General features: G+C 41.4%; 3 protein-coding genes and 1 non-coding gene across 4 annotated transcripts; all 4 read right to left on the bottom strand.

Annotated features, from left to right (window-relative positions):
• Window positions 1–8,433: 8,433 nt before the first annotated feature.
• On the bottom strand, window positions 8,434–9,736 carry LOC127763586 (protein indeterminate-domain 16-like). Its single transcript, XM_052288336.1, has one exon. The coding sequence runs from the start codon at window positions 9,670–9,672 to the stop codon at window positions 9,076–9,078; it is 597 nt and encodes a 198-aa protein (XP_052144296.1). The 5' UTR covers window positions 9,673–9,736; the 3' UTR covers window positions 8,434–9,075.
• A 15,552-nt stretch (window positions 9,737–25,288) lies between these two features.
• LOC127764836 (small nucleolar RNA Z247) lies at window positions 25,289–25,427 on the bottom strand. Its single transcript, XR_008015979.1, has one exon. It is a non-coding gene; the product is annotated as a small nucleolar RNA Z247 (small nucleolar RNA).
• A 16,396-nt stretch (window positions 25,428–41,823) lies between these two features.
• LOC127761647 (uncharacterized) lies at window positions 41,824–43,000 on the bottom strand. The gene has a single exon (XM_052285973.1). It carries the CDS (start codon window positions 42,605–42,607, stop codon window positions 42,245–42,247), a length of 363 nt encoding a protein of 120 aa, XP_052141933.1. The 5' UTR covers window positions 42,608–43,000; the 3' UTR covers window positions 41,824–42,244.
• A 13,193-nt stretch (window positions 43,001–56,193) lies between these two features.
• LOC127762312 (ubiquitin-like modifier-activating enzyme 5) lies at window positions 56,194–66,938 on the bottom strand. The gene is made up of 14 exons (XM_052286785.1): window positions 66,717–66,938; window positions 66,558–66,617; window positions 66,320–66,433; window positions 60,342–60,470; window positions 60,179–60,247; window positions 59,676–59,822; window positions 59,479–59,515; window positions 58,781–58,863; window positions 58,476–58,550; window positions 57,913–57,987; window positions 57,533–57,619; window positions 57,326–57,441; window positions 56,824–56,876; window positions 56,194–56,723 (listed from the first exon to the last, which is right to left on the bottom strand). Exons 1-14 carry the CDS (start codon window positions 66,795–66,797, stop codon window positions 56,584–56,586), a joined length of 1,266 nt encoding a protein of 421 aa, XP_052142745.1. The 5' UTR covers window positions 66,798–66,938; the 3' UTR covers window positions 56,194–56,583.
• Between the last annotated feature and the right edge of the window lie 2,596 nt (window positions 66,939–69,534).

The following is a 69,534-nucleotide window of genomic DNA, read 5'->3' as shown; positions in this document are numbered from 1 at the left end:
CTCCCTGGAAGAAATTCGAAGGAGCCAAAAGTATGCAGAGTTGGCCAAGAAGAACAAATTTCCTCATCGCTTAGGCTCCGCGGGATACGCACCAAAGGTGGAGCAGTGGACAAAAGAGGAGGAGGAAATGAGGAAGAAGGGGCAACTGGTACCAATGAAGGAATGGACACAAAGATCAAGGAACTGGGTAAGAGCTAGAACTCCTAAGATCACGGATGAAGGAAAAGTATCGTTTGAAGATCCGGAGCTACAGAGCGTTGCTGATAAAATAGAGAATTTATCCAGTTCACACAAGAAAGGATTTTTCAAGCCTAAGAGGGAGAAAGATGTGCTAAGTACGGCGTTGGGTACTCCTGAGCATGGGGGAAGGGTTCGAGGTGTGTCGAGCAAGATGAGTTGGAAGGAAGGGTTCAAACATGACCCCCACAAGAAGCGTGAAGCGTACAAGGATAAACTTAGAGACGAAGGGGCTGCGGAGTTTGAAAGGCAAATGATGGATTTCTGCGTCAAGCACATGATTTTGCCTCGCCCCGAAACCAAAGAACCTGAGCCAGATTACCCCTTCGATGACCTCAAGGAGAATACGCCCTGCAGATTGCACGTTCCCATTGGACGCTCCGGGAAAACTCTTGAGGCCGCTACAGCCATTGCTATCCCTGGGAGAACATACATCGAAGAGTTCATACCCGATGCGTATGCCAAGGTGCAGCCGCAAGTGGTCCACGAAGGGTTTGAGTCCTACGACATTGACTTCCCGACTGCAGATGGTGTATCCGTACTTGGGGATGCGGTCGATCTTGTAATTCTCTGGCACAAGAATGACATATCCTTTGGATTGGGCACCGACGCCACGGAAAAACCTGTGGTGCCAAAACCGGGGTTGGGAAAACCTCCGAGATCTCCTAAGAGGAAGGTGACTGATAAGGCGGAGGAACCCGAGATGCAAAAGGATAATCCAGTGCCGGAAGTGCCACCGGAGATTGCAGTGCCGGAGGCAGCCATGGAGATTCCAGTGCCGGAAGTGCCCATGGAGATTACAGTGGCAGAACCAGAGGTGCAATTTGTGGCATTAGTCGGGTCAGAAATAGAAGAAGTACCAGGATTGGAATGGGACGGTATAGAGCCAGAAATATTTGAAGATCCTTCTCCTGCGAAAGACCCCGAGGTGCAAGAGACCACGGTCCCTGAGAAGGCCACTACCAGTTCTGAGGTGCCCAGAGTGCTTAGGAGCCACGACTCCAAGTCCAAAGATGAGAACAAGGAGAAGTTCATGGTAACCGTCTTCAGAGGGGGTAAGGAACGTGCCAAGCTCAGAGATGATGACCCCCAGAAGGCCACTGAACTAGCCGGGCCAACATACTTCGCAACCGATGATTGCCCGGCTGAGTACGAACATGGGAAAGCACTCTTGCCGGAATGGGCACTGAACGAAGTACCATGGGAGATGAAAAGGTTACATACCTTCTACATGCAGGCCAGCAAGAAAGGCTTAGGCAATATAACAGCTCGATCACCGGCAGATTGTTTTGGCGAAGAAGGTTACGTATGGCTAGATTTCTCAGATCTCCACGCCATATATCGTCGGGATAAGATGGACGTCAACTACGTCGGTGTTTGGTGTATGTGAGTATGAGTTTTAATTGATTATATGAAAAATATGTACAATACAAATCCATGTGATGGTTACTAACAAACTTCTTCTGTAGGATGCAATACATGGATGCTAAGAAGACAAAAGAACCTATCGGCTTCTTGGATCCAACTCGGATCTGCCAAACACAACATACCATGAGGCTAGCACCAGGGTCAGAGCTGAAGGGCAAGACTCCAAAAGAGATAGCTGAATACAAGAAGGGCTTGCACAAGGAGAAATTGATTACTGTCGCACAGTACATTGGACGAGCCTTCTTGCACTTTCAAAATAAAAGAGTCGTCATGGCCGCTTATAATTTTAAGTAAGTCGGGTACATTTATCTTCTGCACATATGTCTTATTTTAGCTGGTACTAACTAACTAACTATACTGTTGTTAATATGTAGCGATCATTATATCTGTTTACTCATCCACCCTAAAGACGGAACCGTGGTAGTCTTGGACCCTCTCGATTACAAACACTAGTCATACAAAGAATTTCTAACAATCTTACAGTAGTAAGTGATTATGACTCTTGCATTCTTATATGAATGTATTATAAATAAATATCCTCCTTAATGTGAAACGGTACGACATCCATACAGTGCGTACTAGTACTACAAGTTCAAGGGTGGAGAATAGACCCGAACAAGGGAGAAGCTGCTAGTATGTACCTATTGGCCGGTAATACTCCACTCACTTAATGTATACCAATTGTTTCACTAATTGCAAATTTTAACTATCTTTTATGATATGTCCTGAAGTGTCACAAGCAACCGCGAGGAACGGTCCTTTGTAGGTATTACGGCGAATTCCTTAGAGTTAATGGGAGGTACAGGACTAACGCGGAGGATGTAAGTCTCTATACTATGTGCTAGACAACTTCATATATTTATGATACTAATATATTGTTTATCTTCAATGCATGCAGTTGCCAAGATTATAATATCAAACAAGCTTTGACGATACATGCATTAAAAATGTCCAGCGTGATCTGTGTCACTTCATCCACCATAAGATGTCATGTGAAAGGAGATTTCTTCGACCCAGAGGGTGCCCTAGCCACAAGTGACGAATTCAAGGATCTTCGGGAGTGGAACAGTGCTATGCCATTATGTATTAACTAGATGGCGTATTTGAAGTGACAATGTAAAAAAATATTGTAATATATATATTTTGGCAACACTTTTGAGTAATGTAATATATGTACATTTATCAGTTCCAAATGCTTGATAATCTTCCAATATATGTACATAATAATCTACCTACAAGAATTTCTATTAAATAATTTAAAAGTATTTTACGGGCAAATTATTATTAAATTTCAATATTTTCTACCTATCTTCACAGGCGGAAGTTTTTTTTTTTGCAGGCGGCCGATTCCTTTTTTCGCAGGCGGACCGGACTAGCCAACGTCCTCCTGCGAAAATTATCTTCACAGGTGGACGGCCGCCCCGCCTGCGAAGATCGGCGATCTTCACAGTCGTTGGCTTACAGGCGGACAGCCGCCTCGCCTGCGAAGACCCTTTTCGGCCGCTTGCGATAATGCTTTTCCTTGTAGTGCTATGTACTTCTGGTCTAACCGCTCACCCCATAGTGGTTAGACTGTCCTTGCCCCGACACTTTGCCAAATTCAACATCATTTCACAAATACCAACATAACAATTTATTAATTACTTTTAACAATTCACTACTATAAAAATGATTTTCGCAAATGGCTGAGCGACTCGCCTCCCCTAAGATGTCTATAAAAATCGACATTTTCCAAACGGTGACAAACCTGCGAGAAAATCATTTTTCACGGGCGGTCAGTTATGCTGCCGCCTGCGAAAAAATAACCCAACCGTAGCTCCCACCCACCACCGCCGATGCCACCGAGGCCTTGCAGCTCCCGATGTCACCGCTGGTGGCGCATCCGCCCCTCCCCGATGCCGCTAGTGGCAGATTCGCTTGTTACAGTGCCGTCCCGTCGGCTGTTCCCTTCGCAAGTGGATCTCTGGTGGAGAGAAGTAGAGGAGGGGAGAAGTAGAGGAGGCGGAGAGGGAGAAGTAGAGAAGCTAAGGGATAAGGAGAGAAAAGTAGATGAGAAGAGGGAGAGAAAGGAGTTGGGAAGAGTTAAAAGGAAAAAGAGATGGCATGTGAACAATTTTTACGTGGATCTCTTAATAAGTCCGTCTACGAAAAGAAAACTATTTGTGTGTAAAAATGTATTTTTTTTCAAGTGGTCTTAACTATGTATTAACTAGGTAGCTTCTAAATCGTTTCATATATGGAGATTTTCGCCCTCCTGTGAAAAGAAAGAAGTTGTCCGTGAAAATTGTTCTGTAGTGGTGATTGTTTATCACCTTAACTAAAATCAACACCTTGATTTCACGTACGAGGGCATGCTAGAAAGCACTACCCACATGCGCACCTCCTCCAGTCACTCATGCTAGTCCCAACTCCCAAGTGCCTTATCATCGATCAGTATCACCTTTGCAGTGTTCGCACAGATTCACTGTCCCGATCGATCCGAGGAGCCTCGGTCTCTGATTTCTTTCTAGTAGCTATCTCTTTGTCGCCACCATGCATATGCATGACAAGCTAAGTTACATGTTACCATGCATTCAGAATCGCAGATAGCTAGTCTAATTGTGCCTCTTTAGTTTCTTCAGCAAGATGGCACTGATAACTGATGAGTACGTGTGCAGCTAGCTAACTACGCGTGATCTCTTAATTTTTATTTTCTGTTTGCTCATAGGATCGGATGCTCTTCATTCTGTAGCCTTTTCATGTAGAAGGCTAAGTAGAGTGATGATTCATGCTTTAAGTTTAAGATATAGTATGTCATCAACTCGATCTTTATAAGGCCTTCTGCTTGCTTACTCTATCCAGATTTTCATATATGCATGGCATGCATGCATCGTATCTGTCCTTTTTTTTCTATCTGAACTCGGGCCATCTGCTTCTGCTTCTCCTTTGTTTCTTTCCTTGTGTCCTGTGATAAGGTGGTAGCAACCAAGCTAGTTGTTCACCTGTAAGTTTCTGTCTGTCAGGTTCCTGGTTTTTGGATCATCTATATGCATGTTATGTCGCAAGAATATGCACATTCATGTTACTGTGATCAGTGCTCCATTGATTATAATTATATATTCAGGATCTTTGCACGGCCGACAAGAAAATTTTGCTATCATCCTTGTTTTCTCATGTCAAGTTGACAGTACTCAACTTCAAGTTCATAGCAAGAAAACTTTATCTCGGTAGATCATATTATCGGCAGAAGTTGGGGGTTTGTCCCATCTTAACCTTTTTTAAGTTCTTTTCTGTTCACTTATGAACCTTTTGGCTGTATGCTTACGGACAGAGGCTGGAGATATAACCTATTTCCATTATCTAAAAAAAAAAAAGTTGACAGTACTCAAACAAAGTTCCTGTTAACAACTTCGCAGACTGTAAAGCAATTGAGGCTACCTTATGTTCTTCTGAACCGATATATTTTGCAGAAGTGAAATTTCTCCAGTTCTGCAATTTCGTTATCAGTCGACAGAGGAAAATAATTAACCCCAAAACAGTGAAACTAATTCCGTAACAATCAACAACTCCGTCATATCGGCAACCCATATGCATGCATGATTAGGCAAGGTCTGAAAGAGATGACCCTGCAGTTAACTGAAGAACAGAAACATCGTGATCCCTAGCCTCGACTAAAAATCCTAGAGACAGGTCACAAACCGAGCCCAACGTGAGAACAAGATTCCAATCGCAAAAAGGCACGAAGTTGCACATGGGCTGTGCTTTGCTGTGTTTCATGCTAGGTAGGATCAGTACATCGATCTCTTTAATTTGGTTCCGTGTCAGCATGTCAGTGAAGTACTTTTCAAGCCATTGTTCATCTCATGATCATCATCTCATCAATCGGTGATGCTTGTTTGGTCTCGATCGATCACAACATGAACATGAACACATGATGATTCCATGCGACACACACATAACGCCCCAATCATTAATTGCTGGTTCTTCCCGGTTCCTAATCATCGCGCTTTAGTACTCAAGATGCTATCAGCTTTTTGCTGATCGAATTGAACTGCAGGTCGTCTATCTCTGAACTGTAGCTAGCTCCAAGTTCTGTAAATTTTATAAGGACTTACCAGTGAATTACTTTTTGCTCGGAAAAAAAAAAGCAATGTATATACTAGTAGTGTTGCGATTGAGCAAGCTGAGAACACTCATAATGGAGTTCAATGACTAGAATGGAACAATCCAGCAAGAAAGTTCTTGGACAATTTGTGAAATCTAATCTTTTCCTAGAAGTACAATATGTTTTTTTCTAAGTTGCTATATTCCTTGAAGAAATTGTAGTACAATAACGACACTGGAGGCATTTCTGCATCTGATCTCGGACCCATGAAAATTTATCTCCTGGCTTGAACATCGAGTTTCTTCAAACGTAGTCAAAATTTGTGGAGAATTTAAATCCATTTTGTAACCCTTATTAGGAAGAGGATATTCTAACATTACTGTTCACCGTGACTCACATGTGGGCTTCAGCCACCAATTTAGTGGGAAGTTACGTCAGAGGATCTCAATCTCCTTTATTGAGATCTTGCCCGAGAAAACAAATCTCAGCGAGTTCATTATGGATTACTACCTCCGTCCCATATCCTAGCTATCTAAATCATCACCTTGCAAGCCCAATAATTCCAGAAATCTGGAACTAATTAACGAGAGGAGAAAGAGGAAGAACAATGACAAAGCTGTAGCGGCAGTACAGAAGAAATCCTTCGTGTGCCGACATCCTGGCACTGACTGAAGTGATATGTAGCATCTGCACAATTTGCGTTATGGCATCTGCATCTGCATACTCCTAGTCCTACGCAGCAAGCAGCAGCATGCCCATATTTGTAAGTATCCTTTTTCTCTTTCTTCTCCTTTGCAGGGGTCGCAAACTGTTGATCGGTAAGAGCAAACAGAGAAAAACAGAGGCTCGCGGCTTACTGTTTCTACTCCTGCATGGTCGTTTTGTCTAGCTTTTCCCTCCTGTGTTTTTCACAAGGCTGACATCGACCCACCCCTCTCAGTTCCGCTCGTCTTTCGTAAATCGAGATGAATGTTCAATTTTTTTTTCTTTAAAAAAAAGTGGAACTAGATAATCCAACACTCTCACCCACGTCGAGGATGCCCTGTTTGGTTAAGATTATTTACACAAATTATCTACTTAACTATAAAGATAAAAAAAATATTTATTAAATAAACTTAACAAATATCTTGAAACGAATAGTACAAATCATACAATAGAAAAATTTTTAGGCTGTGTTTAGTTCCACGATAAAATTAAAAGTTTGAAGAAATTGTAACGATGTGATGGAAAAGTTGGAAATTTGTGTGTAGGAAAATTCGATGTGACAGAAAAGTTAAAAGTTTGAAAAAAAAAAGTTAGAATCTAAACATAGCTTTAATAGAGAAATACTTCATCCGTCTCAAAATGTAACTACTTAGTATTACTAGGATGTGACATTAGGTAATGTCACATCCTGTACTAGGTAGTTATATTTTAGAATGGAGATAGTACATTTTTTTCGAAGTGAAATAAATAAGCCGTTTTAACAATCCGAACAGAACATGATCTAAGATGAGCCTAGCACGTGAAATCATGAATAGTAGTAAATACACGAAAAATAAGAAAACCTGCTTAACTATTACTTCCTCCATTCCCAATTGGTCATTATATAACAAGAGATCATAAAGACCAAGCAAAACCAATATCACTCATGTATATATTTACTCTGATAACAAATTCAATGTATACACAATCGTCATTATTTTCCTAGTCAATAAAAAACCAAGATATTGCAACACCAATACATAAATAAAAATTGACTTAAGGAACAAATCCTAATATGATGATCATTTAAAAATAACCTCAAAAAGTTATACGATGATCAATTGAAAATGGAGAGAATATTTTCTCTATCTCAAAATGTAGCTATTTCTAACACAATAGCTTGTCTCAAAATGAAGCTATTTTTCCACCTGCCCCTTACTCTAAACCAATTACAACCATTCTCCCTTTAATTTAATCACTTACTTCATCTTCTAAACCAAACACAATATATTTCCAATTATTTTTATCAACTTTTTTAATATCTATGCCAATCTAAAATATATATACATATGTTTTTTTAAAAAGAGGTAGTATCATACATATCTTTTAATTTTTTTCGCAACCGTATACTTATGCTCCTAAACACCTACAGGATGTTTCCTAACAAACCTCTAAATGAGATTGCAAGCCTAATCTAGCGTAGGTACTCGCTTTACCACCAAACTCACCTTCTATACCATGTGCGCGCAGATATTACCTCTTGAGATTAAGTCACACATAGCTAGTCAAATACGAGCACTTTATCAAGTCCAGCGCTTAAAGTCAGACAGCAAATATGTTCCACCATAAGAACCTAATCAACCAAGAGATACACTCATTTCACGTGTATAGATCTTTTTACCGTATAGAGACATAGGCTGTGTTCAGTTCATACTAAAATTAAAAGTTTGGTTGAAATTGAAACGATGTGACGGAAAAGTTAAAAGATTATGTGCGTAGGAAAGTTTTGATGTGATAGAAAAGTTGGAAGTTTGAAAAAAAACTTTAAAACTAAACACGGAGATAGGCAGTTCAATACACGCGTACAAACTCACCCATCAACAAATTAACATGTGTGTGTATATATATATACATATATATATATATATGTATATATATATATATATATATATATATAAATTATCACCTTCGAAATTGGACCTGCTAATGAAAGTAGCTGCTGATAACAATATTCCAGCACGCACCCGAATTGTAAAGCACCAATTAGTACGTAGTAATAAAGCAAGCTAGCTCAACTGCTGCTAGATTCCTTACCTCTTTTCGGGCTGGCCACTGTACGATGGAACCACAACATGCACGCAGCAGCAGATCAAGCAAATGGAAGGTTAAGCAACGTGCAGCATAAACTTCTGTAGCATTGTACTCCCTGAATTCTATGATATAAGAAATTTTAAAGAGATGTGATATATTCTTGTACCACAAGTCACGTCTATTTAAAATCCCTTATACTCTCTGTTTGCACAACGGATCAAGTACACACAAAGTGTAGTAGCCAAGGCTGAATTAATCAACACACGTTAATTAAACACACGAAATTTAGCTAAATTAATTAAACAAAAGGAGCAGCTAATGTAAGCTAGTGTGCAGATCGAACTAACTACGTACAGCCATATCCAGCAAACGTCGAGGCTTGGTGTACGTACGTACGTGTATACGCACACGTACATGCATAGTACCGTACGTACGTATCGCCAATATGCTACGTGGCGTGCCAGCTGGCTACGTACCAAGGAAGGAGACGATGGAGATGAACGACGGCGACGGCGACGGCGACGGCGAGGTTGATTAGTTAAAAATTAGCGCTAGGAGTGGAAGCGCTGCATGCAAGCGTGGCAGGTGATCTCGAGCGCGGCGGCGCCGATGCGGCGAGCGGCGGCGACCTCCTTCATGCGCTCCACCTTGTGCACCTCGCCGCGGGCGCGCTCCCAGATGGCGCGCGCGCGGGCGAACTCCCGCTCCGCCACCTCCAGCTCCCGCCGCGCCAGCTCCATCACGCGCTCCGCGTACGCGCGCTCCGCCGACGCCAGCCGCGCCTGCTCCGCCGCCTGCTGCTTCAGCGCCCGCACGTCGTCGCCGTCGCCGTCGTCGAAGCCCGCTGCTGCTGATGCTTTCTTCTGCTGGCCGGCCTGCGCCTGCGCCGTCGCCATCGCCGTCGCCGTGCGCGTGTGCGACGGCGGCGGCGGCGGCGGCCCGATGCGGATGGACAGGCTCAGGTCGAGCTGCGGGTGGTCGCGCGGCGGCTGCGCCGGCGGGAACAAGGTGGCGGCGGCTCCGTCGTCGTCGCGGGGCGTGGTGGGTGCCGTGGCGGGGAGGAGGAGGAGCCGGAGCTCGCCGTCCGGCCTGACATGGTGGTGGTGGTGCTCCATGGCGGAGAAGAGTGGAGGAGTGGAGGTGAGCATGAGGCGCTAATTAATTTGCTCGTGTTTTGGAGCAGGGTTATGATATGTTGATCGAGGAGATCTTTATGCCTGTGCGACGTCATATATTGAGATATGTGCGGCCGCTGAATGAATTTACCATAATGTCCTTGTGAGTGACACTCTCAATGCTCATCTCATCCCCATGGGGTGTTATCATACATGCATGCCATGGGACCACACCATCCATGCCATTTGCCATGTGGGACTTTTGAGCTACAAGGACTCGATCATCTGTAGGTAAAGTGCAAGAATCCTTAATTAAGGTGAGTCCATGTTAATCGTCTATAACTCCCCAATCATCTTCTTAATATGTCTTGTTATAATTACAACTAGCATGGTGGCCCGCGCAGATTACACGGCTAGCATCATTATATTTTCTCTCATATAATAGCATATATGTTTTCTCATTATATTATTCAAATATATTAAAATGACAATATAATTTTAAATTTTGCAATAACTTTAAAAAACTACTAATGTGTAATATTCATATTGTATTTTATATATGTGTTAGTTATTAATTATTTTTAATACCAAATTTTAGTTATTTGTAAATTATATATATTTCTATATGGACTCTAGACTTGTCTTTTAATATATTTTTTTAATTCTGAATTTTCTGTAAATTGTATTTCTATATAGACTCTATGCTCTTCTTCCAATATTATTTATTTTTATTTCAGAATTTTTATTATTTCTAATTGTATTTCTATGTGGACTCTAAACTTATCTTTCAATATTTTTTAATTTTTAAATTCGAATTTAAGTTACTTCTAAATTGTATTCCTATATTGACTTTATACTCTTCTTTCCATGTTTTTCTTAATTTTGAATTTTAGTTATTTGTAAATTGTATTTTTTATACGAACTCTAAACTCTACTTTTAATTCCATTATCTTTATTCCAAATTTTAGTTAGTTTTAAAATCCTATATGGACTCTATTCTCTACTACTAATATTCATTTTTCTTAATTCCGAATTTCTATTTTTTTTCTTAATTGTATTTCTATATGGACTCTATACTCTACTTCTAATATTTCTTATTTTTAATTCCAAATTTTTATCATTTCCTAATTGTATTTCTATATAGACTGTATACTCTACTTCTAATATTCCTTATTTTTAATTCTGAATTTCAGGGTACATGCAAAGATTATTTAATACTATACTCTACAGGAAAACATGGAGGGAGGGAGGGAGTCACATCTCACATGCAAATGATCATTTAATACCGTACCAAATATGTTGATCACCAGTGCCGAGTTGAGAATCGGCACTAATGGTTTCCACGAGCCAAATAAGTAGTGAATCAACTGATTTATTGAGCGGCCACCAGAAGTCTAGAACCCCAGATCTCCCGAGATCTTCTAAGGCTGTGTTCGTTCCAGTGACATTGGGTGAGAAAGCTCCTCGTTTTCCGCGCGCACGCTTCCCAAACTACTAAACGGTGCGTTTTTTGTAAAAAATTTCTATAGGAAAGTTGCTTTAAAAAATCATATTAATCCATTTTTGCAATTTAAAATAGTTAATACTCAATTAATCATGTGCTAATGGCCCACCTTGTTTTGCGTATCTTCCCAATCTCCCCAATCCCCTTCTCCTCAAACACACCCTAAGTCGACACAGAATAGTAGACAAATATGGCACATCCAGATCAAGATTATCATCACCAATACATCACACCACCAACTGATCATCAACATGTTCATAAAAAAAATCAAGTCGAATGAGACTAATCAACAAATATCAACATATCACATGCAAGTTCATGAAAACATATGGGAAAAAAAATTAAGAATCTACAAACGATTCCAAGAAAAAGCACAGGTTGCAACACGGATTATACTCGGAGAAGGAACCATCGGCGTGGTAGTCCCCAGGAATGGGGACAACCTCCATCCCCAATGCATGCAACGCCGCAACAGCTAGGAGGGTAGGGACGTTGAGGAGGGAGTCAACAATGGAAGGATGCAGGGTAACGAGCGAGGTCAGATCCGGCGGCCCTCGACCTACAGGCAGCCCGATCGAATGGCCCATGGTGAGAGAAAGGGCAAGGGGGAGGCAACCACAATGGGCTCCTAGGCCTCGTCACCAATGGGAGGCCCCAGTGCCTCGTGCCCACAAGCCTAGCCATTGCCGCTAGTGCCTGTGAGGTAGTCGTGGCCGTCATCGCCCGTGAGCCTAGCTGCTGGTGTCCGTGATGCTGGCGTCGATGCTTGCAAGGTTGGCCACCGCTGCCAAGATGGGGAGAGTGAGAGGTTAGGAAAAGAAAGAGAGAGTGAGGGTGAGAGAATGGGGAATAGAAGAGATGAGTGAGAATGATCAGGGATAAAATCTCAGTTGTTCTTTTTTTTTTTTTACTGAAATCACATCGGCTTGACATTTGCTCGACTCTGCTTGGATGAGTGGTGGATCATTTAATAAACCGACATTGATGTCTCACACATTAGTGCCGATTGTTTAGAAGACCTGACATTAATAACATAATTGCCAAGTCTTTTAATGAACCAATATTGATATGTATTTCATCAGTGCTGGATAGGAACCAATATTGATCGGGACTTTGGGAGCACGCGGGTCTGAGAGGACAAGAAACTTTTATCGGTACTGATAATGCGATACTTATATGTTGTTTTGTAGTAGTGTGCTTTATACTAGCCACGGGCTCGATGGCTGAAAACGAGGTTCACCACTACTGCTTAACATCCTTTACTAACCGCGACAGTACACCGATCTTAACTCTCCAAGTCTCCGTATATATATCACCACCTTAATTTCCATCTAACCCATGCCATAGGCAACCCTTCCTCATCCCCCACTATCTGCCTGCCTCCGACCGTGTTGTCCCGAGCCTAATGACCTAATCTGACTGTAAGGGAACTTGTCGATGGAGGAATATAGATTCCCTCTCATAAAATAGGGTGAAACACGTGATATCAAAAGTGTTTATTTTGACTAAACAATGTTTTTCAAATTTGTTTTTACAAGTGTACATCTGATTGTGCAAAAACAATAAGTTTGCAGCTCATATATACCATAATATAACCTCATTTGAAATGCATGATCTTCTTTCATGCTTGTTGCAAAGATCAAACTGTTTTATGTGAAATTATGAGGACTAGACCGGACCGGCAGTCTGACAAAAAAATGGAACCAAAGCCCTCAAACGGTTATGTCCAATTAAAACATTCCTAAGTAATCGAACCGGTAAAACCCGATTAAACCAGACAATTCTTTAGCCTACTAAAAACCAGCGAGTAGGTGCGCATGCACAGGTAGGAGAGCGAGGAGGAGAAAATAGAGAAAAAAAAATGCAAGCCCAAAACCAACTGAATAGCAACGACTGGTCTCAACTGAGAACCTCCGCGACTCTTTCACCGATCCAGAGTACTCCCTCCGTCCAAAAAAAAACTCAACTTCTAAAGTTTAAATTTTATTCTAAAAAAACAACTTCTACCATCCTACCTATCTTTAGCACATAAAACGAGAAGATTTATCCCTTAAATACCCTTTACCTACCTATTACAATTACTACTTTTTTCATTGATGAGGGTCATTTTAGTATTTTTACATCTCACTAAAGTTGCCTTGGGATGCTAGGAATCCTCTTTTTATGGGACAGAGGGAGTAAGTCGAATTCTAGAGGGGGGAGTTTGTCCCAGAAAAAACCGACTCTTGCGCAGAAAACCAGGAAAGTCATTCCGATGGAGGACATCCATGGGCCCACGACCTCTCTTTCCTCACGTTACCACCATCGAGCCTTATCCCTTCCCAGGCGTTTCTCTCTCTCTCTCTCTCGCGAGTTCGCACCCCAAAATCCCCAATCAAATCCTCTTCGTCGCTGGATGTGAGGCACCACCGGTCCCCCTCCCCGCTCCGTCCCTCTCTACCGCTCCTCCCTGTAGCTCCCTCCCCACTCCATGCCTCTCCCCCTCGCTCCTGCTTCTCCGCATCCACCAGGCCGTGACCACGCGGATGCGGCGGCGGAAGGGTTCGGCTCTCTAGCGGCGTTGGTGGCAGCGCGTGGAGGCGGCTTGGATGCGGCATCGGCTTTGAAGTTATGCAAGGCGGCGGATGTGATGCACAAGGCGGTGGGGGCGCCATCGAAGGTGTGCAAGACGACGGATCTGACACCGAAGGGTACGTGCGGCATGGCATCGGCGGTGCGTTGTTTGGTGGTGCGACAATGTGGGCATCAGCTGCGTGCGGCAATGATGACGTCGGTGGCGATTTGTATGTGGATGGTTGGTAGTGACGGAGGGATCGAGGGAATCTCCTTGCCTATTGTTGCTTTTTTTATTTGAAAGATGAATTGAATGTAGTACTTGTGTAGTTGTGTAAGGGTATTTTGGTCTTCAGCAGCCATCGCTAAAACTACCTCGGGCATCTAGGAATCGGTATTTTCTGGAACAGAGGGAATATGTTGTGGAGACCAATATATAATCTACAAAGACAAGTAATTCTCTGAGGATGAATTAAGGAGTAACATGTAAATGAATGAGAGAGAGACAAGAGGGGGAATAAAGGTGAGATGAAAGTGAGAAAGATCCTATTGCTGATGCTGATGGTGACCAGAGGTTTCCATCGGAGCGCTGCTGGTAAATAGTGGGAGACCATGACGCATAAATCATTGTCCCAGAAGAGCCGGTCTTTGTCTCCCAACTGGGAGAGAGAGAGAGAGAGAGAGGGGGGTGTTAGTGGAGAACACCAGTGTGCAATCTTGCTTTGCTCTGACTTAAGCTAGAGCTTACCCATACTAGCTAGGTAGAGACATGCAAGCAGGTGTATGCAAAAGCTGCAGGCGCGCGTAGGCTAAGCAGCAGCTGCATGCATCGCTCAGCGCTGCTCTGACATGCTCCATGTCTCCCCCTTGATCCCCTCTCCTTTTCTCCACGTACGTAAAGCAGCTATTTTGATATTTTGATATTTTGATATGATCTGGTTCTAGAGCATGCATCTTTCCTTAGTACTAAATAAAAAAAAAAATCTAACATGCATGCTGGACTTGGCTTAGGTGCAGTCACTATTAACTTAAGTAGCAGTACACATTGGATGCAAACTTGATGGCCCACGCAATGTACTGTTTATAGCACTGTAACAATAAATACTATAGCACGGTTCTGTTTACATGGTTACCGTAGCGTTAAATCTGAACCGTTGATCATGAAAACGGATGGTTAAAGTTATGTGCAGTTGTTAACTTGCAGTTACACTTGTAACTGCACCTGATCTGAATTCATGCATGCCAATCAAAATCTATTTCACTTTTCCTTTTTCTCTATGAGAAATTAAAGAGGATGGTAGAGCGAGTTGATAAGCATGCATGGACCATGTTTGCTTCAACTGGAAGTGGAGTCAGTTGGAGCATAATACCACTAATCCATCATGTAAAAAAAAGAGAGATAAATTAATCCTCTTCTAGGGACATAGCTAGAGCGCTACTCACTGGTGGAGAAACCATCTTTCGTCGGTCGGCCGAATTCCACAATAGTCCCGGTTGCAATAAAAACCGGGGCTAAAGATGATCTTTAGTCCCGGTTAAAAAGGGTAATGGGCATATTTGATCTTTAGTCCCGGTTGGTAACACCAACCGGAACTAAAGATATATACTTCCTTTTATCGTTGTAGAATGGAGATTCAAAGGGCCCGACGGCGGGGGGTTTTCGATATTGGATTCATCGACCCTCGGAAAGTAAACGTCGCAATGCTCGACTGGTATCCGCAAGAAACAAAGGACAATCTCGTCCATCTCCTGAAGGCGCAGCATTATAAGACGTTCATACTGTTGCCGTACAACACAGAGTTAGTTTAATTTTACTGTCTTTCTATACCAAATTTCATTCCCGTACGAACATGCTAAGTGTTTCATATATAACGCATCCCACGCACATTGCAGATTCCACTAGGTGCTTTTACTCCTCGACCTGGAGGCCTGCACTGTCAACGTATATGACTCAATGGATAAAAAAGAGTCTACGTTTGACAAGGTTTTTGAACTTATAGACAGGTACTGTCATAAGTTCCTATGTTAATTAAGAATCTTGTTATAATTAATTGCTACTATGAATCATAGCTTTAAACTCCATGTAGGGCTTGGTATCGGTTCCGTCATTTGGTCCGCGGCAAATGGAGAGAAATACTTAGGCGGAAGTTCAATTTTCCTGTGAGTACACATGCTCTACATTTATATTGAATCTCCGATTCAAATACATACAAGTGTGTATTAATTAGATCTCTCGCCGTTTGTCATTTATTTATAGTGCGCAAAGCAAAAGCAGGGAACTAACTTGTGTGGCTACTACGTGTGCGAGTATTGCCACTGCCTTGCAGACCAAATCATCACCACAAGAGAGCTCGATGTACGTACAAATAAATTTAAAATTTCATTACGTATCGATTTGCTGTTTAATTACTAATTAATTTCATACATTCATATAGTTTATTCGCATGAGGGATAACCTGATCACACACAAGGAATTTATCGCGGCGGTTCAAGAACAACTCATGGGATTCATCAACGAACAAATCCTTGATCCCAAGAGTGAATTCTACTACGACGGAAATACAATTCATAGGTCCTTAGCTTTTGAGATAGCGACTACTACTACGTCGAAATCGTAGCTAGCTAGGACATCATAATGGATTGTAATTAATACATGTCTATTTTTCTTTATGCATGTGTACACATTTTCTTTAATATAAATATATATTTTGGTCATATATATATATATGCACAAAAATGTTAAATACTTTCACATATATATATATATATATATATATATATATATGTATATATATATATATAAACCATGCAGCAACAGGGCCATGAAAAAAAAAGGTTAGCTCGATCTTTAGTCCCGGTTGGTAACACTAACCGGGACTAAAGATCGATCTTTAGTTCTGGTTATTTCACCCGGGACTAAAGATAGCGATCTTTAGTCCTGGATTGGTAGTCCCGGTTTGGAAACCGGGACTAAAGGGGGGTTACGAATCGGGACTACAAACGCTTTCTCTACCAGTGAGTGTTGAGTTATAGACAACGGTTGGAGCATAATACCACTAATCCACAACTCGATACAATCCGAAGATCAAGCTACTATACCCTGATCAAACATATAGCTAGTGCTATAAAAGGAGCAACCCTAAGGTGATGTCATCTCTAACAAAGATGCAGAGAGGCAGCAGCTTTGTCCCATGAAGATGCGATCGATGTGATTATTTCATGAATGCAGGGCGTCAGTAGTCCGTTAGTGATTGGGGTCACCTCAATCTTTTTCTTTCCACTATGGGCTGTTCTCAAGAAGATAGATAGCCAGCTAGCACGTACAGATCCCTTAACAATATAATTTCCCGCCATTGGAGTCGTAGTGGTAGACTTTTGCAACATCAATGACAGCTGATTCACGGCTCAAGCCAGCCGGTGACATACATAGCTCATGCATGCAACCAGCCAAATGCCCCTTTTTAGATCGTCAAGTGAGGAAAATTAATTAGTTATAAGTGACTGAATATATAGCATTTGACATAAAACACTAAAATATCTTAAGAACTACGGACTGTTGGATTGTTATGAGATTCGTGCAACAATAATATCCCAACCCTAATATCCCTTCCTCCGTGCAGCTGCCGATTTTTTCACGTGCACAAGCGCTCCGCCCTGTCTCATGCGTTGTCACTGCCCAACCTCAATCGTCAACAATTGCCACGAAAAAATTGCAGCATCAATGATAAAATTATGACAATATAATAGATATATATGTTATCACAATTTTAAAATCGTTGCTAGCCTTGGTAATAGGTTATTGCAACAATTTTTATTTAGTTATAATAAATTTTGATATTGCGATAAAATGAATGTGATAAAAAGTTATATATTGCAATAAATAATTATTACCACCACTCTATATGTGGTATTAGCTCTACATACCAAATTAAAAGTTTAAAATCAAAGAAGCTATAATGATATTATCCAATTAACCCTATATATAATCACCCCGGATATGACAACCCTAATCCATCTTCTCCAAAATAACTCTAGTGCATACGAATATTGTGCACATAGAGGTAGATTTTCAATAGAAAATTAGTGAGATTAAAGATGTGTTGCTGGTTTCCATATCTAACATCCCGCGTTAAGGGTGTGAGTGTGGTGGTGTAATCGTATAAATAAATAAATCTATATTATGAACTCTTGTGTGATACTCCCTATGTCCCTAATTAGAGGGCACACATCTTTTTTCACTAACTAGGTGATTCCCCATGCTTTATTTGCTGTGGGAATTACTAAGCAATTTTCAATATACTTTATTTTTTTTGACAATCGAGCTATAAATAAAAAGAAAAAAAATGAAATGTGAGGGTTTATTAATACTTATCATAAAACAAACAAATGATACTCGCGATTTAATGGGAAAAATATTGATAAGTGTATTTTAAATATTATAAAAATGATAGATAGATAGATTTGTTAAAATATTATGAACATGATGTGAGAGGTGATGATTAGATATACTTGTATGTTGATTTGTAGAATTAATAAAACATATATTATGTTTTATGCTTGCATGCATGAGGCTAAATACATAATTATTGCTAGTGAGTGATGATATTACATGGTTGCATGTTGAGTTTTAGAAGTTAGTCGGTATCAACTTTATATTAAGATACAAGGAGAGAGAGCATTAAGGGAGTTAGTTACTGTCATGCCCCTAAATAATCGCACGCATATATGCATTTAATCCAATCGCTTCGTTGAACGTGGAAGGCCTGGTTCATTTGCATGCCCGCAAGCTTTATGTGCATTTGTGGTGGCAGTTTACATGCATGCATCAGGAAAGGGTAATCTCGGGAGAAAGTGAATCAAATTGAAATTACGCCTTGTATATATACTGGGAAACCAGCCAAAAAAAAAACATCTAATTTTGACCATATCATCAACAAATAAATATAGAGATAACATGTACAATATATCACATCTATACTAATTCTAATACACTAGCCCCAATGTTTGTTTGCCCAATCACTCTTTCCCTCTCTCCTTTTGTCTTGAATTTTGTGAAGTGGTTGTCTCTTGCATGAGAGTTTGCTGCTTATCTCTCTCATCTCATCTCTTCTCCACCTCACTATTTTAACTTATGTGGCATCTAGGAGATTGTGCTTGGATGCTTATAGTACTTGTCCTTCGATCTGAGACAGAGGGAGTAGTAATTTGGAAAGAGAGAGAGTGATCGAGCATCAAGTTGTTGCACGCGTGTGGGGGGGAATCCGCGCTGGCCAAGGCGCCGTCCGTGGTGAAGACGACGGGTCGATGCTGCGCGCGTCGGATCGACCGAAAGCACGCCCGGTACGCCGGCCGGCCGGGCCAGTCGATCGGACCACGCATATATAGCTCTCGCTCGCTCGCAGTCGCGTGCAGGGCCCATCCTAGCTAGCGTCTTCCTTTGCGTCACCTACGGACCAAGAAAGCTAGCTGCTGCCTGCTGGTACACACACACCCACCCACCCACTGCATCAATATTATTCTGCATGTGTAATTTGATATGCCACTGCTGCTCTCTCGTCTATCCGACCGTCTCGCATTCATGGACCATCTGCAAAAAGCCTAAGGAGCTGGAGGCCCTCTCGATATATCGATCGATCGTCCCAGGCCGGTCCTCCCTCAGCTCCATGTGCTATCACTACCTTCGCCGCGGGCGTTTGCCACAAATTCATTCGTATATATGTAGGGTTTGTTATGTATTTCACTCTTTTAAAAACTCATTAGGCTAGGCGTGGGAGACGTTCAAATTATGAGGCCTGGACCTCAGGGTGCAAGCGAGCTGACCCATGAATCCACTTACGGGTTACTCGCTTAATTAGTTTAGTGGGTTACCCAATTATATATTTGTTTTTTAATGGTTAGGCCGTTGCCGACGTTTTATATATAAGAAGAAGATGTCCCAATTTTAGAAGAAACGAGAAACGAGACCAAGCGTTACAATGCACAATTAATTAGGAAAAACTGAGAAAAAAACCATGACTACCATAACACACCACCACCAACACCCACACCAGCCCACTAACAACTTGAAAAACAAAACGATGGAACTCAAGGTAGGGCATCATTGCCAAGCTCACTGTAGAAGCGACATGGCTACTTTGACTTAGCAACAAAGTGTCCTCATTGCCAACTTAATCGGCTAGCAACACAATAGCTTTGGCTTCACAACAGGCGCGTCATCTTTGCCAAACTCACTGCCAAAACAGACAAGCAGCTTCGACTTCCTCTATTGTACTGCCAAAGCCCCCAAAGCACCACCTACTGCACACTGCAGGCACCAACACACTTAGAAAGAGGCTGCAGGGTGTCATCGTTGCCAAGCTTCGTCACACAGCCAATGAAACAGCTTCGACTCCACCTAGCAAAGTCAAACAAAGAGCACAAAGAAGGAAGTGAAGCAAAGAAGACAAAGACCTCGTCAAGCATGCTCGGGCATAAGAGCTTCGAAACTGATGTAGCAGTCCATACCAGTGGCCACCACAAGTAAGGTTCTCCAAAGCGGTGCCCCCAAGGAGGACACGACGTGAAACACCACCACCGCTCATTCGGAACAAGGTTTTCACTTGGAGATCAATGTAGGAGGAGGAAGAACAACACCATAATAACACCTCTAAGAAGGGAAACAACGCCTAAAGATGTCATCGTCATCAAGCTAGCCAAAGGCCTAGCAAAAAGGATCACCGACAAACCACAACATCGTTCCTCCAAAGCCCAAGCCACCACCTGCCGTCTCAGGCCAAAGCTAAAAGGAAAACTACCACCTCCACCCTTCCCCTGAGCTGCCCATGACCAAATCTAGAGTAGTCTGGACATAGGAGGGGAGGAGCTCCAAGGAGAGAAGGATGCCTGCTGACAAGAAGGAGACAAGTCACTGCCGAGCAATTGCTTCCCTGCACACTGCCATTAACCAACGGCCTCTGTAACCGATGCCATCGCCACCCGGGAACAGCTGCCAGCCCCCTGGATCTAGCCAGCCCACACGCTTGTCGCACCACTCTCAAATCCGGTTTCAGCAGCTAAGCACGAGGGGAGGGAATGGGAGAGTAGGTTGTTCGACCGCCAGCTTCCGCATGACGCCGAATCTCGCCGTCGAGGCCGTCCCCGCCATCCCCCATCGCCACTACCACTGGAGTTGCCCCAGCCATAGTTGCGCCGAAGCAACCTCGTGCCCGCACAGCCTGCAGCTGGGCCGTCGGCGGGGAGAGACCACCCAATTGGCCATGGCCCCCCTGTAAATTGAGATTAACGTGGATGCCTCTCAGCACCACGGTTCTGTGTTAATATACCCGGGAACAGCCCCCAGGCGTGGCGATTACATGTGGTTGTTATAGCTTTACCAAGAAGAAATGAAACAGAAAACAAACTACAAGATTACATCTGTTATCTAATCCTATCACTAGGATCATCTCTATCTGAAACACTATCCAATCCATTCGTTTGTTTAACACCCCCCGGCAATCCCAACATAGGAACCAGGTTGAGATTGCGCTTGAACCCACCAAGTTGACGCACTGGCAGAGCCTTTGTAAATCCATCTGCTAACTGATCACTAGTACTGATGAACCGAATGTCCAACAGCTTGCATGACACCTGTTCTCGAACAAAATGAAAATTAAGTTCAATATGTTTAGTCCTTGCATGAAATATAGGATTAGCAGACAAATATTTGGCTCCAAAATTATCACACCACAAACATGCTGCCAATGGATGCTTAACTCCCAATTCATCAAGCACCTTTTGTACCCACATTATTTCTGCAGTTGCATTAGCAAGTGCTTTGTATTCGGCTTCTGTACTAGATCTAGAAACAGTGGGTTGTTTTCTAGCACTCCAGGAAATCAAATTACTTCCAAGAAACACAGCAAATCCTCCTGTAGATTTTCTGTCATCTGGGCATCCTGCCCAATCTGCATCAGAGAAAGCACTTACAAGCATAGAAGAAGCTTGATTAAATTTGAGACCAAGACTGACTGTTCCTTGGATATACCGAAGTATTCTCTTCACTGCTGCCCAATAGACTGTAGTAGGACAATGTAGAAACTAACACACCTTATTAACAGAGAAAGAAATATCTGGCCGTGTGAGAGTAAGATATTGAAGTGCACCAACAATACTTCTATACCTTGTTGAATCTTCTGGACCTAATTTTTCTCCCTCGTGTATAGACAGTTTTTCAGAGGATGACAAAGGTGTATTAACTGGTTTACTATTCTGCATTGCTACCCTTTTAAGCAAGTCCATGGCATACCTTTCTTGTCCTACTAGAAGACCGTCCTTGGTTCGTTTCACTTCCATTCCAAGGAAGTAATGTAAATCACCAAGATCCTTTAGGGCAAAGTCTGCTTCAAGACTCTTGAGAAGTCCTGTTGTGGCTGCTTGGGAGGAGCTTGCAACAATTATATTATCAACATACACCAAAACAAACATGGTATATGTCCTTGTGTTAGAATAAAACAAGGAAGTATCTGCTTTAGAGGGAACAAATCCAAGTTCTTGAAGCTTGTGACTTAACCGAGAGTACCATGCTCACGGTGCTTGTTTTAAACCATAAAGAGCTTTGTCCAACTTACATATATAATGTGGAAAAGCTTTGTTTTCATAACCTGGTGATTGCCGCATGTAGACCTCTTCCTCCAGAACTCCATGAAGGAAAGCATTCTGCACATCCAGTTGGTGTAGACTCCATCCTTTAGACACTGCAATAGATAGAACAAGACGAATGGTGGCCGCTTTGACCACCGGACTAAAGGTGTCCTCATAATCAATTCCATATCTTTGCTTAAAACCCTTTGCAACTAAGCGAGCCTTGTATCTATCTATTGAGCCATCTGCCTTTTTCTTTATCTTGTATACCCACTTACAGTCAATAATATTTTTACCACTAGTGGAGGGAGCAAGGTGCCAAGTCTTGTTCTTTTGTAAAGCATCAAATTCATTGTCCATGGCAGCTTTCCAATTCGAGTTACTCAAAGCATCATGCAGATTAGTGGGTTCAGACGTAGTGACAAGATTTAGGTACCTCACTGTACCATCAGTATAGCTCTTAGGTTTGCGTATGCCTTGCTGCAGCTGAGTCACAGGACGTTGTGGAGGAGGCGGCGACGGAATGACCGGCGCAGGAGAAGCAGTGTCGACTGAGCTCGGTGAAGATCCCACGTCCTCATGCGGCGGTGTCTCCAAAGCACCACCGTGCCCCCCTGGATTGGAGACAGAGCGCGCGGAGTGGAGGGAGGCGTCGCAGTGGCGCCAGGTGTCGACGGAGTAGTGGACGCGGAGGCGTCCTCCGCGTTAGAGGAGACAGACGCAGCCGGCGACGCAGACACAGCCGGCGATGCAGATGCGTGTGGAAAGGTCATTAGAGGCTCCTCTGGAGGCCATACAAGAAGGATCCCCTTCCACTTCTCGATCCCGGCCTGGAAAAGTGACCGACCCGAATGAAAGAAAGGGTTTATGAGCCCTAGCCCTGTAAGCCCACACCTGTGTAGAGTAGATCGTTCAACACCTCGATTAATGGAATGTGTATTCACGAGGGCTCTGCTTCGTTCTATTCCACCTCTCGGGTGTATGGATTTCCTGAAAGTTTAATTCATATATCCGAAATGGAACGGAGAGAGAACTTTCCGTTCTGGGTTAGTGACCACATAACTCCTGTACCACTCACTAGTTTACAACATTGAAATAAGCGATTCCTTTTGCAATGTGTCTCAGCGTTTTTATTTTTCTCCCGCGATCCAGAGGCACAGATGCAGGCGAATCGGTGCCGGAGAGCGCGCCTGTGCCCATGCTCCCGCCAGTAGGCAGAGCGCCCATAAAAGGACGTTCCAGTGAATAATCTTGCTGTGGATTGTCACCTGAAAAATTTGGAGAGTCTGCACACGAAACATTAGTAGCAGGTGAATCATGCACAGATTGATCAGCTAGCTGTTCCAAACAGGAGGATGGATCGATCTGGTGCAGGTTCTCAGGGAGGAGTAAAATCTCTGCCCGGAGGCGAGCGCCGGTGTTGGGATGAAGTTCTTTAAACAGAAACACAGTTTCATCAAAAGTGACGTCCCGAGAAATATAAACTCGACCTGCTGATACATCTAAACACTTAAACCCCTTGTGCATAGTGCTATACCCAAGAAAAACACACCGGGTGGATCGGAATTGAAGCTTGCGAGTATTGTAAGGACGAAGATGAGGCCAGCAGGCACAACCAAAGGTGCGTAGAGAGGAGTAATCCGAGACTTGTTGAAAGAGTTTGGTGAGAGGTGGGACTCCGTCATTGACAGGAGTACGCAAGCGATTGATGAGATAAGCGGCAGTGAGAAACGCTTCATCCCAAAACTTTAGGGGCATACCGGCGTGAGCAAGAAGGGAGAGCCCTACTTCAACAATATGTCGGTGTTTTCGTTTGGCGGCGCCGTTTTGTTGATGTGTATGGGAGCAAGAGACATAGTGAGTGATGCCAATCCGTTGAAAAAACGTGTTGAGGCGTTGATACTCGCCACCCCAATCGGTTTGAAGAGCGAGGATCTTTTTATCAAAATGACGCTCAACAAGGTTTTGAAAATCATGAAAGCATTGAAAAACTTCAGATTTACGCTTAAGAAGATAGATCCATGTAAACTTGCTAAAATCATCGACAAAGCTAACATAATAAGAACGCCTGCCAACTGAGGTTGGAGCGGGACCCCATACATCTAAAAAAATAAGCTCTAAAGGAGCTTGAGACCGACTAAAAGACTTAGGATAGAGAAGTTGATGACTCTTCCCTTGCTGACATGCATCACAAGTGATGTCTTTATTGAACTCACTAACAAAAGGCAAATCATTTTTGCTAAGAACTTGACGGACGACAGTGGATGACGGATGACCTAAGCGATCGTGCCACCGGGTCGAAGAGATCCTGTGGACACCAAAGGCACTCTTGTTGGCTGAAGAAGAGGACGGCTTCAGGGGATAGAGACGTCCTTTACATCTATCGCGATGCAGAAGCCTCCTTGTGTCCCGATCCTTAATGGAAAAATGATAGGGATGAAGTTCAACAAAGGCATCATTATCAAATGCTAATCGAGATGCAGAAACTAAATTTTTGGTGGCTTCCGGGACATAGAGAACATTTTTAAGAACAAGGTTACCACTAGGAATTGGAACAGTAGCATGAGATTTCCATACCTGCTCCGTTCACAGCGTGAACTTGTTCATTTCCGGTGTATTTGTCCCGCACCGTCAGCATGTCAAGTTCGCCGGTGACGTGGTCCGTGGCGCCGGTTTCAACATACCAATTGGTATCGATACCATACGAAGTGGTGGCAGCATTTGCAGCTTTTTCCTCCCCGGTGAAGGAGGTGTCGAAGCGTTTGAAGCACTTGATCACTGTGTGACCAAGCTTGCCACAGAGTTGGCACTTGGGTCGTTCTTGATTGCCGCCAGACCCGCCGCGACCACCTTGAGCAGGGCCGCGTCCACCGGGATTGGCGTTGCCGCGGCCGCGGCCACGTTATCCACCATTGTCGCGCCCACGCATGGCGGCGTTCGCCTGTGCCATCCCTTGACGAAGCTCCAGGTGTTGCTCGAAGCTGATCAATTGAGTGATCAACTCTGAGACAGAGATTGGTTCCACGCGGGCTGCAACCGCTGAAACCATTGGGTCGTAATCGAAGTCAAGCCCGGCGAGGATGTAGGATACTAGATCCTCATCGTCGGGCTTTTTTCCGGCGGCGGTCATCTCATCCGCTAGGCCGCACATCTTGTTGACGTAGTTGATCATAGAAAGATTGCCTTTCTGCGTTGTAGCGAGAGCCATTCTTGTGTTGATGGCCCGCGCGCTGGATTGGGACATAAACATGCCCTCAATTGCCTCCCACACGCTAGCGGCAGTGTTGACAGCTACAACCTGGGAGAGAACTTCTCGTGAGAGTGAAAGCAGAAGGTAACTTAGCACCTGTTGTTCTTGTGCAACCCATTCAGCATGGGCAGGATTGACGATGGTGACGTCCTTCTCGTCCTTCTTCACGATCATAGTCGGAGATGGCTTCTCCTTGGTTCCATCAAGGAACCCAGCCATCTGGGCTCCCCGCAGCGTCGCGAGGACTTGAGCTCGCCACAGCGAGAAGTTGCCGCGGGACAGCTTCTCTGTCACCGGCTGCGAGAACGCCAGAGCAGAGGGAACAACAGATGAGGATGACACCATGAGGAAGGAGAGGAAGATGGCTCTGATACCATGTAAATTGAGATTAATGTGGATGCCTCTCAGCACCACGGTTCCGTGTTAATATAGCCGGGAACAGACCCCAGGCGTGGCGATTACATGTGGTTGTTATAGCTTTACCAAGAAGAAAGGAAACAGAAAACAAACTACAAGATTACATCTGTTATCTAATCCTATCACTAGGATCATCTCTATCTGAAACACTATCCAATCCATTCGGTTGTTTAACACCCCCTGGATCTGGCCGACCACCGACCGCATCCTCCGTGAGTTTGTGGTGAAGCAGGCCCAGCCACTGCCGTTGTTGCAGCCGCGCGGTTTTCGGCGGCCTGCTCAGGCGATAGTGAGGGAGGGAGGGAGAGAGGGGTGGGGTGGCGGCGAGGGTGAGGGTCGTCGCCCGTGTCGCCCTCTGGGATGACCGTTATATATATTTGTGGGCAGAGGAAGTATATGAATATATACTGACAACTTGAAAGACGTACGTACCCATGCATTTATTTCCTTGTAAAAATCAACCAGCACATCACCAAGTTGATGATTCAGGGATTCGACATAGAATTTCGCCGGTGCCTCATGTCAAACAGTCAAAGTGGAGACGCATAGAAATGGTCTTTTGCCGATTGCCACAAAGACAAAAAGATGATAAGGCCGGCCGTGTGCCCACCCAACGGCTCAGCCGGCCACACTATGCACTCGCTCGGACAGTCGATCGATCAGCACAGCAAACATCACTTTCGCCTTTGCGATCTGACGGTGAGATCAGAGCGAGCGAGCTAGAGTGGATTACTGCACCTGCCGGCTGTGGCATGCAGTGCCAGTGCTATAGCTCTTCCTGCCCTCTGCCCTGACGTGTTGCAATAGATCGCCAGAGAATATTATTTTTGCCACGGACGGTACGGACAAGACAGTGAGCACTATTTTTGCTCTAGTGTCTGTCATTTGTTGGAATTGGCGATCGCTTATGGCACAGTACCGTGGACCATGCCCCCTCATTCCTGTCTGTCTATCTCGGAATTAACATCTCGTGAACTACAATACTCCTTCCATCCAAAAGAAATTATATACTCCCTCTGTTCCACAATGTAAGTCATTCTATCATTTCCTATATTTATATTGATGTTAATGAATCTAAATAGATATGTATGTGAAAAATACTAGAATGACTTACATTGTGAAACAGAGGAAGTAATTACATTAAAAAAAACTAGTATATATGAAAGGAAAATGTTATAGATAGTCATAGCTAATTAAATGATACTCCCTCCGTCCTAGAAAAAGCCAACCTAGATAAGGATGGGATCATATCCAAATTCGTTATACTATGAAGTGTCCATCCTTGCGTAGGTTGGCTTCTTTTGGGATGGAGTAGGTGGTTAAGAGTGAAAGAGAGCATAGTAAAGAAGATGGGACTGAACCGGCCGTTGGATTGGAAAAACCAAAACTAGCACCCTTGATGACTCACTTTGTTCACAAGACCAAGCCAATCGGTCTTGTGAGCTAGCTAAACTGGACGGTTTTCTTGTAAAGCCATCGAACCAGCACAGATTGAACCGATCGGCTCATTTACATAACAAATGGACTAGTGGTGGAGCCAGAAATTATTAAAGCCTAGTGCTCAAGTATAGCTCAACTAATGAGTTATTGATTTTCTCAAAAAAAAATTGCTTGTTGATTTAAGGGGATTCAAGCCCAAGTCTAAGGCTCAAGCCCAAGCTACTGTAGGCTTATCTCCGCTCGTGAATAGGACTTGGGCCATTTTAAGGCCCATGATTGCTGAATAGATGTTTGAAGCCCATTCTTTGGAATAAATTACCAAAAAACTTTCAAAAATGAAATGCATATATAAGAGCATCTCCAACAGCCTCTCTAAATCAGACTCTCCAAACACCTATAGCCAACTCTCCATCTAATTTGGCTAGTCAAACTAGTTACTCGCTCCAATAGCCTCTCTATCCACCCATTATATTTTAAGTCTATGACGCTGGGTCCCCACATGTCAATTGCTTCTTCTTCTTCCTCCTCTCCCCTTCTTCCTCTTTCTCCCGCGCGAGTCGACGGCGCGGCACCTCGCGCGAGCCTGTTAATTACTCAACTCTAATCTATTTAACTACCAAGCCTGTTAATTTGCACTCTACAGGCGTGCATTGGCAATGACATCCAAAATAAAAAAATTCACCGAGATGAAATTGGTACGCAGTAAAATTCCAATAACTGGTAGGACTGCAAAATTCAGTAGCATACACACCCGAAGGACGAAGTCCTCCTGCTTCCCGACGGTCAGGCAGCGGAAGGCGAGATGCGCGACCGCGACGCCGGCGCTGCTGCACGAGTCCGACTGCTGCTGCTGGCTCGCCGTGAACACAAAGCAGAAGCCCAGGAGGCGGCAGAGCAGGAACAGATGCCGCATCGAAGAAGAAGAAGCTGCCCACATTGGCGTGCCACTGATCCCCGTGCCCTGACTGCTCTTCTTCTTCTTCTTCTTCTTCTTCTTTCTTCTTCTTCCTCCTCCTCTCGTGCCTTTCTTGGACTTGGCACTCGATTTGGCTTAGCTCAGAGAAAGCACCGGCCGTCGAGCTCCTCGCGCGCGGCAGCGACGGTGGCGGTTGTAGGATCGAACCATAAGAACTAAGCCAACCAGAGGGGAGGTAAATGGTTGATATACCCAAAAACCCAAACTTTTAGCGGAAATAAAAGTTACCCTCGAATTCGATGTAGATCGGTCTGACTGAGGTTGATCCGCCGGTCTGACCGAGCTCGTGCCGCCGGTCTGACTGGTGTTGATCCGCCGGTCCAGCTACCTGAAGATTGCCTGCCGCGTGTGAAGTCACCGCTGGTCTGACCGCCTCTCCTCCGTCGGTCTGACCGCCGCCTGCCGCCGGTCTGACCGCCGGTATGTCGCCGGTCAGACCGCCGAACCCGATGAAACACAAATCAAAGAACTCTTAAAGTAGATGACAACTTTATTGCTTCTCTCTGTGTTTACAAAGTGCACCAACAGCACTCCTTACAAAAATCTCGACTAAACTCGAAACCCTAACTAAACTAGCAACTCAATTGCTCTCAAAAGTGATACCGGGAAGCCTCACGCTCCCCCTCTATTTATACATGAGGTAGTCAGCCTAAAGTCACGAACCAAACTCATACTAAGAGTCCTAAACACCTTAGGAAACTCTTTAGTACAAGACACAAACTTTACATAACCAATCGTACCAAATTAGGATTCCTTCCGAATTCGACTCCGTATCCCATACGCACACAATACCTCCATCGTAGGCCATATGGAATCTTCACCAACCACGTGCATCAACTCTAGCCTTAGTATCCCGTATGATATCTGACCACCACGGACATCGTCTTACCACCAAGCCGACTCCCGGTCCATCAGCGCAAATACTCTCCCGAGGCATCGAGTCACCTACACATGAAACAAACAAAGAAACCATATTCTGAGACCAAGCTATCCCCAACTTGACTCATTGTTAGCAAACAACAGTATTACATACGTATAGTATCCATCTAGAAGCCATAACCATGAAATAATCACGGATATCCAAAGAAACAACCCGAAACCGAAACCGACACAGCATCGGCCGGTCAGACCGCGGGCCGGGCCGGTCTGACCGCACACATAGCGCCGGTCTGACCGGCAACCTCCGCCTAGTCGGACCGGACACATAAAATAACAGTGAACCCGATCATCACCTGAAAATTGATTATCTCCAAAACCACTTCGACGATAATCTCCAAATATCAAAACCAATAATCACAGATGTCAATTGTTCATCACAGAATAAGAATCAAAACACACTTTGATCTTACAATCTCCCCCTTGATGAACACATTGGCAAACCTCATAAAAAATGTTTTGGTGTTTGGAAAAATAAAAACAAAAGCGGTAAAAAGCACACTTCGTACAAATGTACACATCGTGCTCAAAAATCCAAGAGAAAACTTCTCCCCCTTTTTAAAAGAAAGAAATTCCCAGTTGAACCAAAAACATGCTCTTCTCAAAAACTCTTCTCTTCTCCCAAAAATCCAAAAATTTTTCATATTCCTTCTCCCCCTTTTGACAATGATTTCATCAAGCATAGGAATTATGATCATTAATGTATAAGAGCTTAACATACATATAACATATCATATCATGTGTTGCAATAAAAAGAAGATAAACCCATCTATAACATAACAAGCATGCATTAAAGTATAACCATGAACCAAAGATTTTACAATTAAGCTTGAATCAGCAATCAGAATTTATGATTTCATACGATTTATAATGCAACATCTTAACAAGCACATAGGTTGAAAAATAAACACTAAACACATATACCTATTGCATTTATCACTCTTTCTCAAATAACCTTTAGCACAAAACAACCAAGAGAATTTTTAACCTTTTCTTTTTCTTGAGCCTTTTTGCTCATATTTTTTTCTCTTTTATTCCGGGAACGTCCCTGTCTCAAGACTATTTCCAGAGATTCGACACCCATTATTTTGCTCACATCGAATACGTCCTTGTCGTCAAGACTGTTTCCAAGGATTCGGTATTCATTTTTTTTCATATTTTTTATTCTCTTTTTACAATGAGCAATTAAAGCTATTTGAGGAATAACAATTCAATAAAGCATATACATATATAGCATTTAGAAATCAAACCATATGCTAGCATCAACATTGCATATTTTCTTAATTCAAGTATAGAATTTAAGTGTCATGCATTATCTCCCTTAAAAGCAAAATCTAAATCTCATGAAAAGACTAGAATACATACAACCTAAGCTAGAAACAAATAAACCTTCAAAGTATTGCTAGCATGCAGAAGAAAATACCATATGCATAAATAAAGCTCTCTTTTTCTCAATTTTTCTCATTGTCATATTATTGCTTGATAAAACCATGAGGTACAAACTCCCCCTCAAATCATGCCAAAGAATTCACAAATAAGCACTAACTCCCCCTCAAAATAACCTCCAATTCTCCCCGAACAAAAATCAAGAAGAAATCAAAGATTTTGAAAAAGATATCCAATTGCCAATGGTATCATCAAAATTCTCAAGAATTGACATATATCCAATAGTATTAACCAAAACTACAACCTCAAATACTAGCATATGAACAAGCTAATAAACAAGATCGTAGACCAAAATTATGTCAATCAAAAAGTAAATTGATGTTACCATGAAACGCAATCGTCATCTCAACATTGAATGCTCATGGGGAGTATGCCGCCAAAATACCTACGAACGAGAAGATGTCGAAGCCTCCGTGTTGGGGTTAGAAATAAGAAATTTTGGAATCCAACACTGAGTTACACGACCAGTAGAACCAGCAGGTACATATGCACTTACATAATCAGAATCAGACTTACCAGAAAACTTACCTTTTCGCTTCACAAAAGTCTGAGTTGAATTTTGCACAAAATTGCCCCGAGGCCGGTCTGACCGCCGCTGTACCTGCGGTCTGACCGGGCCTGGCAACCGGTCTGACCGCCGGTTCAACTGCGGTCTGACCGACTGGTCAGTGTCGGTCTAACCGTGGTCCTCGAATTAAAACTCGATTTTTGCCAACGTCGTTTTGCGAAAGCAATTTCTCTTTCCTTTTTCTGTTTATGGGCAAGTCTAAAACAAAAACCAACCAAATGTCCATCTTTTCCACAAAAAGAACAAGTATACTTCTCATGACAAGTTTGTGAAGTAGATGGTTTTGAAATTAATGGTTTTGCAACAATAGAAGGTTTTCCATTCACAATATTTGATTTCGAAGAAGATGCATTCAAAGAAGACATGATGCCAGCAGATTTAAACACAGTGTTCTTAGGCTCAGTTTCAATCAAAATTTCACCTCTCCTAGCAACCCCCAAAACAGTAGGAGGATGTCTAGAATGATAAGCATAAGAATCAAAACCTAAACCACGAGTGTGCTAACTTTAGATTGATCAAGAATCATGTTGAGATTCTTTTTACCATCAGAAAATCTTTGCAAAGAACTTTTCAAATAAGAAACCTCATGAGTAAGAATAGCACAATTTTTGCAAGCATCCAAAAGACCTTTTTGTTTTCTACAAGTTGAGCAAGAAAACACCTCATCTTGTTTAACAATCTCTTCCATGTGTTTAACACGCTCTAAAGCATCTTTCAACTTCAACTCATTCAAAACACACTTTCAACAATCTTGAGAAATCAAAGCACTATTGTTTTGTTTTGCCTTATTTGCACATGAAGCATTGACCAAAGAACTTGCACAAAAAGCAACTTTGTATTTTTTCAAAACGTTCTTTGTCAAAATCAACTCATCAACAACACGAGCATATAAAGCAAATCCAAGAGCAAAAGAAGACTCCAACTTTTTATATTTTTCAATCTCAAATTCCAATTTCTTGCAATTAACAGAATTGACATCTCGCAAAGCATTAATTTCAGAAAATAAAACTTCACAAGATTGACAATTATCATCATTAGGAATCAAAGATTTTAATCTAGGAATTTCAGTATTAAGAATCTCAATAGTATGATCCTTCTCATCAAGCACAATAGAACATGTTTGAAGTTTCTTAGCAAATTTGTAAGCGGCATATTCTAATTGATCATAACTAAGCTTTTCTTCATTATCGTCATCAGATTCATCAACAGCAGAATTTGCATTACGAGCAATAAAAGCTAGATCAACAACTTGCTTACCTTTGCTCTCATCTTCATCTTCCGATTCATCAAAAGCTTTTATGATTTCTTGGATTAACCACTGCATGCAATGTTTCTTCTTCTCCTTTGTGTTCTTCTTCTTGTTCATGTCATCCTCTTTGACTCTCCCATCATCTTCCTTCTTGCCTCTCCCAAGCTTAGGACAATGTGAGTGAAGATGATCAAGTGCTCCACACTCAAAACAACGATTCGGTTCTCCTCTTTTCCTATTCCTAACATTTTTCATAGCTCGAGAAAATTTGTTAGATAACAAAACCAAGTCCTCCTCCTCGAACTGTTCGAGCTGATCATCGGACATGGCATTAAATAAAGCAAGAATAGAAGACTTCGATGAAGAAGCACCAACATCCAAAGAAGTCGAAGGCGAAACCAAAGCACTAGACTTAGAATCGACTTTACGAGCAAGAATATTCATCTCATGAGTTTTCAATTTTGTGTAAAACGAATCCAAAGTCAAAGTAGACATGTTAACAGACTCCTGAATAGATATAACTTTCATCTCCCAAATAGACATGTCAAGATCATTCAAAAAGTGACGAGAAATCTCAGATTGTGGATAATTAGCATCATATGAAGAATCAACAGATCTAAGATCACTCAAAATTTTATTAAAACGAGAATATTAAACCGAGAAAGATAGTCATCCAAAGCTTCTCCAGGTTTCATTTCAAATTTAATGTACTCCTTTTTGAAAAGATCTCGACGAAGTTCTTTAATGCTATTTGTACCCTGATGAAAATTACTCAAAGCAACCCAAATCTCATGGGCAGTTTGAGATAACCATGACCATGACCATCTAGTATCCATCTAGAAGCCATAACCATGAAACAATCACGGATATCCAAAGAAACAACCCGAAACCGAAACCGACACAGCATCGGCCGGTCAGACCGCGGGCCGGGCCGGTCTGACCACACACATAACGCCGGTCTGACCGGCAACCTCCGCCCGGTCGGACCGGACACATAAAATAACAGTGAATCCGATCATCACCTGAAAATTGATTATCTCCAAAACCACTTCGACGATAATCTCCAAATATCAAAACCAATAATCACAGATGCCAATTGTTCATCACAGAATAAGAATCAAAACACACTTTGATCTTACAGCGGCGAGGAGTCCTCCTCCTCCACCGGGGTCGTCGTGCAGCTTGCCATGGCGCTTCTCGAGGAGGAGCTGCGCTACCTCATGGTCCACCAAACCGTGCAGCTCGACCCCACGGGCATCTTCTCCCTACGCCGCCTCTCACTCGGCTCCATGGACGACGGCTGCGGCGCCAGGAGGACGACAACTGTGGTGCTGGGAGGACAGCGACAGCGGCATCGGGTGGATGGCGCGGCGGGCAGGGAGGGAGCAACAGATGGGATGGGGAAAGGGGGAGAGAGAGAGAGAGGAGAGAGGGTGTGGGACCCACACCGATGGCAAGCCCTCCTGTCTGGTCAACTTTGGCTAGTGTGGTGAGGAATTTAGCCAGCCAAATAGCTTGGCCATCCAGTTAGCAAGTCTGTTGGAGCACATTTTTTACCTAAGTTAGCCAAATTTTAGTTTGGAGAGCCATTTGGCCATTCTGTTGGAGATGCTCCAAACCATGCAAGTGAAGTGAGATTGGTTTGATTCCCCCACAAATTTTGCGCGATGTACTAGCGGGCTATGGAGGAACCGGCTATGGATCTTCCTGTTGGGCCGAGGAACTAGCTCAAAGAGCCCATGTCTGGGTTGTGAACTTGTGATCGACCATTCCCAGTACATCAGCCCATGGAGAAACCGATCGAGCAGCAGAGCCTCCATGCATTCGCTTAAAAAAAAAACGGTGTGAAGACTTCTCTTTAAAAGGAAAAAAAAAAAACGAACCCTGTGAAAGAGAGAGAGTGACAAGCTTGGAGACAAGCATGTAGCGAGAACCAGAGATAATACACGTGTGACACCAGAAGAGAGGAGATGGAGGAGAGGATCAGAAGCTGGGAGGATGGAACGTTCCAAGCTGGGTAAGTACCTAGTACTTGGCCACTTTACTCGGGCTTTGCTGCGTGTGTGCATGCACTGATGCAAAGCTCTAGCTAGTGTAGTGTTCCAGAATAGCAGGAACATGTGTGCGTGTACCGTAGTAGTGTACTATGCTAGGCTGCGACTGCTGCTGTGCTACTTGCGATGCTATAATAAGGTTATGTTGGGGTACTTGGATACCTCTGTTTCCTAACGAGGTAACAACAATTATTTGGTATTTGCGTCTGAATTAAGGACTCTCTAGCTAGTCTAGTGTGCTTTATTGCCGGGCACGCCTAATGCCCAGCGATCACCCGCCCGTCCCCCTACTCCCCCCTCTCTCTCCCCTCTTCCTCCTCTTCTTCTCTTCTTACTACAGTAAAAAAAATTAAAAAACAAAAAGTTAGAAAAATTTATGTATAGAAATACTATATATAAAAAATTTGAATTCAAATTCAAATTTAAATCGGGTATGTAAACTTTTGATTTATAAACTTTGGGTCTATAAACTTTAGGTGTATAAACTTTAGATGTATAGAAATACTATATATAGAAAATATTTGAATTCAAATTCAAATTTGAATCGGATATAATTCAAATTCAAATTTGAATCGGGTATGTAAACTTTTGACTTATAAACTTTGGATCTATAAACTTTAGGTGTATAAACTTTAGATGTATAAAAATACTATATATAGAAAATATTTGAATTCAAATTCAAATTTGAATCGGATATAATTCAAATTCAAATTTGAAACGGGTATATAAACTTTTGACTTATAAACTTTAGGTCTATAAACAGGTATATAAACTTTAAATGTATAGAAATACTATAAAAAATATTTGAATTCAAATTTAAATTTGAATCAGATATATAAACTTTTCATTTATAAACTTTGGGTCTATAAACTTTAGGTGTATAAACTTTAGGTGCATAAATTTACTAAAATAGGAAAGTAATGCGGTGCCAAAAATGGAAACGTGGAGGGAGGGAGGGGGAGAGGTGGTGATCGCTACCCGATCGCGGTAGTGATCAATCGCGCATTAGACTTTCCGTTTATTGCCTTCTCTTTTACAATAACGAGGAAGGGTAGACTCCAATTTAGGGTCTCAAATAGAACTCAAATAATAACCATAGCCATCCAACCTCATTGTTGATCTAGCATGTAAAATATCAAATACAATATAAAACCCAAAGCACTGAGCAATAAGCAAAGGAGATCTTTGGTGGAATAGCTTACTACTCAACTTTCACTTAAGATGTTCCCCGTCAAATCACTCGAAGGCGGTGAGCCAGTGACCAAATATGTTATACTAGTGGTTACCCATCGCATTGCAGTGGAAAAGTTTAGAAATACTTAAAAAACCTTGAAGAAAATAATTTATAATATGTAAAAGGACAATATTTTAAGCTTGATAATAGGTGATGTGGAATTGCGAGTGTATATTACACACAAATTGTTATGTACCAAACATGTGAAGAATTCAATGGCTATAATTAATTTATCTAGGTGACATGTATGGTTTTAATGGATTTTGAGATTTACAGTAATAACTATATTAAGTGGGTTGTAAATGAGCATGAGACATGAATGGTTGAGATCAAAGCATGAGAAAAATCCAAAGGCTAATATTTTCTTGATGATGTGACTTTATACATGTCAAACTTTTGACTTTATACATGTCAAATATTTAGATAATGGAAGAAACATTACAGCCTTTGCACCTCACGTTGGCGCAATCACATTACTAAATGAACCAAAATAAAGCCTCAAGTCGATATTTATTAACTTCAAATTTCTTAATTATTAGATCCTCAAAATTGCTAATATGCTATAACCGAGACTGCAAATGGAGTAAGATCGATGGGTACCTATTAATTCTATTTTTTTTTGAAAAATATTAAATTAATTAAGCAATATACTGAATATAAATTCCAATTATAAGTAAATTGGTACTTGTTGGGGGAAGGCCAGAGGAGATCCCCTAGCTAGCTGTCTCCGCTCTAACAGTAAGGATCCTCCGGAGAGGCCTGAGGCACTCCGTGGAGCCTGGTGTGAAGGCTGCGGGTCGTAAGGTATCACTTTTTTGCAGCATCAAGTGCTTTCGATGCCAACCTCTCGAATGGCCTCTAGATGGATTGAGGACAAGGGAACTGAACCTCAAGGACTTCGGTTTAACTAGTAACAAAGATTGGAAGCATTCAATGCTCCCACCAACCGTCCGCCTCACTTCGAGGCCTTGAAGACCTCAAAAGGCTCAAGAATCCAGCTCAGGTTTCCTGGATAGTTAGTTGGCCCATCATCATGATGGACCTAGTTTAAACATCTAGTGCTTGTAATAGAGCGCCCTCAAGAGGGCCCCACCTGTCAGCTAGACAAGCTGCCCGAATGTCTTAAGGTAATAAGGTCATTGGTTAGAAGCAATAATGTAAATTTGGTAAGCCCGGAGTAATCATCGGCTTCGAAGTCCTGAGATTAGCCGATGAGAGTTATCAAGTCGTCAGTTGTCGGATTCTTGCTATATTCGATTAAGGAAATTGATCTACTAAAGGAAGCTTATCCAGAAGAGACCGAGTTCAAAGAGGATGCGGCATGGCAAGTTATCTATTAATTAGGAATAGTTTGTTAGTTTCCTTTTATCTTTAGGAAAGTGTGTTTAGTGTCCTATAAGGATTTTATCTTTTCCTTTTTATCCTTAGTTTCTTTCTTGTCCGACAAGGACTGGTATCTCCCTATGGGTATAAATATGTTCACCCGGGGTCATTGTAATCTATCAATCTCTCGATCAATAAAAACTACTCTCGGCGCATCGCCACCCTTTTTACCGAGGTTTTTACTTATCATCCGATGGAACTTGGCACCTAACGCGGGGCTGCATCGGCTTTCGATCTCCGGCGAAGGGATAAGTCCTACGTTCCGCCGGCCCTGGTGAATCTGTTGGCTACATTGGTGTTGTTCAAGGCTGCATCGCTTCGATCTCTTGGATCGCTCTGGTTTGGTTGATATATTTTCCTACCTGATATCTCAATTCTATCTCTAATTACATTGTTTTTAGTGACGCATCGGTTTAGTTGGAACTGTCTCGGTTAGGTCCGATCTTCTGTCTTAGCCGATATATCTCTACAATCATAATGTTGTTCTAAATAGATTTGTCATATCCATCACATTAGATAGATCTATCGGCTCATCGAGTATTAGATTATCATATACATTCTCGTGCTGCATCGGTTAGGTTCGACCTACCATATTGTTATTGATAATATGAATCTTGTTAAGCCGATAGGTTCATGCTAGTGTTTTATTGGGGTGCTAGCCGATAAGTTATCTGGACGTTGCATCGGCTTATAAGGATTACATACAAGTTGGGTTTAGCCGATCGTAACAAAGGTTTCACTGTTTAATCTAATCTTGTGGATTTCATGACATCAGACCTCCAGCTGATGTACGCTTTAGCCGTCGGATCAGTGCTTATTCTATCATGTCATTGTTAGCCGATTGGTTTCTACTAGATTATATTTCTATATTATATTATCATCAGTCGATTGCCTTCATATTATTATATACATTGGACATATAGCCGATAACTCAAAACCCTATCGCTATCGGCTGATATCGATATCGGCTGGAATCGGCATTGGTTGGAACTACTCCATCGGCTTCTCAGCCGATCGGCAATTTGATCTACTGTTTACATATCTTGTCAGTTGCAGAATAACTGACTGGCACGTCCTCATCTCATCAATTTTTGGACCTGCACAGGAGCTAAGCAGACCTCCCAGGCCAATTAATGTGTGTTTTTCGGGTCAACAGTTATACCGTATAATGGAGTTTTCTGCTACCGAAAAGTCTCTTGGTTAGCTGCATCTTACACTACTCCTTTCCTCCACCCCAAATGTTTCTAACACTTAGTATTGTTGTTGGATTTTGTTCCAACAATACTTATTAATTCCAAAATTTAAAGTCACTAATTTTAAATTGCATAATTATTACTTCTATTAGTGAAAAACTATAGTTTAGACTCCAAACATTGTACTAATCGATATATCTTAATTCTGAATTGTCTAGTTATTAATTTCGAATTTCAATATTATTAAATTAACAAAATAAGTAGTGAAACAAATGAAATGTTAGCATAGATTATATATATAATTTTATGATTACTATTTTTTATTCTTGGATCTATTAATAAAATAAAATTATTTTCTTCTTGGTTAGAGGTGGATACTGGATAACAAGCTAGCTAGCTCGGCTCGCGTTAAGGCTCAGTTTAATTTAAGCTCGATATCTTAACGAGCCAGCTTCACTCGGCTCGTTGGTCTTAATAAACTAAAAGAGTAGCCCTCGTTAGGCTCGTTAACGAGCCATATCTTATTTATTTCACCTTTCTAATTTTAAATATTTCATTTTATCATATATTACATAACAATAAACATTAACTAAGAAAGAATTGTTGCTCAGCTCATTTTACGAACCAGCGAAAAGCTAAAACAAGTTGCACGTAGGAACACAACCTTACTACATAGCCTATAGAGTATGACAGATAAAAAAAAAAGAACAACTGACCTGATAAATCGCTAGCGCCATAAATGATAAATTTACTCCATCACGATTACTCCGTAGCCAACAAAATCTCTATGCTTGAGAATGACCGTAAAAGTAGATCTCTGAAACTCTGAAAGCAAAGTGATGGCGAGGGTAATATAATGAAGTCGGCATACGACTATTCGCAGTGACCCCAGTAGCTAGCTCGGTGGATGAGTGATGAGTGAATGAATAAAAGAATATTGGACAGATCGATCGATCCATCCATCGATGCTGGGACGTTATGACGACGAACCGGTCGGTGTGCAGTGCTTCGATTGGTGAAGACCGTGTCAAGGCTATAGGTTGCCTGACGACCCGGCCGTCCAGCGGCCAACCACAGCAAAGTCAAGCCTGGCCTTCAAAGGCTTCAGCTACAAACGAAACCCCTGCCCACCTGTAACAGTTGACAAACCGGCCTAGTTTTGGCTTTGAGCTTTGCTCTCCTGCAGCTGCATATATACACACATGTTTTGCCTGGCGAGGGACGAAACTCCATCAATCTCTTTCCTTGTGCCGGCTATATTTGCTCCTACTGCATATTTTGACATGTTCAGAGAATGGTATATATATATATATATATATATATATATATATATATATATATATATATATGGACTTTTTCCTTACATATATATATGGTTCTAGACTTTTAGTGGAGTTTGTTTTGAAAAAAATGATTAGTCGAGAGACAGAGTTCTAGTATGGATGCATCGTACACACTCACTATCCGGCCGCGGTCCAAGCCTCAAAGGCAAGGCCACAATTTTTTCTTCTTCTTTTACAGGATAGTAACTATACTACATGTCTCAAAACATAAGAGAAAACCACAAGGAAAAAAAAAAGAAACTCTTCTTGATTTGCCTCCAGTGCAAGCTTGGCCCGGCCATGCGTACATATTTGCTTACTCAGCATGTCTCAGTACACTCGTCCGTGCAGCCTGCAGCTAGCTAATCAAACTCACACTAGCTACCCAAAGATCTGGCAGAGTTAGCTAGCTTTGATTGGGACTGCAGTGAGAGAGGATCGATTTAGGTAAGTTGACATGAAAACATTACACATTTACACGGTGAGAAAGGATCGATGAGATGTTATAACTAGTTATATATGCCATAAAAATTTTAAAACCTTTTACAACAAAAAAAAACCATTGTGATCAAATTAGACCATCAGTATAATTCCCGGCCCATGAGTTCTATTAAGGCTGTTTATTTTTTCAGTCGTTAGAATGTGTATATATACCTATAAGATGATATATATGATGTACAAATTCTCTTAATATCAATTTATTGTAGGTTCCTCCAAAAAAATTATGGGAAAAGATATACGTACTATACTGTTTGTACTAACTTTGTACAAGTTAATGCTATTGGGTCATGTTGCAATTAAATCTTGACTTTTTAGAACTTCCAGTTGATTTAATCAAGCGGTTGAGATTTTTCATCAGTAAAAAGTTTGTAAGAAATTTTTAGTATATGTAGAGCGCTATAGACGCACACACTCTGCATCTATATATTGTCATGTATCCCTGTATAATTTCGTTACACAATTCTTGTCATTTGGCACGCACCTAGCTTAGCTTATCCATTCAACGTGTGGCTCACAAGCGCCTCCAGCTCTGATCTTTTTTCTTTTCGTGTTCTTGAACTCCACCAGGAAGAGGGGACCAAATATCAGCTCACAGACAGAGAACAAGTTGCTTCCGACAAGAGATTGTCCTACAATATCTGTATCTATATGCAGGTATACTATAAGGAAGGGATCTTTTCCTTCAAATCTCGTGGTGCATCGCTAGCTCTCTGTAGCCATCCAAGTGTTGCTGATGATTCATTGATCTCCAACCCATACTGCCCATTTATAATTTTCATTATTATTCATTAATTTCATCATGCTGGCGATCGTCATCCATGAGTTGTTTCAACCACAAATAAATAAAAGATATACATGCATTAAAAAAACGAGCGACTATATATATGAATAGTCAATCTTGTGTGTATTTAATTCTGTAGAAGGTGACTATAATTAATTAATCCAAATTTCAAAATATAAAAAGGATAGTTTGTGCCGACGGTTTTGTTTATTCCGACTTGCATGAGCTCTTGCTGGGAAATTTATGCAAAATTGTATAGTAATGTTCTATGTGGTCTTTGAGATTTTCTTATGAAATAGCTTTTCAAGTTTACACATGCTAAACATGTCATGATCAAGCTCTATATTTCTAGCTATAGTTTAGTTTAAAAATACTGAGTGATGGTGAACCCTCAAAATCTCATACTAGTTAGATCTCTGTAGGCACACAATTTAGATCACAAAGCGTGCTCTCGATGCTCCCGCAGTTGACTCATTTTGCATTCATAAGGAGTACTAGAAAAAAAATTCTGTGCGTCATCTGAAAGGCACAAGAAATTGAACTTTTGCAAATTTACGCAGTAAAACTACAGTATAGCAGAAAGATCTGGTAGATGACAGACACATATTAGAGGTGCAAGTACAAGGATTAATTAGAAAATTATGCACCTAGCATATGCACTATATGCAGAAAGATTTGGTAGATGACATATGCTATAAGCTGAACAAGAAATTGACACCACCTATATATATGCAAGGAGATGAAGAAAGAGCTCATCATGAAGATCCAAATCTGGAAATTAATCTTTATAATAACGAATTCTATGCATATATATTACAGCCACAACAATGAACTACAACTTTCCCTTGGCCAACAAAACTGATCACTTGCCTAGCTAGCTAGCTATCCCCCTATCTTCATCTCTCCATGGCCTCTAACTTGATGAACCTGCAGTTGTCGGCTTCTCGCCCCAGCTCCTTTTTCTTTCCCCACATCTTCTTGAGTTGTGTAAATTCAACTTAACAATCCCAACTCGAACAACACAAGAACATATGCATAGTCGATCTTGTAGATGAGCAAGCAGTATCGACGATGAAGATCGATACATATATACATATATGTATATATATAATCAAGATCCACACATGAATATGGACATGTACATATATATACTTTTTTGTCTTCTTGGCTTGGCTATCATCAGCTGTAGTCACCGCCTCGTCCCGGCGCTGACGACGGCGGCGGGTTGTGGTGGTGGTGGTGGCCGCGGGCGATGAGGCGGGCGGGGAGCGGCCTGCCGGTGCCGGAGCCACCGCAGCTGCGGCAGGGCATCCGGCCGGAGCCGGCGCAGGTGCGGCAGCCGGAGTCGCCGTCGGACCAGCGGTTGCAGAGGCAGTCGACGCGGCCGCTGCCGCCGCACGTGGCGCACCGTGGCCGCGCGTCCCACCTCGACGCCGCCGGCAGCTGCCGCCCGTCGCCGCCGCCGCCCATGGTCCGGTTCGCCATGGCCACCCCCGCCAGCATCCCCAGCCCCGCCGACGCTATCACGATCGGCCCAACCATCGTACTAGTGTCCACGAACTAGGAGGAGGAAGGGGAGGAAGCTAGGAAGGAGAAGAGGAGTTGTTTGTATGCGTTTTCTTGGCGTATATAGTGGGTAGGGAGGAAAAGATTTGGGGGGTGGTTTGTTTGGCGGGGAAGAGGCGGGCGAGCGTGTGTAGGAGAGGGAGGCGACGTGCGTGCGTGCGAGCGATGGAGGAGGGAGTAGTTGGTTTTTTACGGTTTTTTGTGGGCGAGGGAGCGCCGGCGCGTCTCGGGTTTGTAGGATTTTTTTTTTCTCTCTTCCGCGCGCGTGTGAAGGAGGATATATGGGTTGCGTGGCGCGCGGCGCGACGGCAGCAGTAAGCTAGCGGTGGGTGGTAGGAGAGATCGAGTTTTTGGAGGGTAGCGAGGCGGGGAAGGCGTGTCCGCCTTGTTACCTCTGGCTTGCGGAGTTGGTTACTCTTTGGTGAGAGTTGTGTACGGCTGGAGAGCCGTGTTTCTGCTTTATACATGCACGCACCTGGCTATACCTTGTTAGCTTAGCTGCCGGGGATTTTGGCATATATGGCCACCGGCCGGGGACGAAGGTTCGGTTCGATCTCTAGTGATTTAGAACCCTAGTTTTTCTACTGTATGAAAATATATTTGTCGCGATGGTATTTGTTGCAAGTGTACTATTAGTTTGATCGTGCCAAACACGTATTCACTGCTCTTTTGGTTATCGTTCGGATTAACATACAGATTTTACCTCAATATTTTATTAGGATATTTTTCAAACTGCTAAATATATACTAGTATATTACGTGCGAAAATTTTTTATATAAAACTAGGTACAATAGCAGACTATAAGCCAACTATAACCACATATCGAGAAGAAAAGAGAAAGAGAGAGAGAAAGCGGGCTACAGATTTGTAGCCAGCTGCAACACGGACTTCAAAACGTTATTTGTGTATAAGATGTGGGACCGGGTATTAATGGTGTAGCATATTTTTATAGTTAAGCCCGCGCATCAATTTATTTATTATCTATAAAAAGAATACTAAAAGAAACCATATCCCACCATATTCACTATAAGAAATAGACCATAGATTTTGATATATACAAAATGATCATAATGCCTATCATATCCAACCAAAAATCACTTTATCTCGGTTATATATAAATTCACCATTCACCATAACTTATTATCATTGTCTTGAAATATGAGTGTCTTTTTAATAGATGGAATTGCAGTTGTATCCAAAAATAAACCCAATACATCATTAATACCTAAAAAGTTAATCTCCACATCATACCCAAATACCCATGTCTCACAGGTGTCCAAATCTATAAATAAATATTTAAAGAGATAATCCATAAAATGCCATTGACAAGCGTCAAGTCCCAGAAATACCATCGACAAGTGTGAGTTCCAAGAAATACCATCGTACAAGCGATTTTGTCCCAAAAATACCATCGCCGTTAGGGTTCCGTCCATTCCACGCCGTTTTATCTCATATTTAAAAATACCACTTCTACAATTAATAGGATAAAACAATTAAACCTATATATGAATGCTATTCTAACGATCGGGTGAAGCTGACTATAGCCGCTAAGGATTTTTCTCTAATGCCTTGACTCATGGGTCCCTGCATTGATATAGTATTGCTTCTCAAGACGAGCGTGGAGCATAATTTTATTGGTAAGTAGGCCAGTTAAGCTTTATTGTCAACGGTAAACTCTTACTCGGACCACCTTAACTGAATAATGCATACTCCTGTATAATTACTACAACTAATTACTACAACATAGCCAGTTGAGATCCATACTTGCAATAGGGAATGAGTGAAAGAAGATGGAGGTAGTAAAAAAGGGTTTTTTTTTATGTCTTGAGTTGATCTATTGTATAGAGTAGATATAAATGTTAATCAATAGTAATAAATTTTAGTAGGTGTAGATATAAATGTTTTTTTTTAAAAAAAATTAGCAGGGTTGATCATTCGACTATTATGATGGACTATCTAATAGCTTCAGTGATCAGGACCACATAAAAAATATTTGTTCATGCAGAGATCCTTTGCTAACTTACAAGATAATATAAGTTTTAATATTCTTTTTTTTTTCTTGTATTATGCATCTAATTCAGCTATGCATGTACGTGGGGGTTAATATGTGTTTAAATTTGTGCTAATTTGTTAACAATGTTTGGATGATAACGACATAAAAATAGATATAATGTAGTTATATGTATGTCTTTTTCTAGCGAATAGTAGTCTCTCGTACATATGTTTGTTTTTTCCTTTTTCAGAACAAATATTTTTCTAACATAGGGATATGGTGCACGAATGTATTCATAGTGTGCATCTGCACATATTTTTATGAGCTCATATGATTGCCTTTTACATTGTTATTAAAATAAATACTTTCAAGAAAATTGACGGGAAGAGAGTGAAGCAATGGGTGGCGTGAGGCAGCGCCGTGGCATGGCTTGTTTTACCACCTCGCTAAGAGGGGTCGCTATGTTCATATATCCTCAATTTAGGAAAAATCTTAGACACTCTTCCTTCTTTTTCTTTTTATATCTCTTGTGTACGTACTTATATAGGAGATGTGTACGTATGTAGAGACAGATTATATGGTTTTTAGGATAGAAGGATTACTTTAATGTATATAATTTAATTTAATGGCTGAAAATCATGGATCATCAATTTAAGTGTAAATTGATGGATTGATGTTTATCTTTTTATATAATTTTTCATTTATTCTCTCTAATTTATTAGGCGTGACATCATAGAAGCGTTTGTAAAAGTGTGAGAATGACATTACTCATAGTTGTAATCTACTTGTACTCAACTATATATCATTTGCATCTTCTACCATTTATCTTCGGTGTTGGATAACACACGTGCTCATTGGATATCAGTTAATTGTTAAGTGCATTGTGCATGGATACCTCGTAAATAATATTATTTAGCGACCAGTGGATAGTGGCTTGTATATAGAACTTACATACATGGGGATCAGTGATGACATATGTTTGATATTTTAGGCTACGATTGACCAAGTATACAAATATATTGTACAATATGTATTAATGTTTTAGTACCTAAGTAAAGCATTTAAGGCTATGTTCTAAAGTGCTTATCAGATTGGCTACTTCCTTATTTATGTCGAGCATGTTTCCCAAACTGCTAAACGGTATATATATTATGCGATGCGTGTCTTGTAAACAGTGTTTATATATGTTATTTTTAAAAAATGAAATAAATTTATTTTCATTTTTAATTTTAGTATTCAATCAATCCTTGCTAATGACTTGGATCTTTCCGAGTGCCCTGGATAAGCACACCAAATGAGCTTGATCGAATGAAGTCTAAAGTAGGAGATAAAGGACAACAACACGGTGTCAAACTAATATATTTGATATTTAATTTTGAATAATATATAAATAAATAAAACACATAATACATTATAATTTTACTAATCTCATTTCAATATATTAGTACTTTTAAGTAGGGAGTAAGTAATTTTTTTAGAATGCTATTCATAAGTGGAGTTTTTTTTTTTGAAAATACACGTCCAATTTAACAACGCATGTAATTAAGTGATATACATATAATGTATATTATTCATTTATTTAGATTTTTTATGGATATTTTGATGACATGTGTCTAGTAGAATACAACATGAAAAAACATATACTTTTACAACTATGAGTTGAAATTATTAATTTGGGTTTATGTCGTGTGAGTGAAAAAGAAAAAAAAGGAGGGACGTCGGACCCAACATACTAAATAATACCCATAATATATTACTGGTGCGTACATATATTTTTACATATACCAGAAAAATGCCCATGCATTGCAACGGGTAAAAAACATTTTTATCATTATATACTTTTCAATTCCAGCCCAGCCCATTGCCTCCCTCTGCTTGGTCTGCCTCTCTTTGACCCGCTGCAGGCCTAACTCTCTTCAACCTTCATAAGACAGTCGCGTGCCTGTAAGATACGGATCTGCTCCTTCTCATCAAATCCAATCTAATCTTTCGAATCTTTCTCGATCTCCCAAAACTCTTCTTTCCGTTTTTATCAAAATTAGAGCAAATCCACAAAACTCAAGATAAACAAAACTCAAGATAAAAAGGTGACAATAGAGATCCGGTGAATCAATCTAATCTTTCGAATCTTTCTCGATCCCAAAATTAGAGGGCTTTTGATACCTTCGATCTCTTCTTTTATTTTTTTATCAAAATTAGAGTGAATCTACAAAACTCAAGATAAAAACGTTGACAATGGAGATCCGGTGAATTACGCGGAATAACACGCTCGCCTGGAGCCGATCGCCCAGCTGTTGGATGGGCTGTCTGGAGCCGATCGCCCAGCCGTTGGATAGGCTGTTTATCCACGCGTCGACCATCCAGAGGTTGCAACCGGCCTCCTATTGTTTTTTTCACAGAGGCTCCAATGAGGTGGGCAAGCGAGGAGACGGCGGAGGCTCCGACATGGGCCTAGACGCCACATGATTTGGAATGCATGGGAAGAGAATCGGATAAAGAAAAAAATACAGGCACAACGTACACGCGCGCGGTGAAAAAGAAAATCGGACAGAAAAATAAGCTTACATGGTAATAAGTCGGACGAAGTACGTAATCGATGGCAAAAACATCTTCAATTTTTATAATGTGGAGAAGAGATAGGCTGAATTAATAATACCTATGGGCTAGAATAGTTAATTAGGTTTTGTAGGAAATTCAGTGGAATTTTAGTATATATAATAGATATGAGTGAAAAAGAAAAAAAAAGAAAAGAGGAGCGTGGGGCCGGTGCATGAAGTACGTGCGTTCATGCACGTATGTGGGCATCTATATATGTGGGCCATTAAGAATAAATCTAATTGGTTATTTCTTTTAGAGATCCAATGTTAAAAATATGGGTCGACCAGATTAAATGAAAACTAACGGTTAGATTTGTTTTAATTTCTCTAAATTTATTAGAGCGCCACGTGGCGGCATAGGAGTATTTGTAGAGTGCCACGTGGCAGCATGAGAGCGTTTGTAGGAAGTTTAATGGACTTTTAGTATATAATAGAAGATTTGATTATTTTTTGAACTTATAATAATTAAAACTCAAATAATCATGCACTGATAGTTTATTTTTTGTGCTTTAACTATATCTTCATTTTTAGTAAAAAAATACCACCTATATATAATTATCTTTTCAATTTTAGTTTTACTCTCTTGCACAACGATATAACTTTTGCCATGTAGTATAAAGTTTGTTATTCGTGCCACATTTTAGTTAACTACAGCTTTGTTTTAATTAGCTGGTTTTCAATTATGCATCTATCAGCAATATATCTCGTATACTGAGTTTTTTTTTTGGATTATTGAGAAACGGATTATTTGCTCCACACTTAGAAAATATATTTTCTCAACAAACTTTTTGCTATTATATTGTTTAGACTAATTGTTTTAAGTTATAACATATTAAATTTATTTCTTAAAACATTTAATTTATCTCTATAATCAAGTTGACAATCCATATATATTTTGTTCAATTATCTGCTCTATATTGAGCTAAGTCCCATTATTAATTAGAGATGAAGGTAGCGTACCTGTGCGTACGCTCAATCAGAAACTGAAATCAAAAAGAGCATTTTGGGAGTAAATTATATATATGATCCGTATTAGTAGTAACCTAAACTATATATATCATTCTCACTAAGTAGGAGATGCATTTTTTTGTAAGATATATAATGAAAATGGAATGACAACCCAAGGCTCCAAAACCTCCGTTGTTAATTATATAGGTCCCAGCCAATTAAGGAGACCCATGCACATGCACGCATAAAGCAGCCAACATTTCATATATACTCCACAGCATAACGTACGTCCTTGTCCCTGCTTTTTTCACAATTGCTGTATTTGATCTTGATCCACACTCGATTGACTGGGCCAATGCCCAATGGCCAATGCCAATTTAGGCTTAATTAATTATGAAAAGGAGATTACCCAACTATATATACATAGCTATTAGATGTGTTTTGCCTCTTTTTAGAATTAATTTGCTTTGCGACCATGTGCGCGACAAAGACACAGGTTTATTATTGACATTAATATGTTGCTTTCGATGCAGGTCATCGTATGCCGTCACAATTACTTTGGACTAATCTCTACCAGTTTTGGCCTTCGGCTTTATTTATACATATCTATTATATATCATGGATAATCTAAACAACTAGATGGTCGAGGCGTTGATCTAGAATTATAATATGCAAGATATGTTTGAAATGTTTTCATGTGATTTGGATAGTACGTAGGTGTTGCCCCTTCTATGAGTAGTTTATTTTCCGAGGGAAGCAGGAATTTTCATGTCATGGTGTCACCTACTCTTTTATGGCTTGTAATTTAGCAAATTTTAGACGTATGCTAAAAGTAGAGACCAGAGATGTAGTGCAATCTGTGCTTTAATAAAATCCCTTAATTATATTTGAAAAACTTTGAGGTTCCAAATATACGGGAAGTATTTACATTTAACCAATAATAATGGTGATGCAACCCTAGCTGCCCCACCGGCCCCTGGCTAGAGTTTTCCTTACCATCGGTCTCACCCTGCCCTAGCTAGAGTTTCTCTTACCATCATTTACCGTGATAACTGACGTTACCACCGTGGTATGATAATGGCAATGATTCTTTAACCCCCATCAAGCTCAAAATAAATGAAATAAAAATTTAACTTTGTGTTAAATTCCATCTGATTTTTCTCACTATTCACTTGTGTAACTTTCTTTCCCTGGTAAGTTAAACCCTGCTCCCCAACGAACTCTTCGTGAGATGGGCTAGCTACAGCGGAGAATGACATCACATACCAAACTTGACGCAAGAATACTGAGATTATGGGGCTGTTTAGTTCCCAAAAACTTTTCCTAAAAACATCACATCGAATCTTTGGATACATGTATAGATTATTAAATATAGATAAAAAGAAAAAACTAATTGCATAGTTTACATGTAAATCACAAGACGAATCTTTTGAGCCTAATTAGTCCATGATTAGCCATAATTAGTCCATGATTAGTCCATGATGTGCTAATGACAGATTAATTAGGCTCAAAAGATTCGTCTCGCGGTTTCCAGGCGAATTATGAAATTAGTTTTTTCATTCGTGTCCGAAAACCCCTTCCGACATCCGGTCAAACATCCGATGTGACACTCAAAAATTTTCATTTCTCTTACCATCAAAAATTTTCATTTTCAAAAATTTTAATAGCAGCTGCGCCATTGAGAACTCGAAACAGTGTCGGTGCTAGGTATAGTCAACACGATTTAGGCTTCGTTCCTTCCTGGGCGGGCGATCCAGGGGATTGAGAGAGAAAAGTATCTCGTTTTCCGTGCGCACGCTTTCCAAACTATTAAACGGTGCGTTTTTTAAAAAAAATTCTATAGGAAAGTTGCTTTAAAAAATCATATTAATCCATTTTTGAAGTTTAAAATAGTTAATACTCAAAATCATATTAATCCATTTTTGAAGTTTAAAATAGTTAATACTCAATTAATTATGTGCTAATGGCTCACCTCGTTTTGCGTATCTTTCCAATCTCCCCAATCCCCTTCTCCTTAAAGACACCCTTAATGTTTCCAGTGATGTTATTGACATCTTTTTTCGTGGGACTGATGGATTTTTTTTTTTACTTTTGTTTTCCTTGGCAACCTTCTTGCTCTGCATTGTAGCCAATGTTCCTCTCTTCTCTTTCAGTAATGTAATGCCGTGCGAATTAAGATTTAATTTGTATGTTTAAAATAAAAAAAATCTAGGTGATGTGAAGGAAGTGTGTGCACGTAGCTAAAGACTAGTTGTAACTATCCACGATGTTTTCTCCAAGAATATTTCTAACTGTCAAAATCAATCCAAAAGTTAAATGAAACCATTTTAATTTAATTTGTGGAAAACCCAATTTTATCTTGGCTACTCTAGTACATCAACAAATCTTGGCTAGATTAGCATTTGCTGTCGACATGAGTCTATCTATTGGCTATGTGGTGGCGACAACCATATACAGGCACTATAATAGATGTCCACTGGTGAACAAACCTTAGGAGTAACCCCTTTTAGTCCTGGATTTTCAACCAGAGTAGCAATTCGGGACTAAAAATAGGTATCTTTAGTCTCGGTTGAAATAACCGGGACAAAAGATGACCTTTAGTCCCGGTTGATAACAACAACCAGGAGTCCCGGTTGTTCTTATCAACGGGACTAAAGAGAGGCAGTCCAGAAGGTCCCCTTTTCTTTTTTTTTCTTTTTTATTTTCTCGTGAATTGAGTGGCATGCACATACCCAAATCAAACCCCAAATCCCCAAATCAAATAACATCCCAACTCCACATCACAAATCTTGAAGTTATTTATACACACAAATTAAATACATCACAAATCCTAAAAAATACAAAACAAATCAAATACATCACACATTATATATCTTAGATCCATACAAATGTCCAATGAATTACAAAATTATGCATCTCAATAATCACAAATTATAAAAAAAAATGGCCGCTCGCTGCCGCCGGCCGCCGACCGCCTGTCCGCTGCCACCGCACGCGGCCCCCCGCCACAGGCCGCCGCCGGCCTTGCTCGGCGCTGCCCGGCACGGCCGCCGCCGGCCGTCTGCCGGCCGCCGGATGGGAAGGGAGGAGGGGAGTAGAGGGGAGAAGGAGGAAGGGGAGAATGGGAAGGAGAGGGGAGGGGAGGAGGAGGCGGCTTGGATCTGAGGGGAGTTGAAGAGGGATGATCTTATCTTTAAATATTTAGTCTGGAACTTAACCGATCAGAGATGGGAGAAAAATATTTGCTCCCGATTAGTAACTTCAACCGAGACTAAAGATTAGATCTTTAGTCCTGGTTTGTAGTACCAACCGGGACTAATGATCTAAATGATCTTTACTCCAGATCAAAAATTTTATAACCGGGATTAAAAACAATTTTTAGTCCCGGTTTTTACTAGATCCAGGACTATTGTGAAAATTAGTCGACCGAGTAAAGATCATTTCTCCAGTAGTGGTCCTAATAATCACTCAGCTTTCATCGAGAAAATAACGTGTAAAAAATTGTCGAGATAACACAAAGGCGTACAATAGTGTTGCCGTGGTCAAGGTCGACCAGCGGCAAAAACTACCTACTATCTCTGCCCTAAAACGATTTTATTTTTATATATCTCACATATACCAACATAAAACTAAAAGGCTAAAAATTTATTTACTTTTTCAAACTTAAATACATTTATCCCTTACATTTCTAAACTCTACTAATGTATTTGTAGCTTCAATATATATATTAACTGTCTTAGAAAATAAAGTTCTTAAAGTCTTGGTGAGATGAAAGGAGTAGACACTAATAACTGACTCTCAGCCTCACCTGACAGAGAGGCCGAGTGGACTGGTAAGCTGCAGAAAATTGATTTATTAAATAAGTCCACGTGCTTGTTTTAATGACTTGGATCGATCGATCATTTTCCTGGGTCAAAATCAAAATGCTAATAATATACTTTATTCGATGCTGGCCGAGTTTGACTTTGCTCAATTAATTAATTAATCTCTAGACAGCTCTTCTCTTCTTCGACAGTTCGACCCGTTCTGTTCTGTCTGATACTGACACAAATAATTTCTTCTTTTTTTTGAGAAAAAATAATTTCTTCTCTCTTTCTCTTTCTCTTTCTGTTCTAAAACAACATATTTACAAAGGAGAGGCATGATGAGAACACAACTAGCTCAGATCTAACCATGACGACATTTTGTATTAATCAACTAAAGGTGCATATGTTCTATATTAGATTTACTTATTATATATTTGAACAAACGTTGCAACACAATGAGTTTCGTGTGTTTTTGTTTGTAGAGGTACTTCCTTGGGCGAAAGAAAAGAGACCGAGCGTAAGGAATACATGGATGATTGAAGAAGTTGATTGGGGACCAAACCAAGACCTTCTCTAAGTCTTCTTTCATCTCACCACGCCACTTTTGGTCCATAGATGACAAGAGATAAAGTTCTACACGTTTTGGATTTAGATTCGGGCCTCTTGACAGCATCAACTTCAAACGGACCTAGCCGCTGATCTAGAAGGAATTTTGTAGCCACCAGGTAACTAAAACAATAACATGCAAAGGAGAAGATACTATTATGTTATAAAAAAAACCCTTATTCCTACTTAGCCAAATAGATCAACAAATAGTTGTTGTATCTATCAAAAATAGATTTTCTCATCTCTTTGGAAACACATAAAAACCAATTCTTAAACATATGAGTAACATTACGAGGAGGTTGTAAATTAGAAACCATATGAATTATATGTAGAATTATGTGATGATTTAATCGTGGTGATGAATAATTATCACATGTAAATGTTTATGAAAACACGGTGATGTGTTTTCGGACGGTAAACAGTGCGGTGGTCGGCACTATTGCCGGTTAGACCGGGTGGTGCATGTCGGTCAGACCGGAGGTGTCTGGGCAGTCTGACCAGGTTGCTCGATGGTCAGACCGACAGGCTCTAGGTGGGAGTCGGTTTCGGGTTGTTTTCGTGGGATTTCTAGATTGCTTCATGTTTATAACTTCTAAATGGTTTCTGTTTGCATGTGATATTATTGTGTACTGATGTGAGTTAAGTTGGTGCGAACTTGTACTCAGATATAGAGTTTCTTTGTTGTTCATGTGCAGGTGTTGCTTGAGGCCATGGGAATATAGCCGGTGATGGATCGGGACTAGGCTTGGGGGAATTTGAAGTCCAGATGGTAAAGGATATCACGTGGGATGCTCAGGTTAGAGAACAATGCATGTCGATGTGAAAGTTTCCATATGGCATACACGTGGGTGTTGTCTGCATATGGAAAGCAGAGTTAAATTTGGATTAAAATACATGTTTGGAAAGATTGGAGTTTGTAAAGTTTGTTTCTTATACGGTAAGGTTTCCTAGGGGATTAGGACTTCTTGTATGAGTTGAATTCATGGCTAGGGGCAGCCACGTTATGGGTATAAATAGATAAGGGGTTGAAGCTAGAAGATATCGACTTTTTGGGAGAGAAAAGTTAGGGTTTGCTTCGAGGTTTCAATCCTAGCTCGTGAGTTGAGAGGGGGGTGCTTTAGATGCACTTTGTAAACACATTGATGCAATAAAGTTGATTTATTTTCAAGAGTTTTATTGGTATGTGTTTTTCTAGATCTCGACAGTTTGACCAGTGTACTACTGGTGGTCTAACTGGCGAGACGGCGGTGGTCTAACCGATGGCAAGCAAGCGCTCAGACTGGCGACGGCGAGCAGCAGAAGGCGAGGAAGCGGCGGTCCGACCGGTCGGACAATACCGATCAGACCGGGGGCGTAGAGGCGGTCAAACCGATGTGTACACGGTGGTCAAACCGACTACGTCGAGATCTCCATCAACTATGAAGGTTACTTTTATTTTCGCTACAAGCTTTTGGTTTTTTGTGTTCCTACTATTCACCCCATGGTAGATTTGTTTGGTCTTGTTCGATCCTACATGATGGACCACACCAGACAAGATAAATGATATTGGAAGAACAAATGTTCGATGATTTCATCTCTGTGACAAAAGCAACATATCTTACTATCTTTTCATTTTAATTTGATGTAGAGACTTCATTTGTGTCCTAAGGCCCTGGATGGATCAGGGACTAAAATTGGATGGATCAGGGACTAAATTTAGCCCGTGTCACATCAGATGTTTGGACACTAATTAAAAGTACTAAACATAGACTAATGACAAAACCCATTCCATAACTCTAGGCTGATTCGCGAGACCAACGTTGATTCCTTCGACGTGTCAATTGGACAAATACGCATCGGAAATGTTTGATGCTTCTTGGGGCTTCTTTGGCGACCGTGAAGTCACCGGATGAATTGCCGAGTAGATAGATCAGATCCGGAGGAGAGTGGAAATTGCTCAAACAGTGGAGTGATGTGGAAAGAGCTAGGTGTCGGTCACAAAAACCTTAATAAGAAGTGACGAGCTGATTGAATCATAAAAAGTGATTGATCGTAATCTTAGGGCAAAGCCAAAATAATCATGAGCGGCCACAATATTATAAGTCTCTTCCTCTTGACCAAATCTGATAATCTATTAAGCCTAATTAATCTATGATTAGCCTATGTGATGCTACAATAAACGTGCGCTAATTATGGATTAATTACGTTTAAAAATTTTGTCTCACGAATTAGCTCTCACTTATACAATTAATTTTATTATTAGTCTACATTTAATACTTCTAATTAATGTTTAAACATCCGATGTGATAGGGACTAAATTGATCAAACACCAGCTTAGCTAGGTTATCTTGTAAGAACTACATTCCAATGATAAGGAAAATTTTGATTTTGAACGGTCTTTTTTTTTATACCGTTACCATCAAAGGTAAGGTAAATTAGAGTACCCGCTCATCAAAGTGTCAAATTACATCGGTGTCCCTCCCATCCTGGCCTCTTTGCAAACAAGCATGTGCTAAGAAAAATACGAACCGGCCTCATTTTTTGCTATCAAAAAAAGAAAAACAGACCTCATTTTTGGCTCAACCTATGAAACGACCTTATTTTTGGCTATTTCAGCCGCCGTCTCCCATGCCATCTCTCTGGCTTAACGGGTAAGCTAACTAGGAACGAAATTGACATGGTCAGGGAGACTCATTTCGCACATGCTCTAAATCCTGTACGTTGTTGTCCTGCATCGCGAGGTCATTTTCGTTGAGTTTTAACTTCAGGGAGATGAGCAATTGGGGACTGAACCGCTGAATCAGACCTATAAAGTTGAATCCTTTGTTTGCGGTTTCTATACGGGCACATGGACATTTCCTGCAGCTGTGAAGTGACTGATTTGCTTGATACTTTTTGGTTGTCACATCGTAGCATGTTAATACTACTATATTGTGTTTAATCTAACTTTATTTATTAATCCCTCCATCGTCTAGTTTCAGAGTTGAACACGGTTATTAAGAAAGTATATATAATTAAATAGTAAGATATTGTAATTGGTTGAGAAGTGAAGGTATGTGGAAAAAGTAAATGGTGAAGGATTGTAATTGGTTAGGAAGGGAATGTTGGTGGAAAAATTGTTATATTTTGGAACAAATTCTAAGTGCTAAAAGTTATTATATTTTGCGACGGAGGGAGTCAGGATTCCCCTTACCGTTTTTGGCGCGGTTACGCAACCCCGTGGTAAGGGTTACCGTGGTAACCGCGCGGTTACCGCGAAATATATCGTGGTTTCAAAAACTAAAAAAGTTACCCTGCATAGTAACAGTGATAATCGCGCAGTTTCGTAAACCCTGGAGGGAGTATATTTTAGCACGGTCTCCCTATCATTATGTTGCTCTGGCTGAGAGATTGATTGAGTTTGGAACACGTGTACACTTAGCATCAGATTATGTAGACAAAAATTGTTGGCAAGAAAATTAGACAAAAATTTGCAGCTCAGATTTTGCGAAAGGAAATGAAAACGACCACATCGAAGAAATTAGTGGATGATTAAGTTTTGGAATAAGTATTTACTTGAATAAGCAAAAGTTTAGATTTTATAATAGAAAAACTGACAGGATACGCAAGATATTTTGCCGAGACACACAAGTACACAACTAGTTAAGCTTATTGAGGTTTACGGACAGCACTGGCAAAAGCCTATTACAGCATGACGTCACAGTTCTGGACGAATGCCTTCTACTTTTCTTTTTGAACTATTATCGGTAATTAGCAGAGCGTCCACATTAGTTAACAGTGAATTTTCCAGCCTCATAAAATCTACATTAACTCAAGGCAAAATTGTACACAAAAGCTCAAAACAGTACAGGTAAGTAACTTAAAACCCTTCAACCTCTTTGGTATGAACAGAAGCTATATCCACTGAAATGGGTAACTCTGTCGGAGTAAACACAAGCATCAGTACCCAGGTTGGTTTTCTAACCCAGTGTTGAGCTTTGGTAGAAACCAAGTTAATGATGACGGTCCAGCTTTTACAAAACATTAAGACGAGTTTAGGGCATCAAGCTGGCGCTGAAGCTCCTCAAGGTCGTCATCAATAGCCCCGGATGTAACTGGAGCAACTGGTTCTTGGTAGGAATCTGCAGTTGGGAGTTCGCGGACAAGGCCTTCTGGGAGGCTATCTGTATAATTTATAATTTCGAAAAGTGGGACGAAATGGTTAAATACAACCAAAGAGCGGTAAATAAAGGGACAACTTTGCTAATAGCAAAAATGAATTACCAGCTCCAGTGCTTAGAATGCTTGGTGTCACTGTGTCACTGTCATCGACAACACTGGATAAGAACAAATATTGAAGTTAGCACTTCTACAAAAGCCACATTTTTATTCATCAAGCATGTCAAGATGCAGTACAACAGAAAAAGAGAATGAAGTTACAATTAGCACCAAAGTGCAACCCTAGCCTAGTAGTTTTTGAATCCTACAATAATGAGTAGCTAAAATTTAGCATGAAACATTTTCAAACACATGCAATCCTGCAAGCAGGGTGCTTAAGAAATGATGTGGGCTTGAGCATGGGGTACAAAGTTCTATCCAAGTCAACTATCTTGTCAGCTCCATTAGTATGACAACTGAATCTGTAATGAGCATTAGCATAATTGATCACAGACATCCTAATTATTAATTCTCAGTAATTGCCAAATTTAGACATAAGTTGTTAGTTCCTACTTCCTACACATTTGCCTGTCAAGGAATTCAATAAAGTACATGAGGAATGACTTACCTAATATTCCAATCATTATCTAGATGGACCGGACATTCATCTGCTGCTGATGCTTCAGCTTCCATCTTAGCTTTTGCTGCTGCATCTCTAGCAGGTTTTGACTGCATATATTCTTTCTACAAAATGATCAAAAGAAGGGTAACATTCCCGATCTTTCACAATGTCAACAATGTAAACATAGAGAGGGCACATGGGAGAAGACAACACCTGTCTCTGAACACATGCTGGATTTGAACACTGTGGATTTGGTTTCATTTCCATTGTTGGGAAATAATCCTTAAGCGAATTATATCCCTGCGCAATCAGAGGGCATTACAAGATTTTAGAAACTAACCAGTACAGTGCTCGATGTTGAGTTGAATATGATGAATCAGAATCAACGTGAGCCACAGTGGAGTCCCCTTTTCATATGAACAGTATATCATGTTGTTCCCCAGAAAAAGTATCTAATCTTGTGCAGTTACATAGGAATAGAGAAAATAGCAAAAATGCTAACAAAATTACAAAAAAGTTTTTTTCTCAGCCAAAAAATTTCAAAGAAAAAGGGATCCACAATGAGCAGGAAAAAACATAAAGTTAGCAATTACCAAGTAAGGGGAAACTTGTCCAAACTTCAACAAATATTTCAGAGCATTCTGGACAAGGAGACCAGCAACAACACCCTGCAAAGAACATTTTTTATCAGCCAAAAATAAATGGAGGCAGGGGAAGATGATAGAAAATTGATGTTAACAAACTAGCAGGGTAATACTGTAAGAATTTTGATGAAAATAGGTGTAAGAACCCTATCCCTAGACATAAACACTCTATCAATAAACAATCACATGGAACTGTAGTGCTCAATACTCTGTGCAATTCATTGCAAATTATTTTCAAAAATGAAGAAAAACTTGTTTCAATGCAACAACAATACACACAAGTGATTGGATGAAAGCATGGTAGACACTAGACCTAAAATCAGAACTGCAGCCATACTTGTTAACATGTAGGCCTAAAACAAAAATATACAACTATACGAGCATTTAAGGCTGCTAAACAGCTACACAAATGTAACCATTCTAATTCAACCTTCCACATAGCTTTAACTACAGTTGTCCTTGTCAGATGAGAAAAGGATGAGAACTAAACAGAAGGAAAAATAGAAGCGTACCATTGTAGTTGGTAAAGAGGCAGCACAAACACCTTCCCGCTTTAATGTGCGCTCATCCACTCCGGATGCAACAACCTATGTGCAGAGGTTCACAATCAAGCTAGGAAGCAATAGAGAAATAAATATGCAAAAACAGGAAGTGTGCGGGGACACTGGACAGGTGGACACCTCTCCCAAACTAAACCAGCTATGTAGAATGCAAATGCAAAAGCCAGTACTAAATATTTTATCCATAATATAAAATAGTAAACTGTATAAGTATGTTCATTAAGGCAGTACAAAATCTCAAATTTATAAAAAATTACCAATGGAGGAGCACATGCAAAACATGCTGTTTCACCAGGAACCAGCAACTGTATATGACCAGAAACAGCATCTTCTGAGACACCTGATGCATAAAGTTCTCAAGTCACATGCAATCGAGATTATAATGACTAATGCAAGCAAAGCGTCAGCACAAAATGAAGTCATGGCAAAACCAAACTGTTCGTTCTTTTTTCCTTTTTTACCAAGGGCTATACAGGCACAAAGAATGAAACCATGTTTAACATGTATTCTGTACATATTGGTTCCCCAAGTGCATGTGCATTTCCATGTAATGTTTTATTAAAGGGTACAAAAATCAACATAAAGAGATCATCTCATATTTCACTAGCATGGTCCTGATACTTCCATAACAATAAGATGTAATTTATTAGCATCAATAATATCTGTGCTTGAGGAATTGTAAGCAGGGGACTAGTAGTAGTACATTATAAACTCACAACAAAGGATGATAGTCAAAGTATATTTGTAGATGTTTTTGGTCAACTGATGTAAGGCAAGTAATCTAAAGCAACTTCTCAGGGCAAGGTAGATTATCAAATTTCACGTGCAATTTGAGATGTCTAATGAGAAAGAACAAAGGCTGAAGATATAACTGTTGGGGTTGCTAATAAGTACAGTACACAAATGATTTTATTCTCAAGAGGACAGGATCATTAACTGAGTTTTTTCTACTTACCAGACTCCATCCATGTCTGGCCAAGTTCATTGCATGCCTGAAAAGAAGGAATAAATGAATAAAGAACAAATGATGCACCACTGAATAATGCAGTATGCAGTTATACACTGGCATCTATGGTTAAATTAGTCATGAACAAGGAGACAATAATTTGGTTGATGGAGCTATATATCATGGAAATGTTCACTAGTTCACACCTGGTTTACAACCATACGAGCTTCATAGTTATCAACGCAGCTCAAAACAAGATCAACTCCAGTGTTACGCCCATCAGAGCTTCTGGCTTTGAGACTTCCTAAAAATGTTTCAAATCCTTTCACTGTAGTAATATTTAATGAATAGCTCTGCAGGAAGAAAAACAAGTATAATGTTGGTTTGCATATGGGCAGAAGGAAAATAAATATACTACAGCATATTACTCTATCCAAGGTTACTATCCAACAGAGAAACTTATAAATGAAATTCTGTACTTTATACAACATTCATCAATTGCCATAGATGAAACGATAGAAAACAAGGAGACATTCGCAAAGGAGTAAGAGCAAGTTCGTCTAATGATTAATTAAGATAGGATTCACCAGGTCATTGGCAAGACCCAGGTATGTTTTCTCATGTATTAATAGTAAAACTTAATGTGTAATTTGAACCTGATGATAGAACCAATTAGCTGGAGATGAAAAAGGTTAACAGTAGTTTTCACCTCCAACGTAACATCAGGATTTATTCCAGATAGTGTCTGCACAGCAGCATCTGTCTTGGTCATTCCAACCTAGTTGCATAAGGATGATATAGATGTTACCATCTGAAAGACAACTTGCATAAAGGAAAGAGAAGCAAATACATGTAATTGCCGCAAAGCTTACCTGGTCTGGACGAAAGAACAACCTATTCATGTTGGCCAGTTCAACTGTATCATAGTCATACAACAAAAGGCGACCAATGCCACATCTAGTGAGCATCTCAGCAGCAACACTACCAACGCCACCTATACCCTGCAGAGCATGAATACTTATATTAAGGTCTGTTTTCCTGAGTTAAAACTCCATATGTACAGACTGCAGAAGCTGACGCTTTCAGCCATTAATTGTCCACTAAGAAGACTGTATAGTTGCATACTATTTATGTTTTGTCTGTCTCATAAAACTTAAATACTTTCCATGAACATGTTGGCATTGTTATGAACACGACTTGTATTCACCAGAGGGCAATAGCCCAAATATATATACAGATACAGGGAAAACCAAAAGACAGGAACATGGAAAGCCAAAAGACATAAAACCATAAATACAACCTATCTAATACACATCTAACACCCCCCCTCAAACTCAGGGTGGATCAACAACACTGAGTTTGGAGAGATAGAACCTGTGTTGAGCTCTAGTTTGTGCCTTTGTAAAGAAATCAGCCAACTGCAACTCGGAAGGCACGTACTGAAGAGCAACCACCTGATCCTGTACCTGTGTGCGGGTATACGAGGCATCCACACCAATATGCTTAGTAAGCTCATGTTTTATAGGATCACGAGCAATACTAATAGCACTTGTACTGTCCGACAATAAAGAAGTCGGTGAAGTCACAGAAACACCAAAATCCTCAAGTAACCATCGTAGCCAAGTAACCTCTGCTGTCAAAAGGGCCATAGCTCTTAACTCAGCCTCTGCACTAGAACGAGAAACTGTTGTTTGTTTCTTAGTCTTCCAAGCAATGAGGGAACCACCAAGAAAAACACAAAAAGCAGAAAGAGATCGACAATCGGAGGAATCACTGGCCCAAGTGGCATCAGAATAACCCTGAAGTTGTAAAGATGTGGAGCGTGGAAAGAAAAGACAACGCGAGATAGTTCCACGACGATATCGAGGACACGAAGAAGATGACTATAGTGAATTTGTGTGGGGGCAGAAACAAATTGGTTCAGAATGTGCACAGAGTATGTAATATCAGGACGAGTGACACCAAGATAAACAAGACTCCCGACAATATGACGATAGCGAGTGGGATCAGCTAACGGTTCACCATCAGTGGCAGAAAGATGAAGATTAAGCTCCATGGGAGTTTCAACTGTGCGTTGATCAGTGAGAGAAGCCCTATCCAGAAGATCCTGAATATACTTGGCTTGAGAGAGATGAAATCCCTCAAGAGTAGGGGAAATCTCAATGCCAAGAAAATAACGAAGAGGACCAAGATCAGTCATAAGAAACTGCTCACTGAGACATGCTTTAACAAAAGTAATAAACTCCGCCATCTTCACCCGTGATTAGCATATCATCCACATAGAGAAGTAGAATTGTGCGACCGCGGGGTGAAGTGTGAACAAAGAGAGCAGGATCATGAGCACTAGCTGAGAAACCAGCTTCCAGGACAACAGAGGAAAACCGTTGAAACCAAGCACGAGGAGCCTGCTTGAGGCCATAAAGAGAGCGTCGAAGAAGACAAACCATACCCTCTGGAACTGAATAGCCTTGAGGTGGCCGCATGTAAACCTCTTCATGCAATTCCCCATTGAGAAAAGCATTCTTGACATCAAGTTGCGATATATTCCAATGATGAGCAGAAGCTATTGCAAGAAGTGTTCGAACAGTAGTCATGTGAGCCACAGGAGCAAAAGTTTCATCATAGTCACGACCATGTTCTTGTTGGAAACCACGCGCCACAAGGCGAGCCTTATAGCGTTCAAGAGTTCCATCAGAGCGAGTCTTGACCTTATAGATCCACTTACAAGTGATGGGATGAGCATGAGAAGGTAAGGGAACAAGATCCCAAGTACCAGTATGCTCAAGTGCAGCAAGCTCCTCTGCCATCGCATGTTGCCATTCCTGATGGACAACAGCATCACGATAAGAACGAGGTTCAGCAAGAACTGTAGCAACATAACCATAGCGATCCTCTGGACGAATCGTAACTAAATTACGATCACGAAAATTGTATCGAGGAGGAGCAACCGGAGAAGCATCCAGAGAAGGCTCCTGGACACGAGGTTTACGACTATAAACCTGGGTAAGAGGAGGCACATAAGAGGATGCAGAATTCTCATAAGATGGTGCCAGCTGAGAGGAAGAGACAGGAGAAGGAATGCTAGCACGAACAGGAGTATCAGGAAAAGTGAGAAACAGAAGAGTCATCGGGAGAGGATGTGGAGCTAGGACGCGAAAAGAAAGGACGAGACTCATCAAAAGTAACATCCCGAGAAATCCGCATCCGCCGTCCTACAGGATCCCAACAATGATAACCCTTATGTTCAGCACTATACCCTAGAAAAACGCACTCAACAGACTGAGCCGTCAACTTTGTACGCTCACGTGGTGCAAGAAGCACATAGCAAGCACAACCGAAAAGACGCAGATTAGAATAATCAGGAGGCTGACCACAAAGATGCTCAATAGGAATCCCACCCTGTAGAGCAGAAGAAGGGTGGATGTTGGTCAAGTAATTAGCAGTGGAAACAGCCTCAGCCCAAAAATGAGGAGGAACAGAAGAAGCAATCATAAGAGCACGAGCAGTCTCAAGAAGATGATGATGTTTACGTTCCGCTACACCATTCTGAGCATGAGCGCCCGGACAAGAAAACTGAGAAAGAGTACCTTGCTCGGAAAGAAAAACGCGCAACTCTATAGAAAGGTACTCACCAGCGGAATCAGCACGAAACACGTGGATGGGAGAATCAAAGTGAGTGCGAATTATGCGAGCAAAAGATTTATAAATAGCCAAAACTTCGGAGCGATGAGTCATGAAGTAAATCCAAGTATGACGAAAAAAGTCATCTATAAATATGATATAATAGCGATGACCTCCTTTGGAAACAAAAGGAGTTGGGCCCCACACATCAGAATGAACAAGATCAAAAGGACGCTTAGATACAGACTCACTAGAATGATAGGGAAGTTGTATTTGCTTTCCAAGCTTACAACCTTGACATTGATCTAAAGAGACATCACCTGACACAGACCCTAAAAGACCACGACGAACTAAAGCCGACAGACGAGAACCACAAAGATGTCCCAACCGATGATGCCACTGAGCAAAAGACACCGTAGAGGAAGCAGCGGAAGCAAGAAGACTAGCAGGCGCAGCGGAAGGAAGACGAAGCCAATCAAGGTCCCAAAGACGCTGAGAATCACGGCGGCGAGGGCCAGTACCAACCAGGAGACCCGTGTGACGATCCTGGACACAACAAGAGTCAGAATCAAGAATTACACGACAGCCATGATCCGTAAGTTGGCCGGCTGACATGAGTTGCATGGCCAATTTGGGAACGTAAGAAACAGCAGGGACACTGAAGGAAGAAGTAGAAAGAGTCCCGCGACCAACAACAGCAAGAGGAGTACCATCGGCAGTATGAACAGTAGTAGGAACTAAAGGAGAACATATAGATGAAAGACTAGATCTATCATGAGTCATATGGAAGGAAGCACCAGAATCTAGAATCCATGGAATAGTACCTGAAGCAGAAGATGGTCCCTCAGTAGAAGATGAAGAACCAAGAACAGCAGAACCAGACTATGCAGAAGGTAGAGCCACAGAACCAACAGAACCTGTCACAGCAGAAGCAGTAAGGCGACGAAGTAACATAAGAATTTCCTATGAATCTGAACCTCCAGCACTCTTCTGAGAAGAACCACTAGTACCCTTCGAAGAATTGCCACGACGTAAATCCTTCTTCCTAAAGGAAAATGACTCCACATGTCCATCTTTATCATAATAGGTGCAGTGAAGGTGACCCCTACCAGATGGCACAACTGTGACAGGAGGACGCGCCGATGATTAAGAGGAAGAAACTGTAGAACTAACAGCCGGTGTGGAAGAAGCCAAAGAAGCCATAGTACGAACAGCTAACACCGAAGAAGGAAGTGGTAGAATACCCGCCTCTCGAAGACGAATCTCCTCAGAACGAATCTCCGTAAGAGCTTCCATGATAGTAACACGCGGATGTCGAGCAAGTAACTGTGCACGAGTGGACTCATACTCGGATCGGAGGCGTGTGAGAAAATCGTAGATCCGACGAAGATCCATGTGAGAACGCTGACGCCGACAGCACTGACAGGTATGACAAATAGTCGGTCCCAAAGAATCAAGCTGACGCCAAATAGAGGATAACTGTGTATAGAACTCATCCACCGTACTATCCCCCTGTTGCAAGGACTGCTCCTGACGCACCATAGCAAGGTAAAGAGCATCACTAGTAGGAGCATAACGATCACGTAGGTGTGTCCACATGAGATGAGCTGAAGTAATAGTAACCACTTCACCAGTAAGATGAATCTCCATACTAGCTACAAGAATAGCAGAAGCTCGAGCATCCTCATCCAACCAAGCCTTGTATACAGCAAACTGACTGATAATTTTCCATGTCATCATCAAACTGCTCTTTAGCCTTTGCTCTATCGTCATCAGTAGCTTGACTTGCAAGTGAAGCCATAGTTGGAGCAATAGGGCAAGGAGGACAGGGTAGCTCACCAGATAAAACATCCCAAAGACGCTGACCACGCATATGAAGACGCATGTGCTGAGCCCAATGACTGTAGTTGACACCATCAAAAAGAACTGGGCAACGAGGAACAGACACAGTGCCGGATAAAGACGACATCATCAAGAAGGAAGAAGCGACGGCGAGAGAGCAAACAGAACAAGCGGCAGCAAGTTTTTTTTTTTTAATGCCTCAGCCCAAAATATAGAGCCACCACGTGCGATCAAAGCACAACAGTAGCAGAGCCAGAGAAGCCTTTTTCTTTTCTTCTTTTTTTTTCGTTTTTTTTATACCTCCCGATCCAGATCCGGATCGGGGAAACAGACACCGAGCGACCCAGGCGACGGCGCCCTACAACCCAGGCAGAGGCGCCCGGGACCAAGGTCGACGACGGCCGGAGGCCTGCAACGAGGGGCGACGGCGGCCGAAGGCCCGCGACGAGCGGCAGCGGCCGGAGGCCCGCGACGAGCAGCGACGAGTTCCGGAGGCCCGCGACGAGCGACGGCGGCCAGAGGCCCACGACGAGGGGCGACGGCGGTCGGCGACAAGAAGCGATGACAGCCGGTGATGAGGACAACCGCCAGCCCTCTACACTGTTCTGAAGAAATTGACGACGTTGGGGAGCAGAGATGGACGATTCTCAGCGACACCATACTAGATCAAGAGGAACATCATGGCTTCAAGATGAAGAGGCCAATAATCCTCAAAGAAAATCATGGAGAAGTCAAGAGAGAAAATTATAAGAAGACGAGAAGTCTAAACCTGCTCTGATACCATGTTATGAACACGACTTGTATTCACCAGAGGGCAATAGCCCAAATATATATACAGATACAGGGAAAACCAAAAGACAGGAACATGGAAAGCCAAAAGACATAAAACCATAAATACAACCTATCTAATACACATCTAACAGGCATGTGACAAAATTTGACTTTGGTGCAGAAATGACAATGCAAGAAGCCAAACAATCCATCATCGGTCTTGCCCATTTAATCAGGTATTAGTGAGAGAACTGAGAACCTGACAACATTGTCTAACCATACCATATGTTTGTAAGACTGAAAGGGGTAATTCTGGAAGCTCTGAAAGGGGTAATTCTGAAAGCTCCTACTGCCAAGTGCAGGTGAGAATAAATGTGACAACTAATGGTAAAACTAATACTAAAATGTTTGTCAATTAAGTATTATGACTTACGAAATAACTCGATTGAACCACTCTTTCACGGCAGGTTTAGAGGCCTAGTGTGTGTCCTTCAGAAGGTAGGGTCACATATAAGTCTGTCCAAAACTAACACTGAGCATATGCAATCTTCCTTCAGAAGGTAGGTTAAGCTAATATGGCTGTCCCAAAGCAATATTGAGCAGGAGCTGTGCTTACAACGATGGCGATGGAGTAATCACGGATGCGCTCGTAGTTGTCCACGATCCCCATACGCTGCAGCGCCATGAGCCTGCTGTAGGGATTGCTGTCCACCACCTCCGAGCTCATATCCTGCATCGCATCAGTTGACACATAGACTGTAAGCTTTTCACACCCAATTTCCAATTCGGCCATTCCCCCCCAACCAAGGGGAGGAGGGAACCAAAACCCTAGTATTTGCGCCAGATCTTCGTACCTTGATCTTGGACCGTGCAGCGGCGGCCGGGGTCACCATTCCCGCCACGCGCTCTCGCATCTAAGCAAACAACCACAGATCCGATCCACAGGTCAAAACCACCACCAGATCCACACAGGTCAGAAGAAGCCAATCGCGGCGCGAAGTGGGCGGGCTTACCCGATCGATGGCGGCGGGGTCGGGGCGCTGCTTGAGCGCGTCCAGATCGCGGAGCAGCGCGCGCAGCTGCTCCTCGTCCATGATGGCTTGGCCCGGCGGCGCGGGCTCCTCCTCCTCCTCCTCCTCCTCGCGTCACCGCCGCCGGAGACGGAGAGAGCCGCGCTTTTCCTCTTGTCACTATCGAATCGAGTATCGAGAGAGGCTGATCGAGTTGAGACTTGGGATTTTGAGAGTCCGGCGGAACCGACACGGCGGCGACGCCTGACGTGGCGGACAAAGTGGAGCCTTGACGTCCCCGAAATGACGTGGCGGCTGTACACGTCGGAGCGGGTGGCCACGTCAGAATAGGATTAGAGCAAGTTTAATAGTGTAGCCCACTACTAGCTCCAATTCATCTATAGCCAATCTAATAGCTCGTTCATACAATAGTTACATACTACACTATTAATACCTGGTCCCACCTGTCATACACATACTACGTCTTGGAGTCCGTGCTACAGCTGGCTATAAATCTGTAGCCCGCTACTCTTCTCTCTCCTCATTTATCTTCTTAAAATATATTTACAGCTGACTTATAGCCTGCTATTATACCTGCTCTTAGAGTAAGTATAGTACTAGCAGATTATATAAATTAGGTAGAAGTATATAAGCAATACTCACTCCATGAAAAAAAAATCAAATCCTAGCTATACTTGTCCAGGTTCATACCTCAGGATTTAAGTTTTGTTTTTCTTTTTTCGGGGTGCTTGAGCTGGCGCCAGCTTAGGGGAGTAATAACATGATTGTGGGTGGGGATGGGCCAAAAACAGAGCAGAGCAAGTGCAAGAGCAAGAGCAAGAGCAAGAGCAAGGATGGGGATTTTAATTAGTTTTTTATTTTATTTAATTGATTGAATGAAATTTGTTTTACTAAAATTATTTTTTGAGCTCTAAAAGTTCACGGGAAATTTCAGACAATGCTTTAGGGCATGGAGAATATTAGAAAAATATTTCCAGCCATGATTTTTAAAGGAAATTTTATTACCCACATTAATTCACTTGTTTAACTCATTTAAAATTTAATATAAATTTTAGAAATATATTATTTAATGATTTTTAATCTCCGAAGGAAAATCGGGACGTGACACTTACTAGTAATACGTGTTGGACAAAAGGAAAACGTAGATAGGCACTATATGCATTTTGGTTTTGCTCCTCTATAAGAGAATATATTATATGCAATTGAGTTTACTCTAATGCTTTATTTGATGCAGCATAAAAATTGAGCTTTTCAGTGCCATGGAAATCGGAGCAAGCAATTAACACATGATCAATTAATTATTATAAACTTGAAAAATGGGTTCATTTGAATTTTTAAAGAAACTTTTATACAAAATTTTTTTGAAAAAATACATCGTTTAGCAGTTTGGGAAGCATGCTAACGGAAAACGAAGAAATTGAAGTTTAGATTTGGAGTTTAAAATGGGGCCTAATTCAACGATTTGCTATGGACTTTATCTCCCTCTATAATATGCCACTATCGAGGGGGCGATTCCTCAGACAGCGGGGAGTGGAGACCCCTCCCCGAGGTTGAAGATTCAACCAGGGGTTAGTGGTGAAATACGATGGAAAAGGCTAAACAAAGAGAAGGTTTGTGGGGCCCGACTTCCCCGCTGAGCAAGAGAAACAAGAGTTTATACAGGTTCAGGCCACCCGAAGGTGTAATACCCTATTCTTGTGTTGGTTTTGTTGTTTTTCTCAGATCAGCTAAGAACAAAGGACGCCTTTCCAGTCTACAAAGAAGAAGTTCTGATCCAAAAAATCCAACCCTCAATCCGTAGCTTGTCCCATTCCTTTTATAGACCAAGGAGTGGCTCGCAATGTTACAAATCCACTTTCTTGTGTTGTCTTATCAACCGTCTTTGTCGATGTTGGCTGGTCTCCTTTCACAGTCTTTGAGTAACCCACTAAGATTTGAAACCTATATTGCCCTGGGCACCCGGGCTTCTGTTCGAGACAGTTGGGTCGCGCTAGCTAATCCTCCATGTGGGCAGTGGTGGGCTTGGTGAGACCGAGCCTGCTTAAAACAGTGCCACGGTTCCGTTTCCGCCCGTTTGGCTACTTCAGGTAGCGCACGGCATGTGCGACACACGTCCAGGATGCCACCGATCCTAATGAATCAGCGTTGGCGTCTTGTCCATGCCTTTTCGGCTCCGGACTGGACGCGTGTTGACGGTCGTTAGTGATCAGTTTCAACCGTCAATATTACCAAAAAAGAGAAGAACTAGTTATACTTGCAATGCATATTTGAGTTAGAATAATAATATTCCACTAGTATTAGGTTTACTAACCTTTTGCTGAAAATAACCATAAAGTGGAGGAGAATCGACATCAAATCAGATGATCAATTAATCGGACGATGTCGAGGATCAGACTTATACATGAATGGGCCAAGAACTCAGAATTGACACGATGAACTAGGCCAAAATTCACAAGTCTGCGGAGAGGAGCAACAAAGGGAGCCACTTGCCGAAGTTAGGCCAGGATGGCCCCGCCCATGGTTCGACCGAACCCCCCTCGCAGCCGTTTGATCCAGGGCTTTGCCTGGACGGCTTGGATCAGCTCCCAATGACGGTTGGAGGGTATTTCCGACCATTCCAACCGTCACAACTGTCATTGGGAGGCTATATAAGGAGCTCACTCTCTCCATTTCAACACACACTTCAAGCAAGAGCTCTCTCATATTCTCTCAAGACCATTCCAACTGTCACAACCGTCATTGGGAGGCTATATAAGGAGCTCACTCTCTCCATTTCAACACACACTTCAAGCAAGAGCTC

Source organism: Oryza glaberrima, chromosome 2, assembly GCF_000147395.1.
Source record: "Oryza glaberrima chromosome 2, OglaRS2, whole genome shotgun sequence".
Lineage (NCBI taxonomy): Eukaryota > Viridiplantae > Streptophyta > Magnoliopsida > Poales > Poaceae > Oryza > Oryza glaberrima.
Note: the sequence above shows the minus strand (reverse complement) of the source record. Positions and strands in the feature narration are given on the sequence as shown.

Bases quoted from the DNA above. Each gene is read 5' to 3' on its own strand.
- LOC127763586 (XM_052288336.1), bottom strand. From the start codon at position 9,672: ATGCTCACCTCCACTCCTCCACTCTTCTCCGCCATGGAGCACCACCAC.
- LOC127762312 (XM_052286785.1), bottom strand. From the start codon at position 66,797: ATGGACGAGGAGCAGCTGCGCGCGCTGCTCCGCGATCTGGACGCGCTC. The intron at 60,248-60,341 runs GTAAGCTTTGCG...TTATGCAACTAG, and splicing joins TGTTCTTTCGTCCAGACCAG to GTTGGAATGACCAAGACAGA. The intron at 56,877-57,325 runs GTAAGTCATTCC...GTTCTTATCCAG, and splicing joins GATAATGATTGGAATATTAG to TGTTGTCGATGACAGTGACA.
- LOC127761647 (XM_052285973.1), bottom strand. From the start codon at position 42,607: ATGGTTGGGCCGATCGTGATAGCGTCGGCGGGGCTGGGGATGCTGGCG.